General features: G+C 40.2%; 2 protein-coding genes and 1 long non-coding RNA gene across 3 annotated transcripts; 1 reads left to right on the forward strand and 2 right to left on the reverse strand.

Moving 5' to 3' along the window:
• The first annotated feature begins 47,577 nt into the window (after positions 1 to 47,577).
• On the forward strand, positions 47,578 to 48,289 carry LOC139192957 (ethylene-responsive transcription factor ERF096-like). Its single transcript, XM_070815892.1, has one exon. The coding sequence runs from the start codon at positions 47,593 to 47,595 to the stop codon at positions 48,010 to 48,012; it is 420 nt and encodes a 139-aa protein (XP_070671993.1). The 5' UTR covers positions 47,578 to 47,592; the 3' UTR covers positions 48,013 to 48,289.
• Positions 48,290 to 58,002: 9,713 nt separating this feature from the next.
• Positions 58,003 to 58,977, reverse strand: LOC139192958 (uncharacterized). Its single transcript, XR_011577543.1, has 4 exons — positions 58,875 to 58,977; positions 58,694 to 58,791; positions 58,513 to 58,610; positions 58,003 to 58,337 (listed from the first exon to the last, which is right to left on the reverse strand). It is a non-coding gene; the product is annotated as an uncharacterized lncRNA (long non-coding RNA).
• Positions 58,978 to 70,533: 11,556 nt separating this feature from the next.
• LOC103421599 (ethylene-responsive transcription factor ERF098-like) lies at positions 70,534 to 71,124 on the reverse strand. The gene has a single exon (XM_008359648.4). The coding sequence runs from the start codon at positions 71,093 to 71,095 to the stop codon at positions 70,625 to 70,627; it is 471 nt and encodes a 156-aa protein (XP_008357870.1). The 5' UTR covers positions 71,096 to 71,124; the 3' UTR covers positions 70,534 to 70,624.
• Positions 71,125 to 72,089: the final 965 nt, after the last annotated feature.

Here is a 72,089-nt window from a genome sequence, read left to right on the forward strand (position 1 = left end):
ATCATATGCTTGGAGCCAAGAGGATGGACGAAATTGAAGATTTGAAGATGATGTTTCCTACTTGAAAAAGGTTTCCTAGTCGAAGTAGGAAAACGCCTAGGTGAAGATGGAATCCTAGTTGAATTAGGATTCCTAGTCAAAATGGGTTTCCTAGTTGAATTAGGATTCCTTGAAGATGAAGATTCCTACTCAAACAAGGTTTCCTACTTGATGTAGGAAAGTCAAAATCCAAATGGTCTCAAGTGAAGCAACAAAGAAGTTTTCCAAGTCCAAGTAGGAAAATGAGTCCAAGATGAAGAAGGAATGACAAAGACAAGGTTTCCTAATCCTAATAGGCAAAGTTTCCAAGTGCAATGAGGAATCCTTATCCATTTAGGGCACCTTATCCATTTAGGATACCTCATCCTTGTTCTAAAAACATTATCCATCCTTGCCGTGAGTTTTCCTTGCATTAGAGGGTTTCTAGAAGCCCTAATCTGCCCTATCCTTTAGTGCCGCACCTATCCCTTCTAGAAAACTGATTTCCTTGCCTTGCAAGGCCATCTAGAAGCCTTATCCCTCTAATCCATCCCTGCCGCACCTAGGAGGACCTTTCCTACCCAAAATCTGATTGTTTTAAGCCCTTTCCTGATGGGATTTAATCCTCCAAGTCCTAATCTGATTTGCTAGACTTTTAGGACCCTATAAATACATGGTGCCGCACCCATTCATTACCACCACCTCTCATACACATTCATTCATTCCACAAATTCAGAAATTCGTCCAAACACCTCTCCACCCCTTTGCCGCACCATCCCCATCCCCTAAACACTACTACATCCATCCATAACCATGCATCCATACACCTAAGGTCCTAAACCTGTCCCTAGACCCTTTGCCGCACCAAGGAGGAGGAAAAGGAAGCTCGGAAGTTCATGCCATTCAAGTTCGCGTCGCTGGAATTTCTAGGTGTTTCTTTTCCTTTGATTTCAATGTTTAAATTCAATTCTCTTTGTTTTGTGCATATGAGGAACTAAACCCCCCCTTGGCTAGGGGGGGATTCGAAATACATGTTTATGCTTGCGATATGATTTGATTACTTCTAATTGCGTTTCATAAGTTGTGAATTCAATTTACTTATCTATGTGAATTACATTGATTTGTGTGTGTTGGTTGAGAGTGCACGCTTAATTATCATGCATAAATTGAATGCTAGGATATAAGGAAATTTCACCTAATCGTTATGGACTTATATTCACAAGTAGTAAAGGTTGATGATCTCAATCGCGTTAAGTAAATTCTTGGCATAAGTTTCATGCAATCATAGTAACAAGTGCTTCGTCAATGCTTATGGTTTTCATAGAACTTAATGATTCTTGCTTGTATCTCTATTATGCAATCATGTAGGGGACTTGTGGGGAATGTTTTGGGTTGTCGTATGCAATCATCCAATTCAATAACGTTAGGAAAATCTGAAGGTTAATTTAAGCGGAACTAATTAACTTGGGGCATTGAGAATTCATGGTTTATTGAAAAGCAATTGGAAATCGTTTTGTATGCAAGTGTAACATGTGTAGAGATGAACCCCTTAGCTAGCCTTCCATCCATTCATTTAAACCAAATTCGTTTTAAAATCTGTTCGTTTTACAAAGTTTTGTTTTGTTTTCAAATTCGTCCAAAATAAATCCCCCTTTGTTTTCAAGTGTCAAATTAGTTAGAAAGTGTGTTAGTTTGTGTTTTTTAAGTGTTTTGAGTCAAGTTAAAACCTATTTTCGTCAAAATCTTGTTTAGTGTTCAAAACTGCCCAGATTGTGTTCTTAAGGCAGTTTTGAGTGTTTTGGGGCAGTTTTGAGTCTTTTGGTTTGTTTTAGTGTTTTAAAGTTTAGTTTTGCATTCTTTGAGTCTAGTTTAGTGTTTTAAACTTGTTTTTCCGTATTTGAGTCAGTTTTCAAGTGATTTTGCAATCCCTCCTAATCCCCGGCCTAGAACGATCCCTACTTACATACTTACTACAATTGATAAAAAGAGGGTTAATTTGAGTGCTAGCTAATTTTCACATCACCCACGTGTCCATTTAAATCTCCTCCTATAAATAACTTCTCCGTCTGAGCAATTCCTTGCACCAAGTCTCCAAGGTCTTCCCAAAATTTCTCCTTCGAACTCGTATCCAACCCTGCTTGAGGTGCGTACGCACTAATCACATTGATGAGTTCTTGTCCTATTACAATCTTGATTGCCATGATTCTATCTCCTACCCTCTTGACATCTACAACATCTTGTGTCAAGGTCTTGTCCACGATGATGCCAACACCGTTTCTCGTTCTATTTGTGCCTGAATACCAAAGTTTAAACCCTGAGTTTTCTAGATCCTTTGCCTTAAGACTAACCCACTTAGTTTCTTGTAGGCACATACTATTTATCCTTCTCCTCACCATAACTTCCACTACTTCCATAGATTTTCCCGTTAAGGTTCCTATATTCCACGTTCCTAAACGCATTCTACTCTCTTGAACTCTACCCTTCTGTCCTAGCTTCTTCCCCTTCCCCCGTCTAATAGAATCAAAGTACTTCTTTTGTGTGTCCTGTGTAAAGTTGATAGGAGCATATGCTCCCAAACAACTTTGAGTGGAGTCGTTCGAAAAGAAGTTTCTATGGCCCCTTTGCTCATTTAACACTACATCTGGGTGCCGATGGAGATACAGCGACCCTTGCTCACTTATCACTGTGCTCGGGCCACACAGCGCGCCACTTACGGGTGACACCCTAGCTTTAGCGCGATTTCGTTCTGGATTCATTTTCATAAGGATTCGACGTAATCGAGGAGTGCCGGCTGTCGACTACCTGACGCTCTCCCCCTCCTCCTTTATCTGGGCTTGGGACCAGCAATGTATGATAAACTTACACAGGCGGAGTTAGGCTCCCAACATGATTACTTGCTCAAAAATTGAAGAGGCATATCTCTTCGAATCTCGAGAGCCAGACTCCCAATAGGATTACTTGCTCAAAAATCAAAGAGGCACCGCTCTCCGAATCTCAAGAGCCAAACTCCCAACAGGATTGCTTTCTCAAAACTTGAAGAGGCACCGTTCTTCGAATCTCAAGAGCCAGATCCCCGATAGAATTGCTTGTTCGAAAATCAAAGAGGCACCGCTCTTCAAACTTCGAGAGCTAGATTTTCTTGGATAAAGCTTGTCTGCAATCTTCACACGCAACATCAGCTTTCCAGATACCACAGACCACTTTTTCAAAGTGCTCTGACAAAGTTAAAACACGTGAATCTTGCAACTCCCACTACATTGCTATGACCGAGAAGGGTAAAAGAACAGCGCTACAATTCGCTGTTGGGACAATTCCTATATATGTCGACATTCATCCTTCACAGCCAGAAAGACCTGGAAATAACAAAAATGCTCAACTTTTCTTCACATCTGAGGGGGCAGTTTCAGCAAAGTCTCTCGAAATACTTAACTTCTTTTCCCCCTGATAATACCTCTGCAAACAAGCCACACCAGAGCAAAAATATCTCATATCATCAAGGTTAAAAGCAAGAGTATCCCATATCATGCTTTTTCCCTGTCTTTTCCTTTGGCCTTGTTATTACCTGCAAGACAAGGAAAAAGAGAGCAATCAGTCAGCACTTGGAATCAAGCTTCCAGTCAGGAACTGACTGCTTGGAACCCCTTGCCTGATTACTTACCTGGGAATGCTCTTGAGTACTCATCTTCAACATCTTATGCTTCTAGAGAAAATAACACATCTACCTGAGGAACAGATAGGGCAAGTGAGAAGGATATAAGGAAGCATGTGAAGACAAGCGTAAGAGAACACGTGCCGATACATCCACTACTTTGTCAACAGCAAAAGTATCTCATATCATCTCTTCTCCATTTGCTTCTCCTTATCCTTATTGCTGTTTACAACATAAGGAGAAGGAGAACAATCAACCGGAAGCTGAAGTTGAACCTCCAATCCAGGTTGCTTGCTTGGAAGTCTGATTGCTTACCTTGTCTATTACCTCATTTGGAAAATCTCCTAGCTCGACGGCTTGGGGGATTCCTACTATAAGGTTTAGATTGCACTTAACCAAGCCCGAAACTACAAGTAAGCTTCAAGTGAAATTGATACATTATTTTGTGCATCTTCATCGGTTAAAGATACCACCCCTGGATGAAGGAAAAGTACTTCCAAAGAAGATGCCACATCTACATATAAGACAGATAAGGTAAGTGAAAATGATACCACACTGCGGTACTTAGAAGTTTCGTGATTACTCAATGGCTTAGATCTTGCAAGTCCCCAACCAATGAGCTTCCCTTACTCGAGAACTTAGGGGAGCACTGGTTGAACTCTTTTGATGAAGTCTTTGTTGGCACCACAAATTCGTTTTGCTTCACACTGTCTTGATCAAGAGTGTGTGAAACTTTTGAAAATTGTTTTTGCCCTCCATTGATGAAGCTCTTGTTGGCACCATAATTTGGTTTTGCTTCACACTGTCTTGATCAAGAGTGTGTAAAGCTTTTGAGAATTGTGGTTGCCCTTCATTGATGAAGCTCTTGTTGGCATCATAAATTGGTTTTGCTTCACACTGTCTTGATCAAGAGTGTGTGAAGCTTGCTATGAGTTGTAGTGTTTGCATTGTTACAAAGGAGAAATGTCTGAAGCAAATGCAAGAGGGCTGAATAGCTTGATCTTCGTATGCCATGTACTGCAGTTGTTGTTGGCCTGCAATAAGACTTTGTTGGTGACTATAACTCTTGTTGGGCATAAGTGCTCTCCTAGTTAAGTTGTAAAACTTGAGGGTTTTTGATTATTTGTGAATGCTAAAAGTTCACATGTACAAGTTGTACCATTCATTTTCTGGTTAGTGGAATGAATGGTGAGTTGCTTTCATCACTTGGTTGGTGGTACGAAGAAGAGTTCATTCATCACCTTTCATCACATTTCATCACCTGGTTGGTGGCACGAAGATGAGTTTCTTCTTCATCTGGTTGGTGGCATGAGTGGCAAGTTGCCAAATGATATTAGAGTACGGGTTGTACATTATATCACCTGGTTGGTGGCATGAAGATGAGTTCATTCTTCACCTGGTTGGTGGCATGAGTGGCAAGTTGCCAAATGATATTAGAGTACAGGTTGTACATTTCATCACCTGATTAGTGGCATGAAGGAGAGTACGAGTTGTACATTTCATCACCTAGTTGATGGTATGAAGGAGAGTACATGTTGTACATTTCATCACCTGGTTGGTGGCACGGAGATGAGTTCCTTCTTCACCTGGTTGGTGGCATGAGTGGCAAGTTACCAAATGATATTAGAGTATGGGTTGTACATTTCATTACCTAGTTGGTGGCATGAAGGGGAGTACGGGTTGTACATTTCATCACCTGGTTGGTGGCATGAAGATGAGTTTCTTATTCACCTGGTTAGTGGTATAAGTGGCAAGTTGCGAAATGATATTAGAGTATAGGTTGTACACTTCATCACCTGGTTGGTGGCATGAAGGAGTGTACGGGTTGTACATTCATCACCTGGTTGGTGGCATGAAGATGAGTTCTTTCTTCACCTGGTTGGTGGCATGAGTGGCAAGTTGCTAAATGATATTAGAGTATGTGTTGTACATTTCATTACCTAGTTGGTGGCGTGAAGAAGAGTACAAGTTGTACATTTCATCACCTAGGTTGTGGCATGAAGATGAGTTCATTCTTCACCTGGTTGGTGGCATAAGTGGCAAGTTGCCAAATGATATTAGAGTACAGGTTGTACCTTTCATCACCTGGTTGATGGCATAAAGGATAGTACGGGTTGTACATTTCATCACCTGGTTGGTGAGAATAAGGGCAAGGTGTCGATGCACATTGTAGTAAGTGTCGAAGACATAAAGTATGTTGAACCATTTCGAAGCACATTTGGCTTATGTATGGATGTGTTGGAATGTACGATGTTTATGTATGAATGTGTTGGAATGTATGATGTTTATGTTGATTGATATGAGTGATACTTATGAATGTTTTGCTATGCAGAAAGGGATATTCATGCTTTTGATATGTGAACCATGTTGGTTGTAACACTTAATATCACATACTTTGTGTCAAAGTACTCATGTTGAAGCTCTGAGTTGGAGTGTAAGGGTAGGTCAGCGTAGACCAAGTGTTCCAGTGCTAGGAACGCAAAAGACTCAGAAGAAGTTGCTTGAATTCCCTCTTCTTTAAATATTTGCCGAATGGCTTATGTGACAAAAGATCTCAAGCGGTTGAGAGTCAAAACATTTGTAATGTGGAACTTGAAAAAACAATCATGTACTTCCAAGTGTTGGCATTGATCATGTACTTGAAAAAACAATCATCTGTGCCATCACCTCAGTGCAGCGAGAATACTCATGGCTGAAGCGACCGGCATACTCTCGTAGTAACTCGTTCGGCTTCTGGTGAATAGTGTACAAGTCATCTACATAATGCAAGCGATCGGTCTGGAAGATGTGTTGAGAGACAAACAATTTCCTCAGTTTCTCAAATGAGTCTACTGTCTCAGGTGGAAGAAATCAATACCAGTTTAGAGCTCCACTAGAAAGGGTGAAGGGGAAGAGAAGACATCGCTCTTCGTCGGTGTGCATCCGATATGCCATGGTGGACTCAAAGAGGTTAAGGTGTTCAATTGGGTCCTCCCTTCCAGTATAGAGCTGTAAACCAAGCTTTTGTTTTGTCTTCACTTGAAGGGGGTGTCGAGAATCCTTCTTGTGAGAAGGCCAGGCCTAGATTGGTTCCAGTCAGGTATCTCGGCCTGACGTTCGGCCTTCAACTTGTTTACTTGCTCAAGGAGCTGTAGGACAAAGGGGTCCTAAGTGAAGTCATGTACCACTGGAATTTTCTTTCATAAGTCTCCATTGCCTTTTGGAAGTAAGAAAGTTTAAGCAAGGGAGTGTGGTTTTTTCTTGGACTCGCCGTACTGACTTCTAGGGCGAGTCTGTCGGAATACCTCAAAGTCCCCTGTACCTTCATGTTCCTCTGGGACCTGTCATTCCTTCCCTAGATTGGCAGCTGGCCTGGGTCGTAGGAGGGGACCGAGTGTTTCAGAAACCCTTAGGTCATTGATCTTCGAGCATATTTGGAAGGGATTCTCTCGACGTTGCTTTAGGAAGTCTCGACAGTCACGATAAACAGCTTTCGATCCTTCCAACCCTTCTGCAAGGAGGTGTCTTCCTCCACTTCTTCTGCTAAGGGTCGAAGCATCTGGGTTAAGAGAAATCTCATGTTAATCAATGTTTTGATGATTAACTCGCTCCTCATCAGAAATACCCATGTCGAAGGGAAGTGACCCTCTGTGTTGGAGGGCACCCAGATGATGGTTGATGTCTACAGGGGCAACGAGCTCGCGTGTTTGAGTACGCCTAGTTTGGTGGAGCGTCTCAAAGAGCTTCTCATACTGCTCCTGGAGTACCTCATTCTTCATTGCTATCTTGTTGTTCTGAGCTTCTAGCTCATCGACTTTAGCTTGAAGAACAACCATCTTTCCTTCCTTCTTTCGTTGTTTTGCACTAGATACAAGAAGGGTGTCATTCTGTGTGATGTGCCTTCCTTCGCTCCCCATGTTGGAGAAGGATGCCTGGTCAAAAGAGAGTGTACGAATGGTGGAAACCAGCTTGGCAAAGCTGAAGAGAGTGGGAATAAGTGTTGTTTCCCACAGACGGAGCCAAATGTTGATGCACAAAATCAGTGAGGACTTTAGTACAACAAAAATTGTTAAGTTTGTGACCTTCGCTAGATTGCTCCGGTCACTAGTATGGATAAGTATGTAAATGGATAGGGATAGGGAAGAAACACAAGATGTATGTGGTTCACCCAGATTGGCTACGTCCACAGGGTAGATGAGTTCTCATTAATTGTGAAGGGTTTACACAAGTACATAGGTTCAAGCTCTCCTTTAGTGATTACTAGTGAATGATTTAGTACATATGATATTAGGAAATATTGTGAGAGAATGATCTCTATTTATAGAAGAGAGTTTCTAGTTTCATTCTGACACTGACACATGTCGTGTTGTGATTGGCTTCTGATGTTGACACGTGTCGTGCTATGATTGGCTTCTGATGTCGACACGTGTCGAGCTGTGATTGGCCTCCTGGTTGGAGGGAAACTCTTCTGGGTCCTTGATAGTATAGCGTTGATCGGTGCTCAGTAGTTTCGGGATTGATCAAGTATGGTACAAACAAAATATATACTATAGAAATGCAGTTCATTTCTTACCTAAACACCTTATCATATTTGTGACCATTGACTTCCGATTCAAATATGCAGTTCTTTGTATCCTGAATATATATTGACTTCCTTTTATTACTAATCATGCATATATATTGAGTGGCCTTTTGGATATGATTAATTAATCATATTGTTGGTATAAACAAATATGGTGCAAATTGAATTTGGAATTGGTATGAAGCATACGTAAAATGTATTCTATGATATTTCTAATAAACAAAAACAAATCTACCTGCGTAGTAGCAATGGAGTTCTGCAGAAAATAATAAAATGTATATTTTGTACGAATTAATTAAAAATGAAACTGGGAACATAATTGAGAAGTTGAGCACATGGAATGGAACTTGGAAGATGGCAACAGCGGTTGATAAAAACAGTTTTCTTGGAGAGTGAGTAATAGACGTCAGGAGATGTGATAAATCTTGATGTTTTCTGCGAGAAAAGTCTACTTGGTTGTCTGTTGACTCAGACTGTTCAAATTAAATGGTTTCATTTTTTTTAACAAACGATGAATATTTAAGGGAGAATGAGGAGGAGTTTGAACGCAATGGATTAAAAAAAAAAAGACTCTAACAACCAATGTGATTCAATACTTTCATGGTTTCATACTTTCGTGTTTAAACTAAGGGGTCCGGCTACACTCAATCCATCCTACGACTTTCTTAGAACTACATTGATCAGATCTATGTGAGTGTTTATTTGTACAGAAATTAGGAACTGGCTAAAAGCTAGGGATAGCAACATTAAATCGTGCTTGTTTTTTCTTTCTATCTAAACTCTGCTAGTTGATATATATTGGTTTACTTTAAGTACTGAAACATAGTCAAAAGCACCTATCCAAATGGAAGGGACACTAATGTATATTTGCGAGTACAAAATTTCTGATATTTTTTGGTAGATATATTAATTAAGCAGACATTGTTTGATATTTGATAACAATTAACTTGGTGTGTGTGTGTGGATGTATATATATGAGTGTAATCACGTGACTGCACGAGGTTATGTAGTTTTTCCTTACATTTCCCCACAAAAAATTATACAGTGGCATTTACCAAAAAATTAAAAATAAAACAAAAGAGATGAAACACTATATTGTGCACGTGTCAACACGTGCTTTGAACCTTCCAAATGAAAATTGGCAAAAATTGAGCATCTTCGTTCTGGTGTGAAAATCTTGCTTCATTTTCATTATCTTTTTATATATATTGTGGGTGATGAATAGCATGTATAGCCAAGTTTAATTTATTGAAAACTATTTGACTCAATTTGTTAATTACATGAGTACATCTGGGCACAGTCAGAGTCAAATGTTGATAAAAATTTTGCATCTAGGTCTGGGATGAACTTCATAGGTTTGAAGTATAATTTAACAGATTGGCTAACTTTGTTTAAGGACAATAAGTAGGAAATTATTCTTGTTATTTTCTCAACAAGAAAGCAAAAAGAACGTATGTGCATTATTAGTTAATTTTACAAATTATGCAATTTAAGAATAATGCTTTATTTAGAGCCTTTTGCCATGCTGCAATCGCATTGCAAACTAACAAACTAAATACTGAATGGAGAAAGCCTATCAAAGAATACAAGTTTTGTCAGCTCATATCCTAATCATCAGTTAGTAATACAGTTAAATTATATTAGTAGTCGAAAAAGTCTGCCTTATGTAGTTAAGCATTGAAATGTAATGCATAAATAATGTTCTAATTCTTGCAGTCCTATTAGATTAGGAATGTGATTGTGTAAATCCTAGTATATCTTGGAATATCTCTTATATTCTTATTAGGAGTTGATTACCTATTAAGAGCTGTAATCCTAAAGAGTAAGGAATTAACCTTCCCTACTACTATAAATAAATGCACAATGGGGTGGAATAGAAGACAACCCACAATTACACATCTCTCTCTCTCTTCTTCTCTCTATGCTGCACCCTCTCTCTCTATATGGCCTCCATAATTATTCAGTAAATTATGCCTACAACACGTTATCAGCACAATCTTGACATTGCGCTAAAGAGAGTTTGATCTTCAATCAGGGGAGTATTATGTTTTTATCATTCTTTTTTGTGATTAATTTATTATTTTGAATTGATCTACATGCTATTGATTCAATTTAATTTTTTCTGTGTTGAACGTGATACAACGCATTGGAGATACAATGGGGTGATGTGGAGCTCATGTGGCCCTCCTCCCATCAATGTGGGACTCATTCTCAACACGCCTCCTCATGTGTGGCGAATTTTCAAACTTAACACGTGGACAACACAACGGGGTGACGTGGAGCGCATGTAGCCATTTGGCTTCACACGTGGGACAATCGACTCTGATACAATGAAAAAAGTTGAGGTTTCACTATAAAACCAATTGACAATATAGGGAGTAGCCCAACCTCTTATAAGCTCATGCAAGGTCCCTCCTCTCATCAATGTGGGACTCATTCTCAGCAGTAAATATGTCAAGGCCGTAAGGGTAAAATCAGAAAATCGTTTGCTTAGGCCAATCTTTTAGGTAGTTTGATATTGGATTTTGTTCTAACCATTAAATAAAATTGTTAAAGTGCTTTTAGTTCAAATTTTTGACACTAGTGGCTTCAGAGTACCAAATCTAAGAGGGTGAAGGTACGTCGTTTATGGTCCCAACTTGCAAATGACGTAAAGCCTTAGGAGAAGAACTTACAGTCCTTTAATGAATAACATATCGAAAACCAAGGACTAAGAGAGATGTAATGGCAAGAGAAGAACAACATATTAGTGATGGTGATCGAATCACCAAACTAAGACAGCGGGTTGAGACTTTAAAGGACTAATAAATTCTTCTTCCAAAGCTTTTTATCGAATGCGAGTTGCCATAAATCACCTTCACCATCTCGAAACTGGTGCTTTGATACCACTTGATCCAAACTTCTAAGTGACTCAACTGTGTATTCCTAATCTTTAGGAACAAATAGTCACTACCTTCTTTTGAAACTGAGAAACTGAATGATTACTTTCATTAATTCTCAAATGAGTAATTAGTGTTTTAGGCATAATTTACTGAACAATTATGGAGGCCATATAGAGAGAGGGTGCGGCATAGAGAGAAGAAGAGAGAGATGTGTAATTGTGGGTTGTCTTCTATTCCACCCTATTGTGCCTTTATTTATAGTAGTAAGGAAGGTTAATTCCTTACCTTTTAGGATTACGGCTCTTAATAGGTAATCAAATCCCAATAGGAATATAAGAGATATTCCAAGATATACTAGGATTTAAACAATCACATTCCTAATCTAATAGGACTGCAACACTCCCCCTTGAGTGTGTAAATACTCAAGTAAATGACGCATCAGGTCTTCAGTGATGAAGCAAGTATAGTTGATGAAGTGGTCGGCACAATGAGCAAATGCGAGTCTCAAATCAACGGAAGAAGGCATAAAAAGTAAAACTCACAAAACCTCGCTATGGTAAAACCCAAGGTGGGAGAAAAATCCCTAGTCTAAGGAGAAAAGTGAGAAGTTGCATTAAGTCAAAACTATATGTCTTTTGGAGGCAAGTAGAAGAACTCATAGGGTATGATCAGCCCATGATGGGTGCCTCGTTAAAACCTAGTTAGGTAGCAAAAACCTAGTGGGAAAAATGCTCTTAATCATAGGGAAAAAAGTATATTAAGATCAAGTTAGTATACTTCTGGATACTCCCCCTAAGTTTGACATAACTTCCAAATGATAACTACAAGTATTGCATATGATAGTTAGGCATACCAATTCCTCGAACAAGCTTTTGGAATGTTGACTTCAGCAGTGACGTCGTGTAGAGGTCGGCAAAGTTGTCTGGGATCGGCTTGCATAACTTCAATCTCGTGATGCTTTGTTGATGTAGATGTAAACACAATATGTCTTGGTGTGACTTCATTGATGTATCATGGCTTGGTCGGGTGGATACATGCGGCATAATCTTCATGGATCGTCATTGGGACTCAACGATAGATGAAAAAATAGCAAGTACTTAGAATATGCTTAACAAGAACTCATAACCATGTCTCATTTATGGCGTAGTGAAGTGAGGTGAGTCTTGGAACGATTTGAAGATTTCACAACTAAGGTCATATCATGGACTTCCAAGATATTGCGATATCCCTAACGGTAAAGACATAACCATTAAGGATTTTGCCTTGTGCGGGTTTGATAAGTAACCAGCGTCAGCATAACAAACAAGGAAAACATCATTCCGAGGATCAGGGAGGTTAGATCCGCTCGAGATGCATTGGGATTTGCCTTTGTAGTACCTTCAAGGTACATCTTTAATACCAATTCAGTGGATGCGCGTCAGTGCAATGCTGCATCTTTTCCAAGATCAACAGTGAACGAGATGTCCTGCCTAAATACAATGAGCTAAGTACAACGAAGCGCAAAGTTGAACTTTAGATATGAAATTTCAGATTCCGCAACCTCTTCAAGGGTCTCATTTGCATATAACGTATGGACGATCAAAGGTATACTCAAAAGTAACACATTCGGGGTGTAGTTCGACTGGTAGACCAAAATACTGTCAGAACAATGCTTGAACGTCAGGTCAAGGCATAAACGAGTTTTCCCAAGATCCTTCATCTCAAATTCCATTTTTAGGTGCGAGGCAGTTTTCTCAAGCTCTTTCGTAGTCTTAGTGAGATTCGTGTCAATGACATAAATTGTAACTCTAGCAATTCAGAATAAGACTTCATAATTTAACACGCAAAGGCATAATTCATATCTCTGGCTGATCAAATAATCACGTAGACGGGTATACCAAATCCGTCGAATTTTTCAATCCATAAATGAACACCTCAAAATGAGTTAAGAGGGTGTTCCGTGGTTTTGGAACTATTTGAAACAATCCATGTAATTCTTTGAGAACTTATAAGTAAATCTCCGTATCTATATCCCCATGGAGAAAACACTAACCACATTTCATAATGCCGCTATTAATCACAGGACGTTTAAGAGAAACCTTGCATCGTAAGGCGGGCATCATATCGCACTTATTTCATTCATCTTATAACTCCTCCTTTCCCACTTGTAACACAATAGGGTTACCTTGGGCAGTGTATGAACGACAGGTCCAATACACACTTTGGTAAGAAATTTGACTTGGATTGTAATTTCGGTTGCCTAATCAGTTCTACGTTGTCACTTAATCAACGAAACACGGTTCGATATCGTCGTTTTTCATATATGTCAGTAGCTACCATATAAGTTAAAAAATCATCAATGATAATCTCATTTCAATTCCATTTAGCCCATCCAAATTAGTATACTGGACCAAGAACTTTAAGTCTCGGGAGAAATCCAAATTAATCTCATGAGATGGAAATGATTTGAGACAACGATCAAGTGTAGATTCATTTTGTGTTGTGCCTTCCTCTTCTAGGGAAATGCATCATACGAACCGAGAGATCTGTCATGCTTCAGGCTAAGACAGATTGATTGGTTATCCGCCGGTGTAGCGAACCGTCTAACAAGGGTGACACATCCTCTAGGGATGTTGACTCAACATTTGTTAAGTACGTTTATCCTTGCAGACATGTTTGCAACTGGTATATGATCTCGTCACTTTAGCTAGATTAGAGGAATACGTATGGGGTAACATTTTGAAAGCTAGAATTCATCGCACTTGCTTATCACACTTGTGCGATACGAGGATTGAGATGAGACATAGTGGGCAACGTCCATGCAAATTCGCGCCGTTCTCCAGGAATGTTGACGTTCTTATCTCCCCCTAACGGCTGGAAAACTATCTTATTAAAGTGACAACCTGCAAATGAACAATAAAGAGATCGCGTGCAAGGGCTCGAAGAGAGCTAGTGTGAAGGAGAATCATAATCGACAAAAGATACACATCCTTCTTTGAGGACCTATATTGGTACGTTGCGGCTGCGCAACTTGGCACATGGAATGCACACCCAAATATGTAAATACGAAAATCGTCAAGTTCGTACCCAGTGACTAATTGTAATGTCATATAGGTTGGGTGGCAATGGGCCTTAAGGCGGACCAACATAGCTGCATACAAGATTGCATAGCCCTAGGCAGAAACTAAAAACTTGGTACGTTCACCAAAATCCGGGCGATCATTTAAATTGCGCTTTATGATCGCTAGGTGAGGTTATTTAGGTTGAACATAAGAATTTGATGTTCAATTATAAACCCAAAATACATGCAATACTTTATCAAAAAACCATCGATATAAACTTTCCGACTTATCCAATCTCCCAGACCTTAAGGGATAAGTAGGGTGGTGAACCCTTAATTGGCCATAAGGTTTAGCAACAATGTGTGTGGACAAACATGTGACTAGTTTGTCGATTCATCAACCAAAACCATAAGTATTTATATGGTCCGCATTTTGGTTAGATTAGTATACATATATTCCCTTGAATCCATTGTGAAAAGAGAGTCATTTCGTATCTTTGCAAGGGATGATTTAGAAAATCAATTTCCCTAATAAGCATACTTGGCAAAGTGTGCTTGTAGGCACAAGATCCTTACTTTGGGTAAGGAGATGCGTTGTAGCATCATTGTTCGACCTAAGTGTCCCAAATGGTTGTGCCAAAACAAGTAAACTGCTCAATCACCAAGCTCCAGGCCAGCCACATGTGGTGTGTTCCCAATTGGGAGACAACCTATTGGCTAGGGGTGGGTTCGGCTCCGTTCGGTTCGGTTTTTGGCGGAAACCAGAAACCAAATCGAAATTACTGTTCAGTTCTGTTTTTCTTCATTTTTTTTCAGTTTTGGTTTTTTTTTCGGTTCAGTTTCGGTCCGGTTCGATTTTTCCATGAAAATTGTTTTTTTTTTTAATTTGGATAGTAGAGTCTTTGCAAGACTGAGGGCTTGCTCACCAGAATCAGGTTGTGAAAGTAGATTCTTAATGTTTACCTTGATAGATTGAGCCAATGTAAGATCAAGAGCGTGCTCATCGTCAACAAAACCACATGTCCAATATCACGACGGCAACCAATATAAAAATCACCAACATAAGATAAACCTACAATTAATTGACAATAATAGATTACTCCACACCAAAAGATGGTCTCAATCAGTTCTTCATGAGTAAATATTGAAACATGAAGAATTTACATTTTACACACCAGCCATAACCATTGAATGTGGTACAAACCAAATCCTTACATGCCTATTATATAACATCGCTTCAACATTTCAAGCTAATAGATCACATAAATTTACTAATTTGACTAGACCAACAAGAAAAAAAAAGCATAGGTATCGTAGATGCAAGGGAAGAGACATAGTGATAGATAGCACCGGAGCACTTACTTCGGCAAGTGAGTTCTGCCGATTTGACTTGAAAATGTTCACAAAGTATATGGTTTACTAAGGGGATTCGGCCAACAAGGTCATCCATGTCAAAATTCTACTCTTCCAACGGTGTTTGGTGGAGCAAAATTAGTCTCACATATTGACTACTAGAAATGGTACTCCTTAACAACACTGGTACTGGCATGAACATGTACATAACCAATGATCTATTCCATCAAGACAGAAGTAGATTCTGCAGGGTTAAGGTTTAAGAATATTATCCTTTATTCTTGAAGTTTTAGGTCTTAGGTGCCAAGGATCACGCTTCAGGCATGATGCCACACCTTGGCAGGCCTTGATTCTACCATATGTTTGTGGTAGTAATCAAATCCCAAAATTTGGTAAACTTCCGCTTTCTACAGTTATTGCTTCAGGAGCAAGTTAGAGAATGATGAGAAAAGTATTCTCTAGTCAAAATTCGATTGGATTTATAAACTTCTGAATTTTACTCATTCATGGACATAATCATGGTGTGCTTCAGGCAATGTCTTTCATGATTAGACGGTTCGTAGAAGCGAGCCAAAGAACCATGGAATCCTCATTTATGAGGTACTTCTGTTGGTAATGCTTCGGGCATAAGTCTTCGAATGAAGATCATGGCGGAGGCTTATTCAGATCTCCCATGCCATTGTTGGCGTCAATAGTTTCTCAACTTCTTGATAGTCAAGTGGAGACTCACGTCTTGTACCCCACATAAAGTGGTTTCTATTAGAAACGTCCAAATTAGGAAAATCGAACTTGTGATAGTTTGACAATCCACCAAATTTGGAGGGAACATGATTAGTGCTATGGGAATGAATCATCCATAAGCATCAAAGTTAGAACATTCAAGTTCTAAGACATGGTTTTCATGACATGACATCGGGTTTCATGAAAAGAAGTCGGGTTTTCATAGGTGTATTATTTTATGAAAACTTCGGGTTTCAAAGGCACTAAATTTGAAACTACAAGTTCAATTTAGTTTATGAACGTTTAGTTCATAAAAGAGATGTTCCTACAAGAACACAAAATGTAATATACAACTAAATGTAGTGGATTTGAGTTTCTTCGAGAACTCAAGTGTGAGAGCTTTGTTACTACAAAAGTATGTCAACTGTTCAAAGTATAAAAATAAATTATTGAATCGTTAACGTCCAAAAGTGATCTTCAGGTCAATAATTTTGGATTCATTATCAGATTCATAGATTGCTGGTCAATTTTAATTAATTTAAAAGATCGGGACCATTCGAGGTCGATTGTAGAAGCAAAAATAATCATGACATTCGGGTTAAAATTATTTAAAATGGTAAAAATTAGCATTGGATTCAAAAAGCCATAGCCCAATAACATTGGGCTTGGGTGCCGTAAGTAAGAGGCATGAGTTGGCTGCAGTATGCAGCCCACGGGGTGACTGCAGATCATGGGTCTAGTGACAGGGGTAGGCCCAAAGGCCTACAATAGTGGGAGAAACCCTAGCGCAACTAGGTTTCAGGTTTGGGCCAAAAAGGGGGGCATGGATCAAGGCCTAGCACAGTGATGATATGTGGTCTTGCATGGGAAAGCAAGCTCATCGAAAGTTGGCTTGCAGGTTTAGGTCGCATGGGGCCCAGTCGAGGCTGGAGCCTAGTCCAATGGGTTGTGGCATGCGGGCCAAGACGCAAAGGAAGACCTAACAACCTATTGTTGCTGGCCATGCAGGCCGGGTTCACAGGGACAAAACCCAGGAAAGTTGTGGGGTTCCTTAGGAAGCAGGCTGGGGCTTCAGGCCCATGCCAGTCAATCAAGTTGAAGGCCTAGGGGTCCATGCAATTGCCAAAGAGGAAAAAGCTAGAAGATAAACAAGCTCACACTGAAGGATCACTTTCGATCTAGTGATTTTTCCAATCCCGCACATGAGTCAACTCCACTTCATTTTGTATTGTCTATTTTCTTGTAATACTAAATGCTAGTACGACAGCGTAACAAAAAACTTCTTAAAAACCTCACATAGTCACAGGTAAAAGACAGTACTAAATCAAAAAATTATAAAAACAAAAATTCAAGACATCACATATTGAGATGATAATGACACTACAATTGATGTAAACTTACCTATGTCACCATTACCTATACATAAATACGTCTATCGAAATGAAAAATAACATAATCGTTGCACGATGACACTTTTGATCAAGAACAAGTATGATTTTGATGCAGTCATGTATTTATGAACATTTTCTTGCTCCCTAAAACACATTTTAAACGCTTATTTTCTTGTTTTAGCGTACCTGGTCAGTTTAGGAAATATATCAATACCCAGAAAAATCTGATAAACAAACTAATGGGAAACAAGAAGGCACAAGCGAATTCAGAAACATCAATTTAATCAAATGCAAATTGCCTCTTTGCCTTGTTTGAAATCAAACAAAGGGCGGCCTGTGTCTGCTTTTGAGCAGCCACTTCTCGAAGGAGTCTTCTCCACACTGTGCATGACCCGACTAATTATATGGACTCATTTTGTTTCGCGCACTTGCAATATATTCTCCCAATCTTTTTTCTTTTTGCCCTTTTTTTCTTCTTTTTTTTCTTTTTATTTTTGATATGGTAGAAGGTCCTTAGGAGTCAAAAGCATTGTATCTTCAATGTTGCTACGAACAAGATATATTATTTATGTGGCAAGAACGATCGAGAAGATGCTTATCTTTGTATGGTTTTGGTTTGTTCTTTTCTCACTCTCCGGAGTGGTACGTACTTACGCAAAAATTCTGATGCTACACTGAGGAAGAATCAAATCCCAGAGAAAGAATTGGAATTGGGAAGACTTTTGTATGAATCAATGATGGCGGCACCAGCAACATTTTAATATGAAAGGTGTACATCTAGGTGCATTTACAATGGAAAATTATGAAAGTTTTTAAAAACTGATTAGGAATTGAGTCACTTTTTATATTGTTAATTGATTTTAGGATGAAATCTCAACTTCATTTGTCAATTCCGTCAACAAAGTGATCGCGAAGAACACTAGTATTGACAAAGAATTCCATTTTGAAGAAAACAAAATTAGGGCTGCATTCAATGGCGAAAAATGCACATTGTGACCATATGAAACAATATATAACTTTTACAACAGAAGACAATAACAAGAATGTCAAGAATGTAGGGTAGCATAAAAAATAGGAGATAGTAGGGATCTTTAAAAATAAAATAAAAAAGAAAAAAAGTGCATTCAACAACACTTTCGATCGTGAGAAGCACACTAATTTTTTTTAATTAAAACTCCATATGCTTTTAAACTGGAAAAACTCTTAATTAGAATTCAAAAGCAATTTTTTTTTTTTCATCTTTTTAGCAAACGATAAATCTACACTAAGGAGATGAAGTGGAGCTAAGCTTTACAATGAACTTACCATTATAATATGGTTCAACTTCGCCTTGGGCTAGAATTAAACCTAAGAACTATTATTTAAAAGTGAAAAGGAATACCACTAAACCGTAAGTGGCTATCTAAAAGCAATTTTAAAAGGGCTTTTGAACTTTAATCTTTGAAAAAAAATTATAATTTAATTAAAACTTCCTATTGAATTACATACTAGTACTAGTCCTTTAATGTGTACGTACTTAAACAAATTCCATATTCTTTATTTTTGTTTTGATATTTAATATGTATTTTATTCCATATCCTTTTTCTTTTTTTTAACTTCCTCCAATTATAACCTTATAAATGTACCTAAATGAGAAAACATAGTGACACATAATAAAAATATGTACATACATAAGTGTAGCTAAGCATATGAAAATATGTACCTAAAAGTTTGTACTGAAATGTATTACATTGAAATAGTGTACATAAATATCTGTACCGAAATTGATATACCAAAATATATTAAATAAATGAATGTACCTAAATGTCTATGCTGAAATAACTATACTAAATTAATGTAATGTATGAACCGAAATGTAACATATTGAATTAGTGTACCTAAATTTTTGTATTGAAATGGATTTACCAAAATATATTAAATGAATGAATGTAACTAAATGAAAAACACAAAGTGTATAGGAATATATTATATAAAAATATTAATTTACCTAAATGTCTACAACAAAATATGTATTATGATGAATAAAATGAAAATTAGGATTAAATGTAATCCACAATTAGGCAAAAAAAAGAAACAAAACATCAAATATAATTACATATGAGGTGATTAAATGTATGCTGACGTGAACATTTAGTCAAGGGACTAAACTGAGTTCGAAATGTTACACAAGATTTTAGTCTAAAGTGATTTTCATGTACTATAAATGAACTTTTTTTACTTTAAAAATCTATGCCAAACATTAGAATGCTTACACTGTCAACGATTGTTCTTGAGATTTAAATCGGTACAAGTGGTCATTAAGATTGTCCAACATCAATCATTTTGATTAGTTGTGAAAAATTTCCATTAAATTGAGTACTTTTATCAAATCAACCCCTCCACTTGAACTACTGGTTTCTTCAATTTAATGGAGATTGTTTATAGAATGACCAAAATGATTGATCGTGAACAATCTCAATGGCCACTTCTATCGATTTTAAATCTCAATTACCAAAGTGAGGAGTTGTGACAATCTTAAGGACCATTTTAGTTAAAAAAAACCTTGATTTTGAGTTGAATGCCATATGGTACTAATTTTCACACTAAAAATAGCCAACGCCATTTTCTTAAAATTATGCAAGGAGAAGTACTACAACAAACATTTATTGAACAAGCTGAAATTACAACGATGTCCTTCTAGGGATCTTTACAGACATATATTGTCATAGGGCATGTATCTTTCAATTGAACAATGAAATTGTTAAGGCAACATACAATTTTGATTATATTTGTTGATGCACAAAATCAGTGGGGACTTTGGTACAACAAAAAATGTTAAGTTTGTGACCTTCGCTAGATTGCTCCGGCCACTAGTGTGGATAAGTATGTACATGGATAGAGACAGGGAAGCAAACACAAGATGTACGTGGTTCACCCAAATTGGCTACGTCCACGAAGTACAGGAGTTCTCATTAATTGTGAAGGGTTTACACAAGTACATAGGTTCAAGCTCTCCTTTAGTGAGTACTAGTGAATGATTTAGTACAAATGACATTAGGAAATATTGTGGGAGAATGATATCCTTTTATAGAAAATATTTTCTAGCTTTGTTTTGACATTGACACGTGTCATGTTGTGATTGGCTTATGATGTTGACACGTGTCGCGCTATGATTGGCTTCTGATGTCGACACATGTCGCGCTGTGATTGGCCTCCTGGTTGTAGGGAAACTCTTATGTGTCCTTGATAGTATAACGTTGACCGGTGCTCAATAGTTTCGGGATTGGTCAAGTATGGTACAAACAGTGCTCCCCTAAGTTCCCGAGTGAGGGAAGCTCCTCGGTTGGGGACTTGCAAGGTCCAAGCTGCTGAGTAATCATGAAACTTCTAAGTACCGAAGTGTAGTATCGTCTTCACTTGCCTTATCTGTCTCATAAGTGATGTGAAAAATAAGTTAACACACAAAATTAAACCCTCTTTTTATCAAATGTAGTAAAGTATGTAAGTAGGGATCGTTCTAGGCCGGGGATTAGGAAGGATTGCTAAACACTTGAAAACTAACTTAAAAACATAAAAACAAAATTTAAAACACTAAACTAGACTCAAAGAATGCAAAACTATACTTTAAAATACTTAAACAAACATAAAACTCAAAACAGCAACCTAATGACTCAAAACTGCCTAAAAACCACTTTCTGGGCAGTTTTGAGAACCTAACAAGAACTTGGACGAAGTTGGATGAAAACTTGAATCAAAACACTTAGAAACACAAATCAAAACACTTTCTAACTAATCTAAGACTTCAAAATAAAGGGGAATTTGTTTTGGACGAAAATTGAAAACAAAACAGAAATTTTAAAACAAAACAGATTGTAAAACGTTTTTGGATGAAAAGGATGGATAAAAGGCTAGTTAGGAGGTTCTTCTCCACACATGACACACTTGCAAACAAAATGATTTTCAGTTGTTCTTTCAATAAATTATGAAACTCAACACCCCAAGTTAATTAGATACGCTTAAATTAACCTTCAAGTTCTCCTTAAGTTAATGAATTGGATGGAAAAGCGCATACAACAATTCAAAGCATTCCTCAAAGGTTCCTTACGTGATGAGCACAATAAAGATACAATCAAGAATCATGAAGCACAATGAGAATTATAAGTGTTGACGAGGCATTCGTTACTATGATGAGCATGAAACTAGTGCCAAGAATTCATTCAACGCGATCGTTTTCAAGCGACCTTCACTACTTGTGATTATAAGATTGTAACTATTAGGTGAAACTCCCTCATAATCTAGCATCATATTCATGCATGAAAACTAAGCGTGCACTCTCAATCAACATACACAAATAAGTTATCAATCAAGTAGATGAACGAATTGAATCCGCAACTTATGAAATAACAACTGAATGTAATCAAATCATATTGCAAGCATGTACATGGTTTCGAATCACCCCCCAACTAAGGGGGTTTAGTTCATCATTCTTGCAATACAAAGATACATAAAATTAGACATTAAAATCAAAGGAAAGAAAACACCTAAAATGCTCCAACTTGGAAAGCAAGTGCATCAATGGATCTCCCTTCCTCCTTGTTGCGGCATGAAGCTTGTGGACAGATTTTTGGGTGGATTTATGGTGTAGAATGGATGGGGAATGATATGGAGGGGTTTAAGGTGAGTGTGGAAGAGTGTTTGATGGTTGGAAGGTGGTGGAGAACTAGGCAAAGAGGGTGGAAGAAGGTGGAGTGGCTGTTATGTTTTCTAGGCACTAGAATCGTGTTTTTGGGGTGTTTTGCTTCCTAGGGTGTGTATGGACGAATTTCTGTTATAAAATGATGAATATGGGGGATTGTCCTTTGGCCAAGGGGTGTAAACATGTATTTATATGCCCCAAAAACCTTAGAAAATCAGGTTAGGTTAAGGATGAAATGCATGGTAATTTGTGTGTGTGGTGTGCAATGGTCCAAGGGTGAAAATGAAGTGATGATGCAAAGTGTGAAGGGTAAAATGGAGTGGTCTTGAAGCTAGGGAGCATGAATGATTGTGTACATTGCATAGAGATGGAAAGGGAGGTGAAAATGTGTCAATAAATGGGTCAAAGGTGCAGCAACATGTGGTACACAAGGCATGGGATTCCAAATGTGAATGATGGAGCATCAATTGGTGCATGTAATGGATGTAAATGTTGTCTAAAAGCTAATGAGTGAAGGGAACAAGAGGTATCAAGCAATTGAGTGTAATAATTAAATGAATTGAAGCATGAAATTAGAAATTATGTAGGGGACAAGAGTGATCAAGCATGGCATGGAATCCAAAGGGAATTCTATGTGGTTTGCATGGCAAGGAATGCAAGTTGGGGTGACAGATTTTTGGGCTGTTTTCTTCATCTTTTGGACCATAATTCTTCATATTCTTGGCCTCTTTAGTTCTCAAATTCGTCCATCCACTTGGCCCATGCATTTGCTATCCATTCCAAGCCCGAAACATGCTCCAAAGGCCTCCAAAATGCATCTTCTTGCATACTTTGTACTTAGAGTCTGAAAACACACGAAAATGACTTTAAACATTAAAATAACTAAGGAAACACGACATAAATGCACAAGAACAAGCCAACTAAGTCGCATAAATATGCTCCTATCAAATTCCCCCACACTTAGCTTTTGCTAGTCCTCGAGCAAAACAAAGAGATAAAACGAAACAAAGTAATTAAAACACAACCTAAACCTTCCAACATTTGCCTCAGGGATTTCCAATGCACATGACATGTTAAAAATTATTATCCCCACATATTTGAGTCATCTTCACACTTAAGCACGTACTTAATCATAGTCACCACTTACTTGTTCACAATTAATCGATTAAAATAACGTTTTTGATGTAGTAACATGCCTTAGAGAAATCACTCAATTCCTTACAAGATATGCACTCAATTTTCACTCAGATTTTCTAACTACACACCCTATACTAGTTATATGTGAGAAGATTGATGTAGATATGAAAACGAACGCTCACATATATGTATCACAAAGAAAGCAATTTCTGGAGTTAATAAGCATGTTTAGATATGATCTCATGAATGGAATGCTACTACTTACATGCGAGAACCAGTGACACCATATGCTCATATCAATTTCAAACTTCACATATTGAAACGCATGACACTCAAGATGAAGTTAAGGGTTGTAACGGGGCTTAGGGTGATGGCTAACAAATGAAGGATAAGGATAACAATCGTTCTTAAAGCAATAGCAAGTAAAGTAATGAAATTGAAACTTAGAATTCACTTAGATTGCAGAAATCAGCTTTTAGACACGAAGGGAAAATTCAAGCAATAATTAGGGCCGAATTCTATGTTTTGGACCCTTTCTTCAACAAGCAGCACTTTAAAACTCTTTTTCGCATATTTTTCAACTCTTTTTTTTTTTTTCAACTCTTCTTTTCTTTTCAACAAGCATAATAACTCAAACTTCCCCCACACTTGTTTTCTGCCATACATTAATCAAAAGAAATTCAATTTGAATCGTGTTTTACTATGCTTCAAGAACAAGGTATGGATGGTCCTAAACTAGGCTAGGTAAGGATAATGTGGTTTAACAAAGAATGTAGGCTATCAAGGCTCAATGGGGTTAACTTAAACATATAACGATATGGGATACATGGCAGTTTGGCTTTGGTGGTGGTAACTACACAACTTCATCTTGAATATGTTTTATGCAAATCAATAGCATGCTTTGAATGAAATAGGCATGAGTTCTAGCATTTGGAACTAAATGATGAAACGCCTTCTAAGTAATAGCCAAGCAAAGAATAATGAGATCATGCAACGACTTTAGAAAACAAGAATGCACAGATTTTAACTCTCCAAATAAACGTTTAAGCTCAAGTCTCACAAGGTTGTAGCGTTAGTTTGAGTTCTTTCCTTCAAGCATGTTACAAAAACTAATTTTTTCTTTTATGATTACATGTGATTTCATAAGTTATAACCACAACCACGCATAAATAAAGAGTAAATCAAACTTTCATCCATGTTTATAACTCTCTTTAATAGTCATGCAATTACAAACCGAATCCTCATCATTGTGTTGGAAGGTACCCTAAGACACAAATAAGCGCACAAAAACAACTCTTTTTTTTGGATTTTCAAAAACAATTTTTCAAATTTTTATGAATTTTCGGATTTTTTATGTCAAAACACACTGAAACACTCCAAAACAGCTTAAAAAAAATACTTAAAACAACAAGGAACAACACTAGAAGTAATGGGTGATAAATTTCTACGAATTTCATGCAAAACAATGGTTACCCCCCCACACTTAAATCAAACATTGTCCTCAATGTTTCAAGCATATACTCACACCAAAAACAAGCAAATAATAAACGACAAATAAACATGACAAATATGGCAAAGTAAAAACCGGACAGAGTAGAGTTTAAGAACGCAAATCTGGTTTTGGAGATAGTTGATCTTGTTGACTTTCCACAGCTTTGCTCTTGAACGGGGTGACACTTAGCTTTTTACTTGCAAGTGATGATTTGATGATATTGTACGGCGAAGCTTTGCTCTTTGGTGATGTTGCAGTTCCTTATTTGTTCTCCAAGCAGATGTGGCAGCTTCTCTAGTTCTTCAGCTCGGACTCCTTGTGCTGGGTTGATTGTACGAGCTGCATTCTTCTCTGCTTGTTTCTTCTGTACGTTGTCTCCACATGCTGCTGGTATCATTTTCGCTTGCCTTATCTGTTCTTCAGGTAGATGTGGCAGCTTCTTTGGAAGTACATCAGCAGTGGAAGACGAGTACTCGAGAGCAATTTCTCCATGTCCTGCAGGTTAGAACAAAGACAAGGAAAAGGACATGAAGAATGCATGATATGAGATACTCTTGCTTTCAACCTTTATGATATGAAATACTTTTGCTCTGGATGGGTTGTTTGCAGGGGTATCCCAGGGAATGAGAAATACAGAGTGACTTGAGAGGGTGTGTTGGAAATACATTCTCGGAGATGAAGAAGTGCTGAGAGGGTGTGCCTTTGCTGTGGAAGGCGAAGGTAGATACTTATAGGACTTTTCTTCACAACCGGAACTATTCCCTCACTCATTGTCGGCAGCCGGTGGATGGATGAATAGTACAAATTACGCGCTTTCTGACAAAGCTGCCCGTAATTTTCGCAAAGCTGCCAGTTGCATGTGACGAGTGACGATACGTCTGGACAATTTGATCTTTTGAAATTCGGTGTTCGGCTCGTGGTTTCTGAGCAAGCCCAGCCTTTAAGAAATGAAACGCCTCTTTTGAGAAAAGAATCCGACTTTTGAGAAAAGAGCCCCGACTTTTCGATTTGCGAGAGGACGCTTCTCTGAGGAGCGCCTCTTTGATTTCTTCTTTTTATAGAGGCGTTAATTTTGTTCCACAACACACTTGAGCTCCCTCCTGTAAACACTCCCTTCTTGCACTTGTTTAATCTTGATCAGTCCTCCTCTCTTCTTTCTTCACCACCTCTGAAAATGTATGGCCCTTCCGATCGTCGTTTTGACTTGAACCTTGGTGAAGAGGCAGCTCCGCCTTCACGAGACAACATATGGCGCCCATCCTTCATATCCCCTACCGGTCCCCTTACCGTGGGGGATTCGGTGATGAAAAATGATATGACAGCTGCGGTGGTGGCCCGGAACCTTGTCACCCCCAGAGATAACAGACTGCTCGCTAGACGGTCTGATGAATTGGCGGTTAAGGAGTCTCTGGCTCTTAGCGTGCAGTGTGCGGGTTCTGTGTCCAACATGGCCCAACGCCTATTTGCTCGAACCCGTCACGTTGAATCGTTGGTGGCTGAAATACAGAGTCTCAAAGAGGAGATTAGAGGACTCAAGCATGAAAATAAACAATTGCATAAGCTTGCACACAGTTATGCCACAAACATGAAGAGGAAAATTGACCAGCTACAGGAAACTGATGGTCAGATTTTACTTGATCACCGGAGGTTTGTGGGTTTGTTCCAACAGCATCTGCCTTCGTCTTCTGGGGCGGCACCGCATAGTGAAGCTCCAAATGATCAACCTCCGATACCTCTTCCTTCCGTGGCCCCACCGACTGCTGAGACTTCGCCGCCTACTGCAACTCCGCCGACTACTACGACCTCTCCCAAGCAACCTTTGTGAAGGCTCCCTCTTGTATTATGCTATGTTTCTTTATTTCCCAGTTTGCTGTTCATTTCCACGAAGTTTAATGTTAAAATCCTTTGCATATTTGTTAATGTTTCAAAATAGAAAGTCATAACCAAAAATAATTAAACAAGTAATAAAATAGACAATCAAACAGAATAAATGGGTTGCCTCCCTTAAAGCGCTTGCTTTAACGTCTTCCAGCCGGACGATGAACACCTTCACTTCTCCTTGGAACCCACGGCATGCAGTGGGATATCCTCCACAACATGCTCCACAAAGTTCTCGTAGATTACATCCTTGAACGGAAATGGATAGTGATGTTTGTTGATGGGTGCGTTGTGTTGTCTAAGGTTCATGTTCATACGCCCACCACCGGGGATTTGCTTAGGTACCTGCACCAAAGAAGGGAACCACCTATCAACTTTAAATGGCATTGGATTTGGATTAGGTGGCTTACCTATGTGATGTGATGAAGTGGCAGCAATGTGAACATTCTTCCCCATGGTGCTTTCGGCCACTTTGAGCATTTTGAGGGCAGTGGCCGTATGGTCCTTGTACTCCACTCCAATTCCCTCGTCTTGCATTGTTCTTGATGCATCTTTCGTGCTTGGTGCTGAATGGTCCGGTCTTATCTTTTCAATTTTACCAATGGCACAACAAGAATGAACAATATTAGGAGTCTCAATGGATTCAGAAATTTTAAAACTAATCATGTCACCACCAAATGCCATAGTGACTAATCCTTTGGCCACGTCAATCTTCGTTTGAGCAGTTTTCATGAATGGCCTTCCAAGGAGGATGGGCAATGAAGGGGCATGGTCCGATTCATCCATTTCGAGGACATAGAAATCCGCTGGGAAGACTAAATGATCAACCTGCACTAAAACGTCTTCCAAAACTCCCTTTGGATAAGCGTTAGATCTATCGGCCAATTGTATGATTACACCATCATGTTTAAGTGCTCCTAGATTCATAGATGCATACACAGAATATGGCATAACATTAATAGATGCTCCTAAATCTAGCATGGCAGATTTGAAACGGGTATTACCAATGACACATGGAATTGTAAAACTTCCCGGGTCTTTGCATTTGGGGGGTAGTTTATGTTGCAAGATGGCGGAGACATTCTCACTTACATGTACCACCTCTTTCTCCCGGACACGATTCTTTGTTGTACAAAGCTTCTTTAAACACTTGGCATACTTCGGGATTTGCTTTATGGCATCAAGGAGGGGAATGTTGACATGCACCTTTCTAAATGTCTCTAGAACATCTTTTTCCTCCTCTTCGTTCTTTGATTGCAAAAATCTGCTAGGAAAGGGGACATTGGGCAGATTAGTGTTCGAAATCACAACATTTGGAACATTCTTACCTGAGGTGGACGGATGGGATGTCTTAGATGGCTGCGGCATGGGTGATGGTACCCTTGCCGTGGGGTAGGTGTTCTCATCTTCTTCGAGTTGTATCTTCTCATCTTCCTTGTTTTTCACCTCTTTCCCACTTCGTAATGTGATAGCCTTTGCAGATTCGAAGCCACCCTTTGGATTGACCACCGTAATGCTTGGTAACTTACCATTTTCACGGAATTGCCCCAAAAATTCGGCCATTTGGCCCATTTGCTTCTTCAGCTCATTAACCTCCTTTGCTTGGTTCTGCATTCCCTGCGCCATGGTGGTTAGTAACTGATATGTTTTATCATCATTCATAGACGTACCTGGGTTAGTTTGGGAAGATTGTGCCTGAGGAGGTGGTTGTGGTTCCATTGGCCTTGGAAAGAAACCCGGGGGTTGTCGGAATCCACTTTGTTGGCCATATTGTGGTGCATCTCTCCATCTGAAATTGGGGTGGTCACGCCATCCCGGGTTGTATGTATTGGAGAAAGCATCATTCCTTGGTTGGTTTTGATTCCCATAACCCACAGCATTGGCCGATTCCCATCCTCCATTCTCAATTAATTTAGGGCATTGATCAGATTGGTGCCCTTGAATGGAGCATACACCACAGATTGTAGTTCCTTGCGTTTTGGGGCCTTCAACCAACTGCGATAACATAGACGTAAGGTTAGCCATTTGAGATTGTAACTCAGAAATAGAACTTACCTCATTGACATGATGTGGCCGTGGGGTGTCTCTTTGCCCAACACATTCATATTGTTGTGCATTGAGTGCTCGATTCGCAATGAGAGTTTTGGCATCCCTAGGTGTCTTATCCACTAGAGCTCCTCCCGCGGAAGCATCCAACATTTGCCGTTCAAGTGGTAAAAGTCCTTCGTAAAAGTATTGAAGAAGTAACTCCTCCTTCATCTGATGCTGTGGACAAGAAGCAACAAGTGATTTAAATCGTTCATAATAAGATGGAAAAGATTCACCTTGGCTTTGCTGAATTCCACTTATTTTTTTACGAAGAAGAATGATGCGAGAAGTTGGGAAAAACTTCTCCAGAAACGCCCTCTTCATACTCTCCCAAGATGTAACTGTACCGGGAGCCAACTCGTATAACCAATCATTGGCTTTGTCCATTAAAGAGAATGGAAAAGCCTTCATCTTTAAAATACTTCCGTCAACGGTAACTGGAGTCATACTTGAGCATACCACTTCAAATTCCTTCAAATGTTTGTTCGGATCCTCCATGGACAGCCCATGGAACTTTGGAATGTGGTGGAGCAAACTTGACTTTAACTCGAACTCTTCAGTTTTACCTTGAGCAGCCATGGGATATTGGATACACAATGGTGCGGCATTATCCAAACCCGAGGCGGCAAGCTCCTTGAGCGTACGGTTGTCCATGGCTATACCTTGCTCTTCTCCACCCACTTGTGCCGTGGCCTTCTCTTCAACCTCAACTTCTTGCTCTTCTAATTCAGGCTCGGGACTAGGAGGATTAGACTCTTGCAATTTCTTTTTCCTTCTCAAAGTCCTCTCAAAATCACCGTCAAAGTCGGAGATATGCTCACGAACAGGTTGTGAGTTACGGGTCATAAACTAGTACCTAAAAACAAAGAAAACAAAACAAATCAGCAACTTAAACAGAAACTTAAACAAAATACAATAATTCGAAAGAAAACAATCCAAGAGATTAGCAAAGTTGCTAATCCCCGGCAACGGCGCCAAAATTTGATGTGAAAAATAAGTTAACACACAAAATTAAACCCTCTTTTTATCAAATGTAGTAAAGTATGTAAGTAGGGATCGTTCTAGGCCGGGGATTAGGAGGGATTGCTAAACACTTGAAAACTGACTTAAAAACATAAAAACAAAATTTAAAACACTAAACTAGACTCAAAGAATGCAAAACTATACTTTAAAATACTTAAACAAACATAAAACTCAAAACAGCAACCTAATGACTCAAAACTGCCTAAAAACCACTTTCTGGGCAGTTTTGAGAACCTAACAAGAACTTGGACGAAGTTGGATGAAAACTTGAATCAAAACACTTAGAAACACAAATCAAAACACTTTCTAACTAATCTAAGACTTCAAAATAAAGGGGAATTTGTTTTGGACGAAAATTGAAAACAAAACAGAAATTTTAAAACAAAACAGATTGTAAAACGTTTTTGGATGAAAAGGATGGATAAAAGGCTAGTTAGGAGGTTCTTCTCCACACATGACACACTTGCAAACAAAATGATTTTCAGTTGTTCTTTCAATAAATTATGAAACTCAACACCCCAAGTTAATTAGATACGCTTAAATTAACCTTCAAGTTCTCCTTAAGTTAATGAATTGGATGGAAAAGCGCATACAACAATTCAAAGCATTCCTCAAAGGTTCCTTACGTGATGAGCACAATAAAGATACAATCAAGAATCATGAAGCACAATGAGAATTATAAGTGTTGACGAGGCATTCGTTACTATGATGAGCATGAAACTAGTGCCAAGAATTCATTCAACGCGATCGTTTTCAAGCGACCTTCACTACTTGTGATTATAAGATTGTAACTATTAGGTGAAACTCCCTCATAATCTAGCATCATATTCATGCATGAAAACTAAGCGTGCACTCTCAATCAACATACACAAATAAGTTATCAATCAAGTAGATGAACGAATTGAATCCGCAACTTATGAAATAACAACTGAATGTAATCAAATCATATTGCAAGCATGTACATGGTTTTGAATCACCCCCCAACTAAGGGGGTTTAGTTCATCATTCTTGCAATACAAAGAAACATAAAATTAGACATTAAAATCAAAGGAAAGAAAACACCTAAAATGCTCCAACTTGGAAAGCAAGTGCATCAATGGATCTCCCTTCCTCCTTGTTGCGGCATGAAGCTTGTGGACAGATTTTTGGGTGGATTTATGGTGTAGAATGGATGGGGAATGATATGGAGGGGTTTAGGGTGAGTGTGGAAGAGTGTTTGATGGTTGGAAGGTGGTGGAGAACTAGGCAAAGAGGGTGGAAGAAGGTGGAGTGGCTGTTATGTTTTCTAGGCACTAGAATCGTGTTTTTGGGGTGTTTTGCTTCCTAGGGTGTGTATGGACGAATTTCTGTTATAAAATGATGAATATGGGGGATTGTCCTTTGGCCAAGAGGTGTAAACATGTATTTATAGGCCCAAAAACCTTAGAAAATCAGGTTAGGTTAAGGATGAAATGCATGGTAATTTGTGTGTGTGGTGTGCAATGGTCCAAGGGTGAAAATGAAGTGATGATGCAAAGTGTGAAGGGTAAAATGGAGTGGTCTTGAAGCTAGGGAGCATGAATGATTGTGTACATTGCATAGAGATGGAAAGGGAGGTGAAAATGTGTCAATAAATGGGTCAAAGGTGCAGCAACATGTGGTACACAAGGCATGGGATTCCAAATGTGAATGATGGAGCATCAATTGGTGCATGTAATGGATGTAAATGTTGTCTAAAATCTAATGAGTGAAGGGAACAAGAGGTATCAAGCAATTGAGTGTAATAATTAAATGAATTGAAGCATGAAATTAGAAATTATGTAGGGGACAAGAGTGATCAAGCATGGCATGGAATCCAAAGGGAATTCTATGTGGTTTGGATGGCAAGGAATGCAAGTTGGGGTGACAGAATTTTGGGCTGTTTTCTTCATCTTTTGGACCATAATTCTTCATATTCTTGGCCTCTTTAGTTCTCAAATTCGTCCATCCACTTGGCCCATGCATTTGCTATCCATTCCAAGCCCAAAACATGCTCCAAAGGCCTCCAAAATGCATCTTCTTGCATACTTTGTACTTAGAGTCTGAAAACACACGAAAATGACTTTAAACATTAAAATAACTAAGGAAACACGACATAAATGCACAAGAACAAGCTAACTAAGTCGCATAAATATGCTCCTATCAATAGGTAGATGTGGCATCTTCTTTGAAAGTACTTTTCCTCCATCCAGGGGTGGTATCTTTAACCGGTGGAGATACACAAGGTAATGTATCAATTTGACTTGAAGCTTACTTGTAGTTTCAGGCTTGGTCAAGCGCGATACAAACCATGGAGTAGGAGTCCCCCAAGTCGCCGAGCTAGGAGATTTGCCGAAGGAGGTAACAGATAAGGTACGCAATCAGACTTCCAAGTAAGCAACCTAGATCAAAGGTTCGACTTCGGCTTCCGGTTGATTGTTCTCCTTCTCCTTGTGTCGTAAATAGCAACAAGGATAAGGAGAAGCAAATGGAGAATAGATGATATGAGATACTTTTGCTTTTGAAGAAGTAACTTTCCACAGGCTTATTCTTGAACTGGGCTGGAGGGTTTTCTAGTTTCCTCTAGAGTATAAGGCCGACTCAAGAATTTGAGGGTCAAAACAAGTCCATCAAATCTAGAGTACGTTCGACCTTAATGATATGGGATACTTTTGTTGTTGACAAAGTAGTGGATGTATCGGCATGTGTTATGTTACGCTTGTCTCCACATACTTCCTTATATTCTTCTCACTTGCCCTATCTATTCCTCAGGCAAATGTGGTATCTTTTCTGAAAGCATAAGATGTTTAAGGTGAGTACTCGAGAGCAATGTCAGGTAAGTAATCAGGTAAGGGGTTCCAGGCAGTCAGTTCCTGACTGGAAGCTTGATTCCAAGTGTTTACTGATTGCTCTCTTTCTCCTTGTCTTGCAGGTAAGAACAAGGCCAAAGGAAAAGACATAGAAAAAGCATGATATGGGATACTTTTGCTTTTAACCCTGATGATATGAGATACTCTTACTCTGGTGTGGCTTGTTTATAGAGGTATTATCGGGGGGGGGGAAAGTTGAGAATTTCGAGAGACTCTGCTGAGAGTGCCCTCTAGGATGTGAAGAAAAGTTGAGCATTTTTTTTATTTGCAGGTCTGCCTGGCTGTGGAGGATAAAGGTCGACATATATATGAGAATCCCTAACAACAGTTAGTAGTGCTATTCCTTTACGCTTCTTGGTCATAGCAATGTAGTGGGAGCTGCAAGCTTCACGTGTTTTAACTTTGTCAGAGCACTTTGAAAAAATGGTATGTGGTATCTGGAAAGCTGATGTTGCGTGTGAAGATTGCAGACAAGCTTTATCCAAGGAAATCTGGCTCTCGAAGTTCGGAGAGCTGTGCCTCTTCGATTTTCGAACAAGCAATTCTGTCGAGGATATGGCTCTCGAGATTCAGAGAACGGTGCCTCTTAAATTTTTGAGAAAGCAATCATGTTAGGAGTTTGACTCTTGAGATTCGGAGAGCAGTGTCTCTTCGATTTTTGAGAAAGTAATCATATTGGGAGTCTGGCTCTTGAGATTCGGAGGGTGGTGCCTCTTTGATTTTTTAGCACATAATCCTGTTGTGAGTGTTTTCTCGAATGTGAGTAAAGGTTGGGCATTTTTGCCAGTCTGCCTTGCCACGGAGCACAGAAGTTGACACACATTGGGACTTTCTAGTTATCAAGCAATGGTGCTGTTCTTTTACCCTTGTGGGTAATAGTAAGGTAGCTGGACCTTCAAAATTTATGTGTCTAAACTTTGTCAGAGGTCTTTGGCAAAGTTATCTGTGGTACCCGAAAAGCTGATGTTCCGTGTGGAAAGTGGTGCAACTTTGGAATCCGGAGAGTGGTGCCTCTTCGATTTTTTAACCAACGACCATGTTGCCGTTTCTTTTATAAGGGCACTAATTGTGTGCAATAAGTGCATTCAGAGAGTTATTGTTGTAGGAATTTTCCCCTTACTTCAGAGATTTATTGCACCTCATTTCTCCTTCATCATTTCTGAGAATGTCTGGCCCATCCGACCGTCGTTTTGACTTGAACTTTGGTGAAAAGGCAGTCATGCCTTCTCAAGACAACATATGGCACCCATCCTTCTTATCCCCTACTGATCCTCTTACCGTTGGGGACTCTGTGATGAAGAATGATATGACTGCTGCGGTGGTGGCGAGGAACTTTCTCACCCCCAAAGATAACAGACTACTTTCCAAATGGTATGATAAGTTGACTGTTAAGGATTCTCTGGCTCTCAGTGTTCAATGTGCAGGTTCTGTATCTAATATGGCCCAACGCCTATTTGCTCGAACCCGCCAAGTTGAATCATTGGCGGCTGAAGTGATAAGTCTTAAACAGGAGATCAGAGGGCTCAAGCATGGGAATAAATAGTTGCACAGGCTCGCACATGACTATGCTACAAACATAAAGAGGAAGCTCGACTAGCTGCAGGAATCTAATGGTCAGATTTTACTTGATCATCAGAGGTTTGTGGGGTTATTCTAAAGGCATTTATTGCCTTCGTCTTTTGGGTGAAGCTCCAAATGATCAACCTCTGATGCCTCCTCCTTCTGGGGTTATGTCCAGTACTGAGGCTCTAAATGATCACCCTCTGATGCCTTCTCTTTCCGAGGCTCTGCCGACTGCTGAGACTTCTCCTAAGCAACCTTTGTGAAGGCTCCCTCTTGTTTGTTTATTTTGACTCATGTATATGCACATATTTGTAACTTATCGGAGATATCAATAAATAAGCTTTGCTTCATTTCAACATATTGTGTTAAATACACCAAAGCCTTCTTCACTAAGTTTTTTGAATTTTTTCTTTTGTTGAAGCTTGTATGTTGAACCTTTGTGAGTAGAGCATGTAGGTTGAGGTAGTGTTCCTTTAATTTCCCAAGTGAGGAAAACTTCTCGGTTGGAGACTTGAAAAATCCAAGTCACTGAGTGGTCGTGAGACTTCCGAGTATTAAGGTGCAGTAGCATATGGTAGGAGTCCCCCAAGTCTCCGGTCGAGGGAGTTGATGAAGGAGGTGTCTTGCTAGTAGCCAAGCTTCTAAAGTAACAACACTTCACCATTTTCCTTTCTAAGTGGTAGCCTAAAACTCCTCCTTCATATATATTTGTTATGAAAGTTGTTAGGCCCAAAGAAGATGAGGCCTAGGCAAATTTTTTTTCTTTTCGATTTTTTTTCTTTTCGAATTTTCGAATTTCTAAATTTTCGAATTTTTGAATTTTTGAATTTTTGAATTTTTGAATTTCAAGAAAAAAAAAAATATATATATATATATTAAGCTTTGTAGGTGAAGCTTTGGTATTGAAGCTTTGAGGTTGAAGCTTTGTTAGGTACTATGAATTGATTTTTCTTCACACTATCTTGATCAAGAGTGTGTGAAGCTTTTGTAGGTGAAGCTTTTGTGTTGAAGTTTTATAGGTGAAACTTTTGTGGGTGAAGCTTTTGTGAGTGAAACTTTTGTAGGTAAAGCTTTTGTGGTCAAGCTTTTGTAGGTGAAGCTTTTGTGGGTCAAGTTTTTGTGGGTCAAGCTTTTGTAGGTCAAGCTTTTGTGTGTTAAGCTTTTGTGGGTCAAGCTTTTGTAGGTCAAGCTTTTGTGGGTGAAGCTTTTGTGTTGAAGCTTTTGTAGGTAAAGCTTTGGAGTTGAAGCTTTGTAGGTGAAGCTTTGGAGTTAAAGCTTTTGTTAGGTACCATGAATTGATTTTGCTTCACACTATCTTGATCAAGATAGTGTGAAGCTTTTGAGAATTTGTAGTTGTCCTCCATTGATGAAGCTTTTGTCAGTGAAGCTTTTGTGTTGAAGTTTTGTAGGTCAAGCTTTGGAGTTGAAGCTTTGTAGGTGAAACTTTTGTGGGTGAAGCTTTTGTGGGTGACGCTTTTGTGGGTCAAGCTTTTGTAGGTGAAGCTTTTGTGGGTGAAGGTTTTGTGTTGAAGCTATTGTAGGTGAAGCTTTGGAGTTAAAGCTTTGTAGGTGAACCTTTGGAGTTGAAGCTTTTGTTGGGTACCATAAATTGATTTTGCTTCACACTATCTTGATCAAGATAGTGTGAAGCTTTTGAGAATTTGTAGTTGTCCTCCATTAATGAAGCTTTTGTTGTTGAAGCTTTTGTGTTGAACCTTTGCAGGTGAAGTTTTTGTGGGTAAAGCTTTTGTGTTGAAGCTTTGTAGGGTACCATGAATTGATTTGCTTCAGACTATCTGGATCAAGATAGTGTGAAGCTTGTAAGAATTTGTAGTTGTCCTCCATTGATCAAGCTTTGTTGAATTTCCCAATTTCCTTTTTTTTTTTTTGGGGGAAAATTACAAATTTTAAAATGTGGGAGAGACAACATATACAAATTTTGCTTCCACACTGTTGAGTAAGAGGTTGTGATGCAAGCCACACCTTATAGTAGTCGAAGGCTTGGATGAACCATATAAATTCAATTTGCTTCGAACATTCTTGATCAAGAGTGTGTGAAGCTTTTTACGAGTTGTAGTTGCCCTTCATTGATGAAGCTTTTGTTGGCACCATAAATTGGTTTTGCTTCACATTGTCTTGATCAAGACTGTGTGAAGCTTTTGAAAGTTGTGGTTGAACTCCTTTGATAAAGCTCTTGTTGGCACCATAAATTGGTTTTGCTTCACACTGTCTTGATCAAGAGTGCGTGAAGCTTTTAAGAATTGTGGTTGCCCTCCATTGATGAAGCTCTTGTTTGCACCATAAATTGGTTTTGCTTCAAACTATCTTGATCAAGAGTGTGTGAAGCTTTTGAGAATTGTGGTTGAACTTCTTTGATGAAGCTCTTGTTGGCACCATAAATTGTTTTTGCTTCACACTGTCTTGATCAAAAGTGTGAAGCTTTCTACGAGTTGTAGTGTTTACATTGCTACAAAGGGGAAATGTCTGAAGCAGATGCAAAAGGGCTGAATAGCTTGATCTTCGTATGCCATGCATTAAAGTTGTTGTTGGCGTGCAATAAGACTTTGTTGGTGACTATAAATCTTGTTGGGCATAAGTGCTCCCCTAGTTGAATTGTCAAGCTTGAGGGTTTTTAATTATATATGAATGCTAGGAGTTCACATGTACAAGTTGTATCACTCATATTTTGGTAGGTGGAATGAATGGTGAGTTTCTTTCATCACTTGGTTGGTGGTATGAAGGTGAGTTCCTTCATCACCTTTCATCACATTTCATCACCTGGTTGGTGGCACAAGGATGAGTTCTTTCTTCACCTGGTTGGTGGCATGAATGGCAAGTTGCTAAATGATATTAGAGTACGGGTTGTAAATTTCATCACTTGGTTGGTGGCATGAAGGAGAGTACGGATTGTACATTTCATCACCTGGTTGGTGGCATGAAGATGAGTTCTTTCTTCACCTGGTTGGTAGCATGAGTGGCAAGTTGCCAAATGATATTAGAGTATAGGTTGTACATTTCATCACCTAGTTGGTGGCATGAAGGAGAGTATGGGTTGTACATTTCATCACCTGGTTGGTGGCATGAATGGCAAGTTGCCAAATGATATTAGAGTACGGGTTGTACATTTCATCACCTAATTGGTAGCATGAAGATGAGTTCATTCTTCACCTGGTTCGTGGCATGAGTGGCAAGTTACCAAATGATATTAAAGTACGGATTGTACATTTCATCACCTGGTTAGTGTCATGAAGGAGAGTATGGGTTGTACATTTCATCACCTGGTTGGTGGCATGAAGATGGGTTCCTTCTTCGCATTTCATCACCTGGTTGGTGAGAATAAGGGCAAGGTGTCTAGGCACATTGTAGCAAGTGTCGAATGACACAAAGTATGTTGAACCCTTTCAAAGCACAGTTGGCTTATGTATGAATGTGTTGGAATGTATGATTGGACGAATATACTATGAAGTTGTTCGTTTATTTTTAATAGTCTTGTTGACATATACTTAGACTTTGTTTCATGTTGGAAGCATTCATGATGAAGCTTTGAACCCGAGTGTGTCATTGCTAGGAATGTAAGAGGATTAGGACCAAGTTGTCTAAATCACCTCTTTATTGAATTCATGTCAAATAGTCTTTATACATAGGATGCTGAATGGCTAAAACTTAACACTTGTACAATGTGAGTTTACTTGTAATAGTACTTCAAGTGATCAGCATTCCATGGATGGCCAAGGTTCTTGCCATTAGAGCTTCTAAGCTTGTAAGAGTCGGGGCGATTAATGCCAACAACTTCAAACGGTCCATCCCAGTTTGGACTAAGTGCTCCTTCATTCGAGACTCTGTCGCAGAGTAATCTTTTCTTCAATACCCAGTCTCCCACTTTGAAAAAATGAGGTTTGACCCTTAAGTCATAGTAGTTGGGGATGCGCTGCTTGTAGGTGACATTCCTCAAGTGAGCTTGGTTTCTGTGTTCCTCGACTAGATCTAAGTTGAGGGTAAGTTGTTTGTCATTTTCGCTTTGCACGTAGTTCTAGACTCAGAATGTTGCTTGCTCAAGCTCAATTGGGACAACTGCCTCTGTACCAAAGGTAAGTGAGAATAGGGTTTCTCCTGTTGATGTCCGATACGAAGTGCGGTATGACCAAAGAACTTGGGGTACAAATTCTGGCCAACAACCTTTAGCCTTGTCCAAGCTGGTTTTCAAAGTTCGCTTGATTATTTTGTTGATGGCTTCAACTTGCCCATTAGACTGGGGATGAGCTGGGGAGGCAAAACATAAGTTGATGTTGAACTTAGAGCAAAACATCATAAACTTATTGTTGTCGAACTGTCGCCCGTTGTCAATGACTATCGCATTGGGAATGCCGAATCTACAAAGGATGTTCTTCCATAAGAAGTCTTCTATTTTTGCCTCAGTAATGGTTGCCAAGGGTTCTACTTCAGCCCACTTTGTGAAGTAGTCAACTGCAACGATTGCATAGCCAACTTTGCCCTTCCCTGCAGGCATTGGGCCAATCAAATCAAGTCCTCATTGGGCGAAGGGCCAAGGGCTGATCATAGGAGTGAGCGGCTCGGGAGAGGAGTGAGGAATAGTTGCGTAGCGTTGACATTTATTACATGAGTGGGATATTCTAATGGCATCTTGGTTGAGTGTTGGCCAGTAATATCTTTGGCAAAAAGCCTTGTGTGCTAAGGATCGAGATCCAGCATGATCTCCGCAAACTCCTTCATGTATTTCCTGAAGGACAGTTTTCGCCTCTGCGGGTGTAAGGCATCTTAGGTATGGTAGATTAAAACCCCACTTGTAGAGTTGGTCATTAATGATCAAGTAACAGGTAGCCTTGTATTGAATCTGCTTAGCTTAGACTTTGTCATTTGGAAGGGTGCCATGAGCAAGGAATCTATAAATCGAGGTAATCCAACGTTCCCCCTGTTGTAAGTTGCACACTTCCGCAGCCATAGTGCTTAGTACTGCCAACAATTCAACCTGAATTTTTCTCCCAATCTTGTCTTCCACCACTAAGGCGAGGCGAGCCAAAGCATCTGCATGACTTTTTTCCCCTCAAGGAATTTGGGTGATCTAATAGTGGAAGTGTTTGAGCAACAATTGTGTTTGTGCCAGATATGATGTCATGGAGCTATCCTTAACTTCAAAGTTGTTGGTGACGTGGTTAACCACCAATTGGGAGTCACTGAAGATATCAATTCATTTAACCCCAAGGTGTTTGGCCAAACGTAAGCCTGCTAAGAGGGTTTCATATTCGGCCTCATTGTTCGACGCCTTGAATTTGAAACGAAGAGCATACTCCATCGCCACTTTGTCAGGGGTCGTAAGGACTAATCCTGCTCAACAACCTTGTTGGTTGGATGAGCCATCAACATATAGACTCCATGTTTGGGATGTTGGTTCTATTTTCTGAGCTTCCGAGGGTAATGAAACCACTTCTTTAGGCGTAGAAACAATGTCAATAGGACATGTGAAGTCGACAATGTCGACGATGAAGTATGCCACTGCTTGGCCCTTCTCAGCTGGCTTTGGTTGGTAAGAGATGTCAAACTCACCCAATGCTATAGCCCATATGATCATTCACCCGGAAGTGTCAATACTTTGGAGTATCTGTCGAAGAGGATGATTAGTAAGCACGACGATGGAGTGTGCTTGGAAGTATGGGCAAAGTTTTCGAGCAGACATGACCAATGCTAGAGCCAATTTCCCAATGTTGGAGTATCGTGTCTCTGCATCTTGTAAGGCCTTGCTAGCGTAGTAGGTAGGCCATTCGACATTACCATCCTTTCGAATGAGAACGGAACTTACAGCTGAAGCCGATAGCGACAGATAGATAATGAGAGTGTCACCAACCTCAGGTTTGGAGAGCATATGGGCTTTAATCATGTAGTATTTGAGGTTCTTGAATGCCTCAGCACATTCATCAGTCCATATAATGTACTTTTTAATTCCCTTAAATGCTTTAAAGATATGAGCACATTTGTCTGTGGCCTTAGAGGTGAACCTAGTTAAGGCTGCCACCTTGCCAATAAGGCTTTGGATGTCTTTTGAAGTTACCGGTTCCTTCATGTCGATGATTGTTTTGATCTTCTTAGGATTAGCCTCAATGCCTCGTTGGCTTATCAAGAAGCCTAAGAATTTGCCAGAGCCTACGCCGAAGGCACATTTGTTGGGGTTCAACCTCATTCAATACCTCTTCAGAATGGTGAAAGTTTCAGATAGGTTGGTGATGTGTTGGTCAGCATGTTTGCTCTTGACTAGCATATCATCAACGTAAACTTCCATGCTCTTCCCAATCTGTTCGGTGAACATTGAATTAACCAGTCTCTAATAAATCGCTCCTGCATTCTTTAGGCTGAAGGGTATAACTTTATAGCAATATAGTCCCTTGTCAGTAGTGAAGGTTGTGTGTTATTGGTCTGGAGAGTTCATGAGGATTTGGTTGTATCCTGAGTAAGCATCCATGAAGCTCAAGAGTTCACACCCTGCCGTAAAGTCTATAAGTCTGTCTATGAGAGGAAGAGGAAAGTTATCCTTCAGGCATCCTTTGTTTAGGTCGGTGTAATCGACACACATTCTCCACAAGACCTTTTGGAGCATAAGACTTTCCTTAGTCGGATTCTTCTTAACAAGGACAATATTTGCTACCCACGTTGGATAATTGACTTCACGGATGAAGCCTATGCCTTTGAGTTTTTCAACTTCTGCCTTCATTGCCTCGTACCATTCAACATCATAGGATCTTCGCTTTTGTCTCACTGGCTTGATCTTGGGGTCAATACTTAAGCAATGACAGATGATATCGAGAGAGATGTCTGGCATATCCTCGTATGACCAGGCGAAGACCTCAGTGTTCTCTTGCAAAAAAAGAGATCAATGCCAACCGAATTAATGGTGACAAGGTGGTGCCAATCTTCACCATGCAATTCGGATAATCTTTTGAGATAGAGACCTTCTCCAACTCTTCAGCGGGTTATGCTTGTTGGGTGAAAGAGTCATCTCGATGATCGTCGGGTTGACTATTGCCACCATGAAGATCTAAGTTGGCTTCATCTGGGCTGGTCTTTATGACTTGGTCATATATAGAAAGGGTTTCCTTGGGCACAGGCAGGTGTTGTTGCTTGACCGAAGTGTTGTAACATGATTGTGCACTAAGTTGATCTCCTCTGATGTAACCATTGTCAAAGGGGGTTGGAAATTTCATCAACAACATATGTGTGGATACCATGGCCTTGAGATCATTGATATTTGTGCATCCCAAAATGACATTGTATGTCGTTGGGCAATCAACCACCAGGAAGTTAATGGTAATGGTAGCTGTGTAAGGGCCTATACCAATGGTGAAAGGTAAGTGTATGTGATAGGAGCATATTTATGCGACTTAATTGGCTTGTTCTCGTGCATTTACGTTGTGTTTCCTTAGTTATTTTAGTGTTTAAAGTCATTTTTGTGTGTTTTCAGATTCCAAGGACAAAGTATGCAAGAAGTTGCATTTTGGAGCCTTTTGGAGCAAAATGGAGCTTAGAATGATTATCACATGCTCGGAGCACAAGGAATGGACGTAATTGAAGATTTGAAGAAGTTAGGATTCCTAATCAACGAAGGATTCCTAATTGACGAAGGATTCCTAATTGAAGAAGGATTCCTACTCCAAGAAGGATTCCTACTTGAAATAGGAAAGTTAAGCCAAGGTTTCCTACTTTGGTTTGACCTTTCCTAAATGTTCCTAAGTTTTATCAACTTTGAAGGCTTCCTAAGCACTCTAGGACATCAAACATACATTCCTTACATAATATAACCCCTGGCCGCACCTCCTTGCTCTTTCCTCTTCCTTGCCGTGCAAGGGAGAGGGTACTTTCCTGATTCTATGCATTAAAACACATTCCTAATGTGTTTTAATACCTTGCCGCATATTCCTTGCCTTTTCCTTTAATTTTCTGATTTTGTTTCCTATTTCTAGAAGCCTTAGACTTAATTTCTAATTACCTAAATAACCTAGGGTTTTAATTCCTGAAATCCTTTAAATAAACTATCTTTTGCAGCCACAAATCATCCATACCTTGACCATTCACGCAGGAACACCATTCTAGCGCCCAGAAAATACAAGCAGCCGCTCCACCTTCTTCCACCCTCTTTGCCGAGTTCTCCACCACCTTCCAACCATCAAACAATCTTCCACACTCACCCTACACCGCTTGCCGTGCCTCTACACCCCCCAAAATCCAGTATACATCATCAAAACAGCCCAGAAACCATCAACACCCAATCTGCCGCAAGCAAGGAAAAGGGACAGATTCACTCAATTGTTGGGCTCTTCATTCTGAGTTGTTGAACAATTTTAGGTGTATTCTATCTTATATTTCAATGTCTAATTCATGTAATCTTTGTTTTGCTTTAAGTATGATTGGCTAAATTCGTTTTGGCTAAGGGTGTATTCAAAACCATGATTATATATGTGAAATAAGTTGATTACTTCCAGTTATCGTTGCATAAGTCGTGAATACAATTTGGTTAACCGTTTGATTTAGAACTTATTCTTGTATGTTGATTGAGAGTGCACGCTTAATTTGCATGCTTGAATTTGGTGCTAGGATATAAGTTTGTTTCACCTAATCGTTATGAATTTATATTCGCAAGTAGTGAAGGTCGCTAGTCACGATCGTGTTAAGTAGATTCCTGGCAAGAGTATCATGCTTTTCATAGTTACAAATGCCTTGTCGATGCTTATGATTTCCAAAGAACGTAATGATTCTAACTTGTGTCTTTATCATGCTGTTCATATAGAGAACTTGTTAGGAATAATTTGTTTGCGATGCATATTCATCCAATTCAATGATTCTAGGGAAATCTGAAGGTTAATTTAAGTGGACCTAATTAACTTGGAGTGTCGAGGTTCATAACTTATTAAATTGATAACTGGAAATTGATTTACGTTGCATATATTTCATGTGTGGAGAAGAACCCCTTAGCTATTCCATCATCCATTGATTCATCACAATTTTGTCTTACAATCTGTTTTCTTTACAATCTGCCCATTTAATTTAATTTCGTCCAAACACAATCCCCCCATATTTTGTTGAGTCTTAGTCATTCAAATCTGTTTTATTTTGTGTTTTTAAGCATTTGGAGTCATAAACACTTTCAAATTCGTCCAAATCAAGTTCTAGTTTCTTTTTTAGTCAATTTGATTGTTTTAGGCAGTTTTGAGTGTTTCAAATCTGTTTTGAGTCATAGTAGTCTTGTTAGAGTCTTTAAGTTTAGTTTTTGTGTTTTTAAATCAATTTATATTAGATTAGCACCCCTAGTTAATCCCCGGTTAGAACGATCCCTACTTACATCATTACTACAATTGTCACAAATAGAGTTTAATTTGTGTGTCAACATAATTTTCACATCAGTATGCTCCCCAAAGGTTGCACGATATCACTGAAGAAGCTTATCAGAGGAGAAATCGAGCGATCGAGCAAGTGTTCAGCTACATTAAGTGCCTTGAAAGCTTCAGCAAACATGATATTGACTGAAGCCCCCATGTCTACCAGGATTCATCGTACTTCAAAGTTGGCTATGTGAGCTTCAACGATCAGTGGGTCGTTGTGAGGGTAGATGATACCTCTTTCTTCCTCAGGGTAGAAACATATTGGATCCAGTTAGGCTTTTGATACTTGCCTCCCCTGATGTCTTCCACGTGAAACACTTGGTTGCCAAACCTTAAAGCTCGTTCACTATTTTTCATAGCCATGTTGGAAGATTTAGATATGGGTGTGCCACCACTTATGGATTATATCATATTCACCTGGCGTTGGTTACGGTTACCCCTTGGAGGGTAAAGGAGGAATTGATCAATTTTTCCTTCATGTGCCAAAGCTTCAATATGATCACAAAGGGTGATACACTTCTCGCCGTCATGGCCGTTATGCTCGTGGTAGTAGAAAAATATGCTCGTGTTCTTCATGGGCTTGTAACCCGACTGCATCAACATTGGCTTCGGTATCAGGTGTGCTATGCTGGGTAAATGGCCACGCATGTGGCATTCAAAGGTGTGTATGTCTCATACCTCGGGGTAGGGCCTGTCCTGACACGTGCTTGGCCCACTGTGTTGACTGCCTGGGGGCGGGCATTATCGTGGCGATACCCTTGGTTATCGCGATAGTGTCCCTTACCCTTTTACTAAAATGAGACTGGTGAGGATGGAAATCTTTCCTTTTGCCCTGAGATTGATATGTTTGTTGACTTGGCGAAGTATTAAGTAAGGCAAGAAGAGGTACTGCTACCGTTTGGAAGGTCGAGGTCTTCTCATTTGGTTGGATCTGGCTTCCACTCCCTACTTGCTGATAAGGGGTGGCTATGGGGGGTTTCCCTTGATATGTCCTTGCCTCGGCGGAGGCATGGTTATAAGCCTGGGCCATCACCTCAGAGTAAGTCTTCCAAGTGTTGGCATTGATCATGTACTTAAAGAAACAGTCACGTAAACCTACTGTGAAGTCTTTGAAGGCAATCTTGTCGTCTGCCTCGGCACAACGGGAATACTCATGGCTGAAGCGGCCAGCATACATACGTAATGACTCGTCTGACTTCTGGTGAATAGTGTACAAGTCATCCGCAGAGTGCAAGCAATCGGTCTGGAAAATGTGTTGAGAAACAAACAATTTCCTCAATTTCTCAAATGAGTCTACCGTCTCAGGTGGAAGACGGCAATACCAGTTTAGAACTCTACCAGAGAGGGTAGAGGGGAAGAAAAGACATCGTTCTTTGTCAGTGTGCATCCGGTATGCCATGGTGGACTCAAAAAGGTTAAGGTGTTCAATCGGGTTCTCCTTTCTAGTATAGAGTTACAAGCCAAGCTTCTGCTTTGTCTTTGCTTGGAGGGGGTGTCGAGGATCATCCTTGTAAGAGGGACAGGCCTAGGTTGGTTCCAATCAGGTATCTCAGCTTGTCGTTCGGCCTTCAACTTGTTTACTTCCTTAAGAAGCTATAGGACAAGAGGGTCTTGAGTGAAGTCATGTACCACTGAAGCTTTCTTTCGTAAATCTTCATCACTTCTTGGAAGTATGAAGGTTTGATCAAAAGCATGTGATTTTTCCCTGGACTCGCCGTATTGACTTCCAAGGTGTGTCTGTCGGAACATCTCTGAGTCCCATATACCTTCGTGTTTCTCTAGAACTTGTTGCCCCTTCCTCAAATTGGTAGCCGGCCTGGGACATGGAAGGGACCAAGTCTTTCAGATACCCTTGGGTCATTGATCTTCGAGCTTACATGGATGCGATTGTCTCGACATTGCTTTAGGAAATCTCGACAGTCGCGAAAGATGGCTTTCGATCCTCCCACTCCTTCTGTAAGGAGGTGTCTTCCTCCACTTCTCTTGCTTCGGGTCGAAGCAGCTGGGTTGAGAGAAGTCTCATGTTGATCAATGTTCTGATGATTAGCTCGCTCCTCATCAGGGATACCCATGTTGAAGGAAGGTGACCCTCTGTGTTGGGGGGGCACCCAGATGATGGTTGATGTCCACAGGGGTAACGAGCTCGCGTGTTTGAGTACGCCTAGTTTAATGGAGCGTCTTAAAGAGCTTCTCATACTGCTCCTGGAGGACCTCATTCTTCATTGCTATCTTGTTGTTCTGAGCTTCTAGCTCATCGACTTTAGCTTGAAAAGCAACCCTCTTTCCTTCCTTCTTTCGTTGCCTCGCAGCAAGTGCAAAAGGGGTGTCATTTTGCGTGATGTGGCTTCCTTCGCTCCCCATGTTGGAGAGGGATGCCTGGTCAAAAGAGAGTGTACGAATGGTGGAAACCACCTTAACAAAGCTTAAGTTAGTGGGAATAAGTGTCGTTCCCATAGACGGCGTCAAATGTTGATGCACAAAATTAGTGGGGACTTTGGTACAATAGAAAATTTTAAGTTTGTAACCTTCGCTAGATTGCTCCGGTCACTAGTGTGGATAAGTATGTAAATGGATAGAGACAGGGAAGCAAACACAAAATGTACGTGGTTCACCCAGATTGGTTACGTCCACGGAGTAGAGGAGTTCTCATTAATTGTGAAGGGTTTACACAAGTACATAAGTTCAAGCTCTCCTTTAGTGAGTACTAGTGAATGATTTAGTACAAATGACATTAGGAAATATTGTGGGAGCATGATCTCCTTTTATAGAAGAGAGTTTCTAGCTTTGTTTTGACATTGACACGTGTCATGTTGTAATTAACTTCTGATGTTGACATGTGTCACGCTATGATTGGTTTCTGATGTCAACACGTGTCGCGCTATGATTGGCCTCCTGGTTGGAGGAAAACTCTTCTGGGTCTTTGAACATATAACGTTGACCGGTGCTCAATAGTTTCGGGATTGATCAAGTATGGTACAAACAATATTCATGTTTCAATTCTGTCCATCCATTTGTTGTCATTATTTGCTGTCATGTTGGCTTCCTGAAAGATACGTGTGAATGATATTTGTGAAAATTTGCTCCCAAGGTAAATGACATCTTCAGTGGTAGACTTAAACTCTCCAAAGAAGTTTCCTTACCGTTGACAAGGAGCTGTGATCTCCTTCCACCTAAACAAAATTGATATCTAGTCGTAACGCTAAGAGAAGGCGTTGTTTTAAACCTGCGGCTTCTACTTACAAAACTAAAGAATAACAGAACAGAAAATCTTTGTATCTATTGTGTGACCGTACATATTCTTTCCAGAACGTCTCTTTAGTGCCTTTCAGTGGTGGAAGAACATGACACAATGATACCCAAGTGGTACCTAAGCCGCATAGCTCATTCTGACACCACTCACACTCACACACATGTGCTAAATGTTTCATACGTGTGACGGTGAGGCACCTTATAGGCTGTCTAGAAAACTATATTTTTGTTCTTTGTGGGGTTAAATTTACAGAGCTAGATTTGCTCTTTGCCTTTGCCCTTTGCCCTTTTATTGTCCAAATCACATTATTAAGCTATTCGAATCAAACATCCACAAACAAGGCCAAAAAGTAAGAGAATACTGAAAAGGGCTTCGTCTTGACCTGAAAGCCATCACATTGACCATCCGGATACATTGGATTCATGCACTATATTGTATAATATGTATGGTCATTATGGAAGCTTCTCTCAAGCACGTGGGAACAATTTCTCAGCCATATTCTTTGACACGTGGATAAAATGGGGTCCCCTGAGTTTCAAACACCACAGCCTAATTGTGCTTTTTAACTTCATATAAATGCTAATTCCACAATCCTTAGTTTGGCCATGCAAACTGCATACATATGGACTCCAAAGCGAAGGACATGGAAGAGAAGGATGCCGGAGAAGTTCGATACCGGGGTGTGCGGAAGCGGCCGTGGGGCAAGTACGCAGCGGAGATTCGCGACTCAAATAGGCACGGCGCGCGTGTTTGGCTTGGGACTTTTAACACAGCTGAAGAGGCAGCTAGAGCCTATGATAGAGCGGCTTATGCCATGAGGGGTGGCTTAGCCATTTTGAACTTTCCTAATGAGTACCCTTCGGCAAGTGGTGGCTCTTCATCTTCATCGGCATCGGCTAATTTTTCATCTTCTTCGTCATCAATGGCTATGCAAGGGCGAGCTCGTGGTGGGCAAGATGAAGTTCTTGAGTTAGAGTACTTGGATGATAAGTTGCTAGAGGAGCTGCTAGATTGTGATCATCAAAAGAAGAACAAGAAATAGTGAGATTAATAAGCATCTCTTCTTTGGCTTAATAAGAAGTTATACCCACATCAATCTCAATGATGCTTCTTATCTTTTTGGTCGATATAAGTAGATTCTGATCATCACCTTTTTCATGCATTTAGTTGTCAATGAGGAATCTAAAAAAAGTGTAGTGTGGTAAGCTTTTCAAGATATGGTGATTTTCCTTCTACGTACGAACGTATATCATCTACTTACGGCTAGGGTTTGTTGTAATTGGATCTCTTGTATAAATAAATTTGCCTCGTTTTGTCAATGTTCTTGCACGACATAAATTTATACGGACATGACTAGTAATTAGCATGAATAATATGTACATACAAAAGTCAGTGAACAACCTAATCCGCTCCTTAATTTGCCTCATTTAATCTCAGACCCAAACTAAGCAAGACATGAAAAAAGTACGCTAATGTACTTGTAGGTAAACAAGCTAATCTGCTCCTTTCAAACGTGTGATTAATTAGAATTTTTATTTTGGACATTTGATAATGTACATTATTTAAATGTATTTCTAGGTATGGAACTCAGATCTTCCTGTTAGCATTTGCACTAGTATATGCATGTTATAATGTTATCTACTAACCAAACTTACACAACCCGATCCATAATATCCACATGGACACCGAATCGAAATGTGCTGACTGATACCTGAAAAGTAACGAAGTCATAAAGTGATGGTAATGTGAAAATTGCAAACTAATTTGAACCTTCAGACCATACGTTCTTTACAAACAACTCAATCAAGTGACGATTAAAAGCCGTTAACCCATGTCTTGAATTGAGGGTGTACTTTTCATTTTGTATTGTGGACTCCAAAGGGAAGGTCCAATAATTACAATCTAGTTCCCTTGAAAAGATTAATATGGAAGGTACACCCTATCTGCTAGCAACAATGGGACTTGGAAACTACACTTTTTGCAATGTGATCCAATAATTACAATCTAGTTTTCCTTTATTTAAGAGTTTTAACGAAATACTTCTAGTACTGTTTCCTTTAACGAAAAATGACATTTTTACTTTAAAAAGTCACTCCTTGTACTATTCACTTACAACACATTTTTGTCATTTTGATTAAAACTCAAAATTTTCAAACCATTTTTATTAGTTTTCCTTTATTTTAATCTCCTAATAATGATATGGAAAGTGTACCTTTAAAAGTCTAGTAGTCTTTAATATGGTGAAAGAAATGAGTTTACAAATGTAAGGGAAAAAGTGCACGTAAAAGAAGTGAATAATGACTGTTTTGGAGTGCTAACAATAATTTTTAAGCTAAGTTTGGATCAGGAATTTCCCAATCTCAAGGTATTGAGTCCAATTTAGTAAGGAATGATAATGAAATGTGAGAGAAATTTGCAAATCACACCATCAAATAAAGTAAGGAACATGTATGTATTTGTAGTACTTATAGAGTGCAATGCAAATCCCTCCTAATCACTAGCGGAGCCAACGTGTGGGCAAGGGATGCTATTGACCTAACGATCTCATATTTTCACTTACTAATTATTATTTTTTTACCCCAACTATACTATAAAAAATAGAAGAATTGAAGTTTAATTAATATTCTCTTGTGAGTAATTATGGTTTGCATCAAATATTGCAGTGCACTAAGACTAAGATAGATGCATATGTAAAAGGATAATGCTAATAACCAATTTTTTAGACCAAATTTGTAAATCATGCGATATATCATCAATATGAAATAAGCACGTTAATTATAATTAAATAATAATTCAATTATCAACAACCAAGTTATATGGTTTACAAAGTGTAGTTCAAAGTCATGCACATATTTGGCTAAAAGAAAAGAGTGCACCGCTAGAAACTTTTGCTTAGGATACATTTTAAGGAGGAACTTCTTACTCATGCCCGCTCCACCAATGCTCCTAATCTACGTTTTATGAATCATTTCTTACTAACTTGAACTCAATCCTTTAAAACTTAGAAATCCTTCACCTAAACATACCTTAAAAGAAAATTTATTTTTTAAAATTCCCGATTACAGTGATAAAGAAAGAAAAGAGAGAAACGCTAAAAGAACTTTGTCCCACGGCGTTGATCATCCTTGACCTTCAGGGGCAGTTTTTTTTCCCTTTGAATTGTGGCTGAGATGGGTATCCCCTCTTCCACAATTAGGTGAAGACCAGGCGGGCTAGAAACCCCGAAACCTTTCACCGCATCACACGATTCTTTCGCGACACGCATATTTTCCATAGTTAAACAGTCTTTGAAAAATTTGCATGTGATGAGTTGGGGAAGAACATATAGGTAGAATTCTTTGTAAATTTTTTTTATCAAATACAAGAACACATAAATTGTAACATCCCACATTACCCAGGAGAGTGGATAATCTAAGCCTTATATGTATATTCTCATCTCTACCTAACACAAGGCCTTTTGGGAGCTTACTGGCTTTAGATTTCGTTAGGGGTGGGCACGGTTTGGTTTGGTGCGGTTTTGAGTGAAACCGAAACCGAAATCGAATTTTTTTGCGGTTCGGTTTGGTGTGGTTTTGAAGACTGTTTGTACCATACTTGACCAATCCCGAAACTATCGAGCACCGGCCAACGCTATACTGTCAAGGACCCAGAAGAGTTCCCCTCCGACCAGGAGGCCAATCACTACTCGACACGTGTCAAGATTAGAAGCCAATCAGAGCGCAGCACGTGTCGACATCAAGAACCAATCACAACATGACACATGTCAATGTGACAAAGCTACAAGTTTTTCTATAAATAGGGGTCATTCCCCCACAATATTGCCTAATGCCATTTTGTGTTAAATCATTCACAAGAACTCACTAAATTGAGAGCTTGATCCTTTCTACTTGTGTAAGCCCTTCACTACTAATAAGAACTCCTCTACTCCGTGGACGTAGCCAATCTGGGTGAACCACGTACATCCTGTGTTTGCTTCTCTGTCTCTATTCATTTACGTACTTATCCTCACTAGTGACTGAAGCAACCAAGCAACCAAGCGAAGGTCACAAAACCTGACACTTTCTGTTGTACCAAAGTCTTCGCTGATTTTGTGCATCAACATTTGGCGCCGTCTGTGGGAAACGACACTTATTCCTACTCTCTTCAGCTGTGTCAAGCTGGTTTCTATCATTCGTACACTTTCTTTTGACCAGGCATCCCTCTCCAACATGGGAAGCGAAGGAAGCCACAGCACACAGAATGACACCCCCCTTGCACATAGTGCGAAACAACGAAAGAAGGAAGGAAAACGAGTTCTTCTTCAAGCTAAAGTCGATGAGTTGGAAGCTCAGAACAACAAGATAGCAATTAGGAATGAGGTCCTCCAGGAGCAATATGAGAAGCTCTTCGAGACACTCCACGAAGCTAGGCAAGCTCAGACACGCGAGCTTGTTGCCCCCGTGGAAGTCAACCATCAACTAGGTGCCCTCCAACATGGAGGGTCACATGCATTCGACATAGATATCCCTGATAGGGAACAGATTACCCCTCGACTTGATAATCAACATGAGGCTTCTCTTAACCCAGTTGCTTCGACCCGAACCATGAGAAGTGGAGGGAGACACCTCTTTGCTGAAGGGGCAGAAGGATCGAAAGCCGTCTTTCGCGATTGTCGGGATTTCCTGAAGCAACGTCGAGAGAATTCCATCCATATAAGCTCAAAGATCAATGACCCAAGGATTTCTGAGAGACTCGGTCCCCTGCCACGGCCCGAGCCGGCCACCAATTTGGGGAAGGGGCAACAAGTCCTAGAGAGACATGAGGGTACAGGGGACTCAGAGGTGTTCCGACAGACATACCCTGGAAGCCAGTACAACGAGTCCAGGGAAAAATCACATGCCCTTGATCAAACCTTCCTAATTCCAAGAGGAGATGGAGATTTACGAAAGAAAGCTCCAGTGGCACATAACTCCGCTCAGGACCCCCTTGTCCTACAACTTCTTGAGGAAGTAAACAAGTTGAAGGCTGAACGACAGGCTGAAATACCTGACTGGAACCAACCCAGGCCTGGCCCTCTTACAAGGAGGATCCTCAACACCCCCCTTCAAGCAAAGACAAAGCAAAAGCTTGGCTTGCAACTTTATACTGGAAAAGAGGACCCGATTGAGCACCTTAACCTCTTTGAGTCCACCATGGCATACCGAATGCACACCGACGAAGAGCGATGTCTTCTCTTCCCCTCCACCCTCTCTGGCGGAGCTCTAAATTGGTATTGTCGTCTTACACCTGAGACGGTAGACTCATTTGAGGAATTGAGGAAACTATTTGTTTCCCAACACATTTTCCAAACCGATCGCTTGCACTCTGCAGATGACCTGTACACTATCCGCCAGAAGCCAGATGAGTCATTACGTATGTATGCTGGCCGCTTCAGCCATGAATACTCCCGGTGTGCCGAGGCAGACGACAAGACTGCCCTCAAAGCCTTCACGGCAGGCCTACGTGATTGTTTCTTTAAATACATGATCAATGCCAATACTTGGAAGACTTACTCTGAGGTGATGGCGCAGGCTTATAACCATGCCTCCGCCGAGGCAAAGACATATCAGGAGAAACCCCCTACAACCATCCTTTATCAACAAGTGGGAGGTGGAAGCCAGACTCACCTAAATGAGAAGACCTCGACTTTCCAAACAGCAGTGGCACCTCCCCATGCCTTGCATAATGCTTCGCCGAATCAACAGACATATCAATTTCAAGGCAAGAGGAAGGATTTCCATCCTCACCACTCTCATTTCAGTAAAAAGAGTAAGGGACACTATCCCGATAACCAAGGGTATCGCCACAATAACGCTCGCCCCCAGGCAGTCAATGCAGTGGGTCAAACCCGCGTCAAGATACCCCCTACCCCAAGGTATGAGACATACACGCCCTTGAATGCCACATGCGCGGCCATTTACCCCAGCATAGCTCACCTGATACCAAAGCCAAAGCCGAGGCACCCAGATTACACGCCCCCGAATAACGCGGGCATGTTTTGTTGCTACCATGAGCATAACAGCCATGATAGCGAGAAATGTATCATCCTCCGTGATCGTATTGAAGCTTTGGCACGAGAAGGAAAAATTGATCAATTCCTCCTTCACCCTCAAAGGGATAACCGTAACCAACGCCAGGTGAATGTCATATATTCCATAAGCGGCGGCACACCCATATCTGAATCTTCCAATAGGGCCATGAAAAACAGTGAACGAATTCTGAGGCCTGGTCACCAAGTGTTTCACGTGGAAGACATCAGGGGAGGGAAGTATCAAAAGCCTAACTGGGATCCGATATGTTTCTACCCTGAGGAAGAAAAAGGCATCATCTACCCTCATAACGACCCATTGATCGTGGAGGCTCACATAGCCAACTTTGATGTTCGACGAATCCTCGTAGACACAGGGGCTTCGGTCAATATCATGTTTGCCGAAGCTTTCAGGGCACTCAGTGTAGCTGAACACTTGCTCGATCGCTCGATTTCTCCTCTGATAAGCTTCTCCGGTGATATCGTGCAACCCTTAGGGAGCATACATTTACCCTTTACTATTGGTACAGGCCCTTACACGGCTACCATTACCACTAACCTCCTAGTGGTTGACTGCCCAACGGCATACAATGTCATCTTTGGGCGCACAGGCATCAATGATCTCAAGGCTATGGTATCCACGCATATGCTGTTGATGAAATTTCCAACCCCCCATGGCAACGGCTACATCAGAGGAGATCAGCTTAGTGCACGATCATGTTACAACACTTCAGTTAAGCAACAACACTTGCCCGGACCCAAGGAAACCCTGTCTGTACATGACCAAGTCACAAAGACCAGCCTAGATGAAGCGAACTTGGATCTTCCTGATAGCAACAATCAACCCGATGATCCTCGAGATGACTCTTTCACCCAGCAAGCCCAACCTGCTGAAGAGTTGGAGAAGGTACCTATCTCAAGAGATTATCCAGATCGCATGGTGAAGATTGGCACCACATTGTCACCACCCCTTCGGTTAGCATTGATATCTTTTTTGAAAGAGAACACTGAAGTCTTCGCCTGGTCATACGAGGACATGCCAGGCATCTCTCCCGATGTCATCTGTCATCGTTTGAGTATTGACCCCAAGATCAAGCCGGTGAGACAGAAGCGAAGATCTTATGACGCTGAACGATACGAGGCAATGAAAGCAGAAGTTGAAAAACTCAAAGGCATAGGCTTTGTCCGCGAAGTCAATTACCCGACATGGGTAGCAAATGTGGTCCTTGTTAAGAAAAATCCGACCAAAGAAAGTCTTTTGCTTCAAAAGGTCTTGTGGAGAATGTGTGTTGACTACACCGACCTAAACAAAGGGTGTCCGAAAGATAGCTTCCCTCTTCCTCTTATTGACAGACTTATAGACTCTACGGCCGGGTGTGAACTCCTGAGCTTCATGGATGCTTACTCAGGATACAACCAAATCCTCATGAACCCTTCGGATCAAGAACACACAGCCTTCACTACCGACAGAGGACTATACTGCTATAAAGTCATGCCTTTCGGCCTAAAGAATGCAGGAGCGACTTATCAGAGACTAGTCAACTCAATGTTCGCCGAGCAGATTGGGAAGAGCATGGAAGTTTACGTTGATGATATGTTAGTCAAGAGCAAACATGCTGACCAACACATCACCAACCTATCTGAAACTTTCACTATTTTGAAGAGGTATCGAATGAGGTTAAACCCCAACAAATGTGCCTTCGGCGTAGGCTCTGGCAAATTCTTAGGTTTCATGATTAGCCAACGAGGCATTGAAGCTAATCCCGAGAAGATCAAAGCAATCCTCGACATGAAGGAACCGGTAACTTCAAAGGACATCCAGAGCCTTACTGGCAAGGTGGCAGCCTTAACCAGGTTCATTTCTAAGGCCACAGACAAATGTGCTCCCTTTTTTAAAGCACTTAAGGGAAGTAGGAAGTACATTACATGGACTGATGAATGTGCCGAGGCATTCAAAAACCTCAAGGAGTACATGAGTAAAGCCCCTCTACTCTCCAAGCCCGAGGTAGGAGACATTCTCATTATCTACCTATCGGTATCAGCTTCAGCCGTAAGTTCCGTTCTCATTCGAAAGGATGGGAATATTGAGCGACCTGTCTACTACGCTAGCAAAGCCTTACAAGATGCGGAGACACGGTACTCTAACATTGAGAAATTGGCTCTGGCATTGGTCATGTCTGCTCGAAAACTCCGCCCTTACTTCCAAGCGCACTCCATCATCGTGCTTACCAATTATCCTCTTCGACAGATACTCCAAAGTCCTGACACTTCAGGGCGAATGATCAAATGGGCAATAGCATTGGGTGAGTTTGACATCTCCTACCAACCAAAACCAGCCGAAAAAGGTCAAGCAGTAGCAGATTTCATCGCCGACTTCACATATCCTATTGACATTGCTTCTACACCTGAAGCAGTAGCTTCATTACCATCAGAAGCTCAGAAAGTAGAATCAACGACCTCAGCATGGAGTCTGTATGTTGATGGCTCATCCAACCAACAGGGCTGTGGAGCGGGACTAGTCTTGACTACGCCCGACAAAGTAGCAATGGAGTATGCTCTTCGTTTCAAATTCAAGGCATCAAACAATGAGGCCGAGTATGAAGCCCTTCTAGCAGGATTACGTTTGGCCAAACACATCGGGGTTAAACAAATTGATATTTTCAGTGACTCCCAATTAGTGGTCAACCAGGTTACCAACAACTTTGATGCTAAGGACAGCTCCATGGCAGCATATCTTGCGCAAACACAACTTTTGCTCAAGCACTTCCACTACCAGATCACCCAAGTTCCTCGAGCGGCAAACAGTCATGCAGACGCCCTGGCTCGCCTCGCCTCAGCTGTGGAGGACAAGATTGGAAGAAAAATTCATGTCGAACTGTTGGCAACACCAAGCACCATGGCCGCAGAAGTATGCAACTTACAACAGGGGGATAGTTGGATCACCCCGATCTATAATTTCCTTGCTCATGGCACCCTCCCAAATGATAAAGTCCAGGCTAAGCAAATTCGATACAAGTCTACCCGCTACCTGATCATCAATGATCAACTCTATAAGCGAGGTTTTAGCCTGCCATACTTAAGGTGTCTTACGCCTGCCGAGGCGGAAATCGTCCTTCGGGAAATACATGAGGGAGTCTGTGGAGATCATGCTGGATCTCGGTCCCTAGCACACAAGACTTTTCGCCAAGGATATTACTGGCCAACACTCCACCAGGATGCCATCAAAGTATCCCGCTCATGTGACAAATGTCAACGATATGCAACTATTCCTCATTCCCCTCCAGAGCCTCTTACTCCTATGATCAGCCCTTGGCCCTTCGCCCAGTGGGGACTTGATTTGATCGGCCCAATGCCGGCAGGGAAGGGCAAAGTCTGTTACGCAGTCGTTGCAGTGGACTACTTCACAAAGTGGGCCGAAGTAGAACCCTTGGCAACCATTACTGAGGCAAAGATAGAAGACTTCGTGTGGAAGAACATCCTTTGTAGATTCGGCATTCCCAATGCGATAGTCACTGACAATGGGCGATAGTTTGACAACAAGAAGTTCCGGTTGTTCTGCTCTAAGTTCAACATCAACTTATGCTTTGCCTCTCCAGCTCATCCCCAGTCTAATGGACAAGTTGAGGCCATCAACAAAATAATCAAGCGCACTTTGAAAACCAGCTTGGACAAAGCTAAAGGCTGTTGGCCAGAATTTGTACCCCAAGTTCTTTGGTCATATCGCACTTCATATCGGACTTCAACAGGAGAAACTCCATTCTCACTTGCCTTTGGCACAGAGGCGGTTGTCCCTGTTGAGCTCGAGCAAGCAACATTCCGAGTCCAGAACTACATTCAAAGTGAAAATGACAAACAACTCACCCTCAACTTGGATTTAGTCGAGGAACACAGAAACCAAGCTCACTTGAGGAATGTCGCCTACAAGCAGCGCATCTCCAACTATTATGACTCTAGGGTCAAGCCTCGTTCTTTCAAAATAGGAGACTGGGTCTTAAAGAAAAGATTACTCTGCGACAGAGTCCCGAGTGAAGGCACACTTAGTCCAAACTGGGATGGACCGTATGAAGTCATTGGCATCAGTCGCCCTGGCTCTTACACACTTAGAAGCTCAGATGGCAAGACCCTTGGCCATCCATGGAACGCTGATCACTTGAAGTACTACTACAAATAGACTCACGATGTACAAGTGTTGAGCTATAGCCGTTCGGCATCCTATGTAATGAAGGCCATTTGGCAATGAATTCAATAAAGAGGTAATTTAGCCAACTCAGCCCTCACTCTTTTACATTCATAGCAAGCGATGCCGGAACCCTTCTCAATCAGAAAGCAATCCGTCTTCCACAGTCACTACAAAACAAGCAAATGAAGACCGTGTCAAGCGCCAAAAAAAAAAAAAAAAAAAAAAAAAAAACAGCTTCATCCAAAAAGCTTCACCCGAAAAGCTTCACCTCCAAAGCTTCACCCACAAAGCTTCACCTAAAAAGCTTCACCCAAAAAGCTTCACCCGAAAAGCTTCACCTCCAAAGCTTCACCCACAAAGCTTCACGTAAAAAGCTTCACCCATAAAGCTTCACCCAAAAAAAAAACTTCACCCGAAAAGCTTCACTTAAAAAAGCTTCACCTACAAAGCTTCACCTAAAAAAGCTTCACCTAGAAAGCTCCCTCTACATACTTTCACCATCAAAGCTTCACCATCAAAGCTTCACCTAGAAAGCTTCATCTACAAAGCTTCATCTACAAAGCTTCACCATCAAAGCTTCACCTACAAAGCTTCAACACCAAAGCTTCACCTACAAAGCTTCAACATAAAACCTTGCTCCAAATAAACAAATTTTGTTCACAAAACCCAAGATGCCCTTGAACTTGTACAAAAACACTTGGGTAAACATAAACATTTTTTGTTTTACACCCACAAGGGCCCAAAATTTTCCTTCTTATTTATTCACTTATATATGTTCCCAAACATATTATAATAGATCCAACAACAAGCCAAAGTCCCAAGTTTCATAATGGACAAAAGTACAAGCAATTCATCAATAATGAAGGTGCTACAAAAATTGGAATCTGCCCCAAAATAGAAATCCAACCCAAGAGACTTTTTCTCTCTCTCCCTCTTCCGCCTCCTTTCATCTATCAAATTTCTGCAACCTCTGCTCTTCTCCAATGGAGCTGAATTTTAGACACCCTATAGTTCTTGAGCATATGAACAACTTTCAAGAAGGAACCATTTCTGTTTGAGCGACGGAAATTACAGTGTTGAAGCTCCAAACATGATAGTCGGCTTCTTGCAGATTTCGAAGCTGTTGTGATGTTTCGAAGATCTGGAAATATTTAACCGTTAGTTCATCCTGAATTTTTGATATGTTATGAAAGAGTTGATGAGGAACAACTTCAATGAAGAAAGCATGCCGATCTGCACAATAGAAAATGGAGTTTCGAAGCTCACAACAAATCTGACGGGTTGACAGAAAAATAATAACCAGTCATTCATCATACCTGGATTTCTGGAGTTATACTGCTCCGAGGGATCTCAAATTTGGATATGTTGTAGTTCACGAGCTGAGGAACAACTTCAATGAAGAAAGCATACCGATCTGAACAAGAGAAAATGGAGTTTCGAAGCTCACAACAAATCTGACGGGTTGACAGAAAAATAATAACCAGTCATTCATCATACCTGGATTTCTGGAGTTATACTGCTCCGAGGGATCTCAAATTTGGATATGTTGTAGTTCACAAGCTGAGGAACAACTTCAATGAAGAAAGCATGCTGATCTGAGCAAGAGAAAATAGAGTTTCAAAGCTCACAACAAATCTGACGGGTTGACAGACAAATGATAAACAGTCACTCATCATACCTGGATTTCTGGAGTTATACTGCTCCGAGGGACCTCAAATTTGGATATGTTGTAGCTCACAAGTTAAGGAACAACTTCGATGAAGAAAGTATGTTGATCTGAACAAGAGAAAATGGAGTTTCGAAGCTCACAACAAGTCTGACGGATTAACAGAACATTGATGAACAGTTACTCATCATACTTGAATTTCTGAAGTTGTACTACTCCGATGGATCTCAAATTTGGATATGTTGTAGTTCACAAGATAAGGAAAAACTTTCATGAAGACGACTTTGCAATCTGAGCTATAGAGAAAGGTGTTATCTTGCATCCACTCAGGCTGATTAGTGGAAACGAAAAGCAATTCCACCAAAGAAAAGATGAAAAAGAGAGAAAAGCTACTAATTGCACTTGATCTTGTCTAGTCAATAGCATGCAGCATCAAACACACAAAAGTTGGAAATATTTTTAGATAAAGCATATACGAATGTGTGACATTGAAATAAGGATTCGTTACTTTGACAAATTAGTAACACGCGAGACACCTCATTCGGCAACTCTCTTCGCCTGAAGACTTGGGGGACTCCCACCATATGCTACTGCACCTTGATACTCGGCAGTCTCACAACCACTCAGTGACTTGGATTTTTCAAGTCTCCAACCGAGAAGTTTTCCTCACTCGGGAAATTAAGGGAACACTACCTCAAACTACATGCTTCACTCACAAAGCTTCAACAATACAGGTTTCAACAAAAGCAAAAATTCAAAGAACTTTATGAAGAAGGCTTTGGTGTATTTAACACAATATGTTGAAATGAAGCAAAGCTTATTTATTAATATTTTCGATAAGCCACAAATATGTACATATACATGAGTCAAAATAAACAAACAAAAGGGAGCCTTCACAAAAGTTGCTTAGGGGAAGTCTCAGCAGTCGGTAGAGCCCCAGAAAGAGAAAGCACCGGAGGGTGGTTATCCGGAGCCTCAGTACTTGACAAAACCCCAGAAGGGGGAGGCATTGGAGGTTCATCATTTGAAGCTTCATTACCAGGTACAGCCCCAGAGGACGAAGGCAATAAATGCCTTTGGAACAAACCCACAAACCGCTGATGATCAAGTAAAACCTTACCATCAGATTCCTTCATCTGGTCAAGCTTCCTCTTCATGTTTGTAGCATAGTCATGGGCGAGCCGGTGCAACTGCTTATTCTCATGCTTGAGCCCTCTAATCTCCTGTTTGAGACTCATCACTTCAGCAGCCAATGATTCAACTTGGCGGGTTCTAGCAAATAGGCGTTGGGCCATATTAGACACAGAACCTGCACACTGAACACTAAGAGCCAGAGAGTCCTTAACAGCCAACTCATCAGACCGTTTGGAAAGTAGTCTGTTATCTTTGGGAGTGAGAAGGTTCCTGGCCACCACTGCAGCGGTCATATCATTCTTCATCACAGAATCCCCAACGGTAAGAGGACCAGTAGGGGATATGAAGGATGGGCGCCATATGTTGTCTGGAGAAGGCGTGGCTGTCTCTTCTCCAAGGTTCAAGTCAAAACGACGGTCGGAGGGTCCAGACATTTTCAAATGTGTTGAAGAAGGAAGAGGTCAGACAAATCAAGATCTTAGAAGTGCAAGAAATGAGCTTCCACTGGTAGAGATTCAAGTGTGCTGTGGAACTTAATGCCAGCCTCTATAAAAATCTGCACTCGACGGAGCTTCAGAAATCGAAGAGGCGTTTGCTTTCTCAAAAGCTGGGCTGCTCAGAGACCACGAGGGCCGATCTCAGAAATCGAAGAGGCGTTTGCTTTCTCAAAAGCTGGGCTGCTCAGAGACCACGAGGGCCGATCTCAGAAATCGAAGAAGCACCTGCTTTTTCAGCCTCGTCAGCACCTGTCACATGCACAATCAGCTTTGCGGAAATTACGGGCACTCTGTCGAAGATTTCTGGTGAAGTAGAAAGCACGTGAATCTTACTGTTCAATCACCGCTCTCCATATGCACCATCAACTCCTCGGGTACCACATATAACTTTGTCAAAGATCTCTGACAAAGTTTAGGCACGAGAATTTCGAAGTTCCAGCTACCCTACTATTACCCATAAGGGTAAAGGAACAGCACCACTGCTTGACAACTGGAAAGTCCCTATGTGTGTCGACCTCCGTGTTTTGCGGCAAGACAGGTTGGCAAGAACGTCCAACCTTTACTCACATTCGAGAAAAGACTCCCAACATAATTACTTTCTCAAAAACCGGAGTAGCACCGCTTTCCGAATCTGGAGAGTCAGATCCTCGACGGGATTGCTTGTTCGAAAACCGAAGAGGCACAACTCTCAGAACTTCGAAAGCCAGATTTCCTTAGATAAAGCTTGTCTGTAATCTTCACACGTAATATCAGCTTTCCAGATACCACATACCACTTTTTCAAAGTGCTCTGACAAAATTAAAACACGTGAAGCTGGCAGCTCCCACTACATTGCTGTGACCAAGAAGGGTAAAGGAATAGCATTTCTACTTGTTATTGGGAAATCCCTATATACATTGACCTCCCTCCTCAACGGACAGGCAAACCTGCAAAAATGCTCAACCCTTTCTCGCATTCGAAAAGGCACCCTCAACATAACCTCTCGAAATACTCAGCTTTATTTCCCCCCGATAATACCTCAGCAAATAAGCCACACCAAGAACAAGAGTATCTCATATCATCAGGGTCGAAAGCAAGAGTATCCCATATCATGCTTTCTCCCTGTCTTTGTCTTTGTCCTTGTCCACACCTGCAGGACAAGGAGAAAGAGAGCAGTCAGTCGGAACCTGAAATCAAACCTCCAATTTGGAACTGACTGCCTGGAGCCTTTGCCTGGTTGCTTACTTAGCATTGCTCTCGAGTACCCATCCTCAACTGATGTCAAGGTCACGAATTCCACCGGCAAATACCTCATGACAGTTGATCAGATATTGGCTCTTTACACTGAAGCTGCCAAGCGGGGATGAGTCACTATGAAGGAATGTTCTGAAGGACCATTTAAATGCAAAGGTTGCACACCACTTCTGCCATGCAAAAGATTGAAGCAGAAGGTTCAACGGTGGGCTGAAACAGATCACTACAGCACGACACCTTTCCAGACCACATTCATTATTCCGTCAACAGCAAAAGTATCCCATATCATCAAGGTCGAACGTACTCTAGATTTGATGGACTTGTTTTGACCCTCAAATTTTTGAGTCGGCCTTATACTCTGAAGGGCACCAGAAAACCCTCCAGCACAGTTCAAGAATAAGCCTGTGGAAAGTTACTTCTTCAAAAGCAAAAGTATCTCATATCATCTCTTATCCATTTGCTTCTCCTTATCCTGACAGTTGAATGAGAGACAAGGAGAAGAAGAACAATCAACCGGAAGCCGAAGTCAAATCTCTGATCCTGGGTTGCTTACTTGGAAGTTTGACTGCTTACCTTGTCTGTCACCTCTTTCGGCAGATCTCCTAGCTCGGCGACTTGGGGGACTCCTACTATAGGGTTTGTATCACACTTGACTAAGCCCGAAACTACAACTAAGCTTCAAGTGAAATTGATACATTACTTTGTGCGTCAACATCAGCTAAATACACCATTCCCGGATGGAGGAAAGGTACTTCCAGAGAAGGGCAGATGAAGATCAGACCACACTTCGGTACTTAGAAGTTTCGTGATTACTCAAGGGATCGGATCTTGCAAGTCCCCAACCGAGGAGTTTCCCTCACTCGGGAACTTAGGGGAGCACTGTTTGTACCATACTTGACCAATCCCGAAACTACCGAGCACCGGCCAACGCTATACTGTCAAGGACCCAGAAGAGTTCCCCTCCGACCAGGAGGCCAATCACTACTCGACACGTGTCAAGATTAGAAGCCAATCAGAGCGCAGCACGTGTCGACATCAAGAACCAATCACAACATGACACATGTCAATGTGACAAAGCTACAAGTTTTTCTATAAATAGGGGTCATTCCCCCACAATATTGCCTAATGCCATTTTGTGTTAAATCATTCACAAGAACTCACTAAATTGAGAGCTTGATCCTTTCTACTTGTGTAAGCCCTTCACTACTAATAAGAACTCCTCTACTCCGTGGACGTAGCCAATCTGGGTGAACCACGTACATCCTGTGTTTGCTTCTCTGTCTCTATTCATTTACGTACTTATCCTCACTAGTGACTGAAGCAACCAAGCAACCAAGCGAAGGTCACAAAACCTGACACTTTCTGTTGTACCAAAGTCTTCGCTGATTTTGTGCATCAACAAAGACAAAACTGAAATGAAACCAAACCGTTTGGTTCGGTTCGCTATTGTTTCAAACGGTTTCAGTTTGGTTTTTAAGAAAAAATGTACAATTTGCAATTTAACATATTAATAAGCATTTCCCCATAGCAATAGGAAAAGGACATTTGTTATGTAAACAATTAGTATGTTGCATGCAGTTGTGATGTTAAAACATGTTTGTGCAACAAAAGGGTGTCCCTTACAATGTTTATCATAAAACAAGTTGAATAAATTTGAATTCATTAAACATGAGCGAAACTTTGATACTAGAATATGTGATATCATGCTTCAAATGAGTGAACTTCATTAGATCATTGTTTGACTCTTGATAACAAGATTAGTCCACCCTTGTACATATATGTGTGTGTGATGGTATAAAATAACAAAGATCTTTCAAGTTAATGAACGAAAGAAAGTGATGAATGATGATATTCTAGTGTGGTTGAGTCTCATACTAAGTGTATGAATTCTAACAAACAACCAATTAAAACATGAAATCTAATATAGACATTTAATTAGATGTTTATTAATATTTGCAGTGCGGTTCGGTTTCGGTGCGGTTTTCAAAAGCCAAAACCGAAACCAAACCGTTTTCTATGTTGCAGTTCGGTTTCAAAACCGAAACCGTTTCAAAACCGCAAAACCAAACCGTTCGGTGCGGTTTGATTTGGTTCGTGTTTCGGTTTCGGTTTTCGGTTTTCGATTCTAAGTGCCCACCCCTAGGTTTGGTAGGAACTCCGAAGTTAAGCGAGATCGCAGCGAGAACAATCCCAGGATAGGTGACCCACTGGGAAGTTCACGTGTGAGTTCCCAGAAACAAAACCGTGAGGGCTTGGTCGGGGTCCAAAGTGGACAATATCGTGCTATGGTGGAGTCGAGCCTGGAATGTGGTGGGGGCCCGAGCCGGGATATGACAATTTGGTATCAGAGCCAATCCCTAGCTGGAAGTGTGCTGATGAGGACGTCGCGCCCCTAAGGGAGGTGGATTGTAACATCCCACATCGCCCAAGGGAGTGGATCCTCTAAGCCTTATATGTATATTCTCATCTCTACCTATCACGAGGCTATGTATATTCCCATCTCTACCTAGCACGAGGCCTTTTGTGAGTTCACTGGCTTCGGGTTCCATAGGAACTCCAAAGTTAAGTGAGATCGCGGCGAGAGCAATCCCAGGTTGGGTGACCCACTGGGAAGTTCTTTTGTGAGTTCCCAGAAACAAAACCATAAGGGTGTGGTCGGGGCCCAAAGCGGACAATATCATGCTATGGTAGAGTCGAGCCCGGAATGTGGTGAGGCTCGGGCCGGGATGTGACATAAATCGTTGTGAATGTTAATTCAGAGGAAGTAGCCGCCGCCTCTTTCATTTTGAAATGCAGTCTGACCAATAACAATTCGTGTTCTGGGCTGAATGTGGCCAACTTATTTTCGCTGCATAATTTTTGGTTTCCTTAGCCAAGTCAAACTGGCCTGTTTTTAAGTATCTTTTATTCTGTCGCAATCAAACGAATAAGTCTACAATTGATAAGGAAAAGTAACAAAAATACAAGAGTTGAAGCCAGAGCTACAGTATGTTGCTCCATGTATGAGCGAGAACAGAATCCTCTTCAGAGTGAGTGTGTTTTGGTTCAAGATCATGAGGATTTTCAATTTTCAAACCCGAGTTTATAATTTGAAACCTCTTTGTTTTAGGGATCAAAGTTCCAGCTTGTCAGTATTAAACGTTGACAAAATGTTGCATGCTTCATGTTGATTTTAGTTAGGGCACGTTGGATATGAAATCATTGTATTGATTTTTTTTTCTTTCCATTTTTTATATTAGTGGGTTAACAGGGGAAACCTAATAATCAAATGACTTTTGGCCTTTGCCATTCATGAGATGCCAGGCAGCAAGCAACCATGGTATGTATGATTGGATTTTCTCCCCCCCAAATCATATTCTCAACTCTTAAATACAAAATAAGGGTTTGATTTGAGTGGGGTTGGCTTTCGGCCTTTTGTGTGGATGATGGCGGTGAAGCCTCCACTGCAGCAGCAAAATTGGAAGACTGGCAAACAGAAAACTAACAAACGGAACAATTAAAATTTGTCAGGGTAAAACTGAAAACTCATTAGGTTACTTTAGGTGGGCCATGTTGGTTTGACCAATTTAGGTTGAATTTTGTCTTAACTATTAAATAAAGTTATTAAATGATTTTTAATTAACATTCAAATTTTAAAACCCTTACATTAGTTTTCGTTATATGAAATAAATTAAAAGATAATGAAGGTACAAAAATAAACAGAAGTGAACAAAATGAGAAAAAAGGTGAGTGAAAGATCATTTTGCGTATCTTTACTTCTCCTCTTATGGCATGTTTACGTACCCGTAATCGGAATTAAAATATGGAATTGAATTCCAATTATAGAGTACTCTATCGTTTACTAAATCCTGAGGAATTGAAAAAGTGGTGGGACCCACAAAAATTTTGGAATTCAATTCCTTCTTTTGAAGGAATTGGACTCGTGAGATATATGAGGTATTTCAATTCCGCCTACTGTGGGGAATCCAGAATACAAATTTTCTACCACTTATATCCTCACTTTATTTTTAAAATTCCAGTCCTACCTTTTGCATTAACAGAGAAGATCCACACGCCACTGTCCAACGCTAATGTCTAGTGCCACTCCCTCTCCCAACACCACAACCACCCATGCCCAACGACGCAGCCCAAACCCACTACCCCCACTCTCCACCATATCTCTATGTTCCCCAGGAAAATTTTGAAATCAAATGCACTGGGTTAGAGAGAGAGAAAAGAAGAAGAAGAGAAAGAGGGAATGAGAGAGTTACATGGGAGTTTATTTGCCATTAGATGCCCAAGACTTGAAATAGATAAACTTGAAATCATAATGGAATGGATTGAGATAGTGAGAGGTGGCGGGGAGGAGTGGGTTCTTTGGGAAGAAAAGATGGGTGTGGGGTTGAATTATTTTTTTATTTAAATAAATATATATTCACTTTTTTTATGAATTATTATATAAAGTTTTATTTTATAGATTTTGAATAAGGGCATTTTTGTAATCATGTTGAATTATATTCCGATTCTAGTGAATTAGTAAACACTTATATGGATTAGTACTTTTTTACTCATATTCCAGAAAATTTAAGTTAACAACTTAAACAGGAATCCAATTCCAACTCCTCCCTATTCCAACTCCCATTCAATTCAATTCATCCTCAATTCAATTTCTTTCATTCAGATTACGGATTAGTAAACGAGTCATTAATGCAACCCACTTCAAACTCTATAGCCAGAGTGCTCTCTATCAGCACTCTAATAATTAAGAGAATAAGTGAATGGCTATTACCATGTCAACGTGGTGTTAAGGAGAACTCACTTCTTGTTTTGGCTGGACTTAGGGAATGGTCTATTAGCATTTTACGTGGGCTATGAGTATTGGTCTATGTATGTATTGGGTTGGACTATTATTGCAAAATAGGTGGGTTTAGGCAACCAGTAAATCCTAGGAGTGAGTCTTAGTAAGACGGTAGCTGAATTTATAATCTAAGAAATCTATTCCAAAGGGTACATCTTCTCACAGATTGTGAACAGAACGGTAGTTTAGAGTAAATTTTACTTGTCATCCAAGTAATGATCAAGTTCCGTGGAAAATAAGTAACGATGAAACTGAATTTGGTGGAACGTTCCAAACTCTGACCACTCACTTGTATGCTGTATTGTATACACTACATATATCTCAAATGGAGTTAAAGAAGAAGAAGAAAAACGGTATGAGGTGTAGTGTAAGCTTAATTAGGCGTGAGAGCTGTAATCAAATTATGGCTTGGGATAAACGAAACTGTACTAGTAGAAAAGAGTTTCTTCAAATAACATGGGCAACCCTTATATGAAGTATGCCCCTCTGTTGTTTGTCCCCCTGTACAAATAATTACAACGGCCAACCTAATCATGTGTAAACAAGAAACATATAATACTAGCTAACAACTAGGAAACTAAAAAAATCTTTTGGTAGAGCTGGGTTACAACGGAATACTAACAACTAGGAAACTAAAAAAATCTTTTGGTACAACGGAATACTAACAACTAGGAAACTTAAACGCTATAAGGAACTAGATGACTTGCTATCACTACCAGATGAGGTGTAAATAACAATTTCCCCTCCTCCATCCCACCACCTTTCTTCATCCCTCATTAAACCAAATATATATACACTTTCTTTATATTTTTAATCAAAACAATAGAAAACTTAAAACCAAAAACGAAATAAATATCATATCAGCACCTGCACTCTTGGTCACTCAATTTGTAAGTGTAGTATTTTTGGTTAGACGTAGAGGACTTCAACAAACCCTAAAGAAAGCAAATCTCAGAGAGATAAGGAAAGGGAATTTTTATGAGGATAGGATGATACTCTTTTTTTCGGGTACACTGACGACGTACGATACTCGATAGTCTTCTTTACAATGGTTTCTTTCATGCTAAGTATATAACATATGCCTATCCATCATCTTCAATCGTGACCAATTGTAGCCTGGGTTTGAGCTATTAATTCTTCGAATTTGTTCTCATGTTGAGCAACTCTTTTTTTTCTTTTGATGTTGGTTTTACCAGTACTATAGTACTTGTGCTTGGTACAACTCCAGGGACAATTTCTTGCAGTTGTCGTATCACCTGTGATGTTCTTTCGACTTTATGCTCAAATTGCGATTCCAAATATATTTGTTCTAGCTTCATCTTAAATATTAAGATAAGACTTTCATTAAAACAAAGATTCTGTGCTTATGTTATCAGCTTGAAAACAATGTTCTCCTTTATTTTGTTGCGTGTGAGTGTCGTCGGACATTCTACAATTTAGCATGTTTTTTTGTAGTGCCTGAATTGTCATTTCCGTAATCTGCCTTTCACCAAGGAGACCAAATTAAAATCTAGATTGTGGTCGGAAATTCTACTTTTCATTAGGGTTTGAAGATTGAGATTATTTTTCGTACTTTTCAAGCATCTCTTGAACTTTTCCAGCGAAGTGCAAAGAACAAAATAAAAATAAAAATCTTTATTTTTTTGTCAAAACAAAATAACAGTGGTATACGGTAGCGAAACTTTGACATTTCATAGACTTGTATGAGACAAAAGGAGGGTCGCTATTAGTGGAGTGCAATAAGAAAAAATGATTCGAATGCAAAACATCGGATGCATGAATAAATACTTTTAATTACTTGAGTTACAAAATTTATTAATACTAGCTCATGTATCTTTTTCTTTGTGTAAATTGAGTATTTCAAAATGGTTAATATGATAAGCGAGATTATGTGTCCTAAATTAAAAATCATGTAGTCATAATTTTTAAAGCACATATCCTATGGCTGAGAATGAATTCCAAATTAATGGAAGGAGAGACTTTGCATTGGTTTATAAGTAAGTTGGGTCATTCTCTATGTTGGCAATCAGTTTTATTGTGGAACCTCAATTTTGTTTATGGTATTAGAGCAAGTTAGCTCACGTGTGAAGCCCAACAACCACACATGCTCCAGGTCACCCAATTCGTGTTATCCACATGTTGGAGCGGCGTGAGAATATGTGAAAGTAAAAGAGTCCCACATCGGTGAAAGAAAAAACCTTGCAAGGGCTTATAAGAGGTTGGAGTACTCCCCATATTGCCAATTGGTTTTATGGTGGAACCTCAACTTTCTTTAGGGTATCAAAGCAGGTTGTCTCACGTGTGAAGCCCAACGACAACATGTGCTCCACACCACCCGTTTATGTTGTCCACGTGTTAGGCTTGAAAATTCTCCACGCGTAAGGGTGCGTTTTGAGAATGAATTTTGCATTAATGGGAGGAGGGACCTTACTTAGGCATATAGTAAGTTGGGATACTCCCTGTATTGCCAATCAGTTTTATGGTGGAACCTCAATTTTTTTTATGTTATTGGAGCAAGTTAGCCCACGTGTGAAGCGCAACGACCACACGTGCTCCACGCCACCTGTTTGTGTTGTCCACGTGTTAGACTTGAAAGTTCTCAACGCGTGAGGGCGCGTGTTGAGAATGAATTCCTCATTAATGAGAGGAGGGTCCTTGCATGGCTTAGTAAGTTAGGATACTCCCTATATTACCAATCAGTTTTATTGTGGAACCTCAACTTTCTTTATGGTGGCTCATGTGTGAAAATTCAACACACGTGAGGGTGCGTATGAGGATATGAAGGTAAAAGAGTCACATATCGGTGAAAAAGACAAACCTTGCAAAGGTTTGTAAGAGATTGGTTACTCTCCATTAGGGTTGGAATATAATACCTAAAAAACCGAAATCGAAAACCGACCAAAATCGAACTGAATTGACAATAAAAAATTCAATACTCGAAAGAGTCAAAACCGAACCGAAAAGTTCAGTACGAGATTTTGTATGAAATTGGGTTTATTTGGTAAGACCGAACTGAACCAAAATATATATAATATTAAATTTTAGTATATAATAGTAATTAATAGCCGTCGGATTTAGCTTAGATTTAATCTCAACTATTCAATCAAAATTAACCTCATTCTATTTCTCTCTTTTGACTACTCCACCTAACCTTGAATCTCGAATCTCCGATCTCTCCTCCTCCCCGATTTCTCTCTCTCCTCTCCCTCGTCCACACATACAGTGGGTTCTTCTTTCTGTTGTAGAAAACCCTCGATCATCATCTCACTTTCTCTCTCTAGAAACCAAGGAAAACCCTTGGGGGCTAAAACCACATAAACCAGAGGGCAAAACCAATGGAAGAGAATGGAGGGCGCATGTTGAAAATGGATCCCACATTGATGGGAGGATGGACCTTCCATGGGCTTATAAGTAAGTTGGGATACTCCCCATAAAGCAAGTTTTTTTTTTAACAAATTATATTATCTACACTAAAGTGAAGGGTGGTGTCCATAAAGAAAAAAAAGCTGAATTTTAGGAGGTGTCCATAAAAACTTTTTGAACATAGAAGGTATTTGACTACAAATTGGTGATAAACTAATCATCTTATCATGCAGTCTTAATACCACATGAAGTGGTAGTGTACTTTTGACGCCTGAGTCAAATTGTACATCTGTTCCCAAAGAATGTACTTTTTATAAGAATAGTAGGAACTTCATCGCTAGTCTATATTTGGGACAGTGTCATATTCTGACCTTTTTTTTTATTTCTTTTTATGATCTAGTGGTTTATTAATATCTTTCTAATACTGGAAGAAATTTGAATTTTGAATGTTCGTCACCGACTTCCCATAGAAATATTCAGTGAGGAGTAAGGTCTACCAAGCTAATGATGGAACACATAATGATCATCAATAAACAATTATGTAATGTTAAGTGATTACTAAAATATCAAACTTTTTACCCCAAATGATAGAAGATTTGCTGAAGTATGGCTAAATAACAGATAACTATATATAGAAGGGAAACGTGCTCAACAAAAACATCCAAAAACAAAAACAAAACCACAACTCAATTTCACTTTCATTTATTCTTCTCCTCTTCATAATCAAGGAGGTCTTCCAACACCTTGTTATCCAAGTACTCAATCTCAAACACTTGCCTACTTCCTTGTCTGGCAGATGAGCTTCCACCCGGTGCAGCAGCAGAAGATGACGAAGTGGAAGAAGAAGATGAAGAAGAAGAAGAAAGTGCCGAGAATCTAGGAGGATAAGGATGAGAGCCCATAACTTGAGCATAATATTCATTTGGAAAATTTAGTGTGGCAAGATGACCCCTTAAATTAAAGGCAGCCTTATCATAAGCCCTTGCAGCTTCCTCAGCGGTGTCAAATGTACCAAGCCACAGACGAGCACCCTGCTTAGAAGGGTCTCTTATCTCAGAAGCAAACTTCCCCCACGGCCTTCTTCGGACCCCACGGTAACGTACTTCTTCGCTTCCCTTCTCTTCCTTTCCTTGCTTCTCTAGATCCTTTCCTCTGCGAGGGTTTTCCATATTTTCTAGCTTGATTTAACGTACCTTATTTTTTGGTCTCAAATTTGGTGGCATTGTATGTGTCCCGTTTAGGTATTTATAGGTACTATAAGTGGGGTCATATGACATTTGGTACTGTTGTATTTGTGAGTCCACATGAACGTGGATTGACTAAGCATAATTGATGTTTCTTATTATCATATTGGGTTAATAATGGCAGTGTAAAAATTCGATTCTTCAACTCCTTCTATGATGAAATTCAAAAAGGGTTGTAAATATCTTTTCTTGGATAGGCATTTTTTTTTTCAAATGGGGTTCTAGCTTTTCGTGTTCATATTATGTGAGAATAATAACTTATATATGTTGGTTGTTAATAGTTTTTTCACCGGACTAATGAACGACTATATATTGTCAATTTACACAGAATGGTGGGGATTGATTCCCAAATCGCAAAGATTGAAGGAATTGGACCAACAGAATATGAATGCGTAAGTCATTCATCCTAATGATTAAGAATGTTGCAAGAGTAATATTATTTATACAGACAATATTCACACACGTTGACATACTCATTAATAGTGATGAACCTCACATACAATGGTAGAGCATACAGTTAAATTGTGAGAATGTGAGGACAAAATCCTATATCAGTGAGAGACCAAGCCATGAAAGGGATTATAAGAGGTTTGACTACTTCCTATATTGCCAATTGGATTATGTTGGAACCTCAATTTTCTTCATGGTAACAGAGCAAATTGGCTCACTTGTGAAGCTTAAGGGCCACACGTGCTCCACGTCACTCTTTTTGTGTTGTTCACGTGTTAGGCATGCAAATTCGTCAAATGTGAGGGGGCGTGTGAGAATGTGAGGACAAAGTCCCACATCTTTGATAAAGCAAACCATGCAAAGGGCTTATAAGAGGTTGAGCTACTCCCCATATTGCCAATTAATATTATGGTGGAATTTCAATTTTCTTCATCATCAAGTCTGTTAGAGTATCTCCAGTGGAGTCCCT

Source organism: Malus domestica, chromosome 16 (assembly GCF_042453785.1).
Source record: "Malus domestica chromosome 16, GDT2T_hap1".
NCBI lineage: Eukaryota > Viridiplantae > Streptophyta > Magnoliopsida > Rosales > Rosaceae > Malus > Malus domestica.

What these genes read in the sequence shown, in the direction of transcription:
- LOC139192957 (XM_070815892.1), top strand. Translation starts at nt 47,593, where the DNA reads ATGGACTCCAAAGCGAAGGACATGGAAGAGAAGGATGCCGGAGAAGTT.
- LOC103421599 (XM_008359648.4), bottom strand. Translation starts at nt 71,095, where the DNA reads ATGGAAAACCCTCGCAGAGGAAAGGATCTAGAGAAGCAAGGAAAGGAA.